Source organism: Coenobita brevimanus, chromosome 88, assembly GCF_032717465.1.
Source record: "Coenobita brevimanus isolate Jiangsu-jjx chromosome 88, ASM3271746v2, whole genome shotgun sequence".
NCBI classification, from domain to species: domain Eukaryota; kingdom Metazoa; phylum Arthropoda; class Malacostraca; order Decapoda; family Coenobitidae; genus Coenobita; species Coenobita brevimanus.
Window position 1 is genome coordinate 14,113,301 of NC_137041.1, and position 72,089 is coordinate 14,185,389.

Below are 72,089 nucleotides of genomic sequence, written 5' to 3' on the forward strand. Positions count from 1 at the left end.
GTGATTGGAAGAGCCTAACAGAGAGAAGAGATTACCAGGGTAAGCAGAAGGATTAGTTGTAAGGAAAAGTCAAAGTATGCTGGAAATCTCTCCATTGCAATCAGGAATATGATATGGGTGCTGTACAAGATGCTCTAAATCATTAAGGATAGAAAAGATGTAGGCTTTTTCACCATGTGAATCAGTGAATGGTGAGGAGAACCAAGGGTGGTGTCGAGCATCGAAATCACCTAAAATGGTGATTTCAGAGAAAGAAGATACTGAGAGGATGAGTTCTATCTTAGAAGTAAGATAGTAAAAGAATTATTCATAGTCAACAGAATTAGGGGATAAGTGAACAGCACAGATATATTTAGTTAGACAATAACAGGATAGCCGAAGCCAGAGTGTAAAGAATTCAGAAGATTCAAATTCAGGAAATGAAAGCAAGATATGTTGTTGTGAACATAAACGCAACAGCCACTTTTGGCTTTGAAGTGGGCATAGTGAAAACAGTAGGAAAGAGAGAAGGCGTTGCTATCAGTCACCTCAGAACACTGAGTCTCTGTGAGGAAGAGAAGATGAAACTTCGAGGAACAGAGGTGGTGTTCAACAGAGAGAAAATTAGAGGAAAGTCCACGAATGTTGCTGAACTGAAGAAGTGAGTCTGGCAGTGGTTCAAGGCATCTCGTTTGGTCGTCACTGGGAGATTTGGGATGGTGGGGACTTTTATGCCCCCCCCCCCTCGGAGACTCGAAGGCTGGGAGTTCAGATTTTTTTTTTTTTTTTTTTAAAGGAAATGTGTGATTCTGCATGTCGTTTAGTGTTGGCAGTTACAGGAAATTGTATAGGAGCGCATGCTGGGCTACTCTCCGTGTTACTGAAACACTTAATAAACGTCAGCAAATGGTGGTCAGAAGCTAGTCCTGAGGGCCGATGAAACGGGAGCTCCAGCCCTCCCTTTCATCGGCTTTCCGTCCAACTTTTGAGTACCACCCTATTCGGCTGATACTACAGTTTACTCCCTCTACAGGAAAGTAACCAAGGAAGTATGCAGAGAAATAGATAGGCAAGCAGGTAGGTAAGCAAGTAAGTAGGTAAGTAGGTTGGTAGGAGGTTGACAGACTGTTAAATAGGCAGAAAATGATTGTAAACAGGGAGGTAGGTACGGAGATAGGCAAGGAGTGTATGTGTTGAGGTTTGCAGAGTGGTAGTTTGAGATGTAGGTAGGCAGGAAGTAAGGTAGGTAAGGAGACAGGCAGAGAAGTATTTAGGGTAATAGCCAGGGTACTAGGTATGAAGGTGGGTTGGCTTGGAGGTAGGAAGGCAGGCAGGTAGACAGACAGGAAGGCAGATAGGTAGGTAGGCAAGGGGGTTAGTGGTAAGGTCAGGTGGGAGATAGGTAGGCAGGGAAGTGCGGGGTCAGTTGAGTAGGTAGGTAAGTTGGCAGGAAGAAAGGGAGGGAAATAGGTAAGTACGTACCCAGGGAAGTATGGTATATAGGAGGGTAAGTAGGTACAGGCAGGTAAGTAGAGAAAAATGACAAGAGGTGCAAGCTGATCCACTGTATGCTGAAGGATTAACTTGCAGTTGAATACTTCCCGGTTGAAGAGCCACATTGTGTAACAGAGTGGCTACAAATACTATAATAATTACATAACAGAATCCGCTGTACACGGCAAATGTTTAGCGAGACATCGTCTTTCGGTACCTTACCTTGTGAACACGCAGTTAATGGTTTGTAATTAGGGGGCGATTTTTTAAATATTTCTTCTCTTATTACTGATATTTTGTATTTGTTGTGCCTCTGAACAGATTCAGAATTATATATATATATAATATATATATATATATATATATATATATATATATATATATATATATATATATATATATATATATATATATATATATATATATAATGTGTGTGTGTGTGTAATCGAATATAGTGTTGAACACGTAGTGCTCCTTTGTTCAGACTCATTTTCTTTTATAATAATCAATACATATTTGGATTTGTTTAATCAGTGTTCCATTAGACACATATGAATTGATTTTAAAAATGTGAGTTTAAAAATTATACTTATGTTTCACGCCACTATATTCAGTTAGTAGAAAGGTATTCCGGATGTCTTTGTTTTGCTGTCTTCTTTTTCGCGACCCCCACTGGCACAATGTAAGAGAGAAAAAATAATGAGGTTGATGGGGATAAAAAGAAAGTCTTTATTCTTTTGCAGTCTTTATTTAAGTGGATATTTTATCAACATTGCTTGATTTATTACCTGGTGATGACATAGTGTCGTACTTATATAGTCTCTTGTGCTTATGTTACTGGCCTGTAGTATGGAACTAGCCAGGGCAGTCTTGGAGTCATCTCAGAAGATGAAGAGGTGGTATGACCACTCCAAGAAAGTTAGGAACAGAGTGTTTCACGCAGGCAATCAAGTTCTTGTCTTGCTTCCCATTCATGGTCAGCCTCTGCAGGCAAGTTTTGTAGGCCTTTATATAGTAGAGAAGAGGGTAGATGAAGTCAGTTATGTCATTTCAACCCCAGTCTGGAGGAAAAAACGAAGATTGTGCCATGTAAATATGTCGAAGGAGTACCACAGGCGAGACGTGGACCCCCCTAGTGCTGCATGCGTGGTGTCGGCTGTCGAGTTGGCGGAGGATGAGGACTGCCCTTTGACTTTGGACCATACGACCAGTTGGAGAGAAAACCTGGATGGTTGGCGTACATTGACTGATAAACTCTCCCGCTTGACTGCAGAGCTGTGTGCCGAGCTTGTTGCCCTTCTCAGGAAGTTCCTTGATGTCTTCCAGGACACCCCAGGACGGATGGAAGTGGCACAGCATGACGTGGACGTTGGAGATGCCAGCCTTGTAAAGCAGTCCCCCCTACAGGGCAAGTCCCCAGAAGCAGACCATCATTCAAGAGAAACTGAACTACATGTTGCAGCAGGAGTTAATCGAGTCCTGTCAAAGTGAGTGGTGCTCCTCGTTCATAATGGTTCCAAAACCCAATGAACATTTGTATTGACTATCGTAAAGTCAACTCCCTTACCCAGATTGATACCTACCCACTTCCTAGAGCAGATGATTTTGTGGATGCGATAGGCAGTGCTAAGTTTATCACAAAATTAGATTTGCTGAAGGGATATTGGCAAGTCCCACTCACAAAAAGGGCCCAAGAATTTTCTTGTTTTGTGGTCGGTGGCAATACTTATAAATGTAAGGTCATGCCGTATGGTATGAAGTATGCTTCTGCCACCTTGCAAAGGCTGATGAATGATATCTCCAAGGATGTTAATGGTTGTGTTACTTACATTGATGATGATGTTATTTTTAGTGACACCTGGGAACAACACCTGAATCAACTAGATGCTTCGCTGCAAAGTCTGTCCTATGCTAATTTAGTGCTTAATATAACTAAATGTGATTTTGTGAGGGCTCGATTGCAGTACCTAGGTTATGTGGTCAGTTTAGGCCAAGTGAGTCCACCTGATGTTATAGTTCAGGCCATAGTCAATTCCCCCATCTCAAAAATAAGAGAGAGTTGCAAGGATTCTTGAGTATGGTAAGGTACTACAGATGTTTTGTCCTGAACTTCTCTGACCTTGTACCTCCCCTCACTGATTTGTTAAGAAAAGGAGTCAAGTAGAGTGGAAGCCAGAATGTGAGGATGCCTATTCTAAAGTCAAAGCCATCCTGTCAAGTCACTCAGTGGTTCAAGCTCCAAATTTTGATAAACCCTTTAAATTAGCTGTTGATGCCAGTGGCCTAGGGGCTGTTGCAGTTTTGCTTCAGGATGATGATCAAGGCTTTGAGATGCCTGTGTGCTATTTTAGCAAAAAGTTCAATAAGACCCTGAGAAATTATTCAACTATTGAGAAAGAACTCCTTGCACTCATACTTGCCTTTCAACACTTCTCTGTGTAAGTTGGTCCAGGGTCAGGCGATGTTGCAGTGTACACCGATCATCACCCTCTGAAATTTTTGTCCTGATTTAAGGATAAAAGTCTTAGATTGACCCGCTGGGCCCTATTTTTGCAGGAATATTCCCTGGATGTGAGACATGTAAAAGGTGTTAGTAATGTTTTACCAGATTACCTGTCCAGAACTTAAAATTGTACAGTGTCCAGAAATTTCCCCTTGGGAAATTTCTTCTCTCAGGAAGGGAGGTGTCACTGGCGTTGTTACCCCAGTACCGAATGGGTGAAATAATGTGATAACGTAAGGAGACAGGTGAGCCGTTAAGACGATAAATCTTTCCTCTCATCAGTTTTGCTGCCTGTAAAGGGTAACCATAGACTCCAACTCTGTTTACTCAGCGATCAACTTTGCCTTCTGAGCGGATAACAGACTGGTTGCTTCTCCCATAAATTGCGCAGGAAACCCTCTTGTCCTTGAAAATAATGGGTGTAACTTAGAGTGTGGGAGGAGCAAATGAGGGTGTTTGCCAATGGAAGCCTAAAAAACGCTTTCTCTGCTTTCTTGACGGCACACCATTTGTTTTGTGTAATTTGTGTAAGGCTTCCATTGGTAGCAGGTGCCTCTATACTTTGTAAGTGGCTGTGGATATTCCATAAGACAGCCTAGTGGTAAATTAACCGAGAGAGGCGGAGTAAGTCTGTTTTATAAGCTCGAGGACAATGTGAGAGAGATACATTTGTTCACATTTTGTCATTTGTACACATTCTGACACATGTTTGTCACATTTTCACGTTTATTGTCACGTTACACTTTTGTCACATTGTGTTGCACTTGTCCCCATATTTTCTCACATTACTCGATACATGACTTTGATTACAAAACACACTGTTTGTGCACCATTTCTCAATTTGGTTCCTTCCTCGATTTACAATAGTGTGTGAATTATATCTAGATTAAAAACTCGAAGTCTCCAAGTTTCCTTGAACTTTGTGAGTACTTAGCCTCCACTGAGTGTATTCTGGTTAGGTAAGAAATAATTTGTTTTAAATTTGTATTCTGAGGCCTATGTGGATCCCCCTTTATAAAACCAAACCTGATTCCTTCTTTGGTGTGTGTATGTTACAGTTTACAGTGAAGTTAAGTTAGTTTTCTTGTGAGCTTTATATTATCCCTTTTAGTGATTATTCAAGGGTTAAGAGTGCACCGTAATATATACCCCCATAACAACACACACACACACACACACACACACACACACACACACACACAGGGATTCAATCTAGGCGGACGTGCGTCACCGGCGCTTCGTACCAAATCATTACGGCCAGTGGCATTACCTAAATTTGTATCTTTGTATGAGTCAAGCTCAGTACCAGGTTAGACTAAATGATTGTTCATTATTAAAAGGAAAAAAAAAATAAGTTTAAACAAGACTTGTTCAAACAGGAAATAGAACCAAGACGAAAGAATACGCTGTGTCATCTCTGAGGTTTGTTTAGACTACAACAACACGGAGATTGTAAGTACATGCTTTGCACGTTAAGTATTGATAAATGGATACATACTTTAGTCAAGCAAATTTGGAAAAGAAAAGGGTTAAAGGTAAAAACCAAAATGATGATTTCTACCAAGAACTGGTTGAAGTAGAGACTCACAATAGACTGGTCGAACCTGTAAACAAACTAGAAATGGCTTTCAAAAATGACATTGATGAAATAAAGAAGCAGATGCACTTGCAAAAGGAAGAAATAGAAAAACTAGGAAGGGAGGCCAATAAGAAAGACACAACCATCAGTGAACTAACAGTGGAACTGAGTACACTTAGGAAGAAAATGAGTGAAACGGCAAGTACAGTAGTCAATCACGAGAGTGTTATGGAAGAGTTCAAAAATGACACAGAGACAATTAGGCAACTTAGCAGTCTTATTGACCAGAGCAGTGATACTGAGGAGAAGATAACACAAGTGAATGAGGCTGTGCAAAGCTATAAAAATGATGTAGAAACTACGTATGCTGAAATGGTGAAAGTAAAGAAAGACTTAGAAACAAGGGTGGAGGAAAAAAGCATCAAAAAGGAGGTGAAAAGAATAACCAAAACAATCCAAAGTTAGTCAGAGATTCAGTAGAGATAAACAAATCAATAGTAATCACTGGTATAGAAGAGGAAGAAATTAAAAACAAGATCACAAGAGACAAAAAGGAGATGACAAATGTAATGAACTTAGTGAAAGAAGTATCAGAGGAAATCTGTAGTAAAGACATAGAGGAACACAAAAGGTTAGGGAAATACGAGAAAAGCAAGACAAGACCTCTAGAGGTGACTTTCCAGAGTGTAAACACTGTGGAGGAGATACTAAAAAATGCAAAGAATCTTATGGAAAAAGAGGAGTTCAAAAATGTATGGATAAAAAGATGCCTAACAGAAGAGGAATTGGAATTACTGAAAGAGAAAAGGGAAGAAGCAAAAACAAAAAATGAGGGAAGATCAGAAGAGGAAAAGAAGAAATTTTTTTTTACAAAGTAATAGGATTGCAGGTACGATAGTGGTACACAAACAGAATGGAAGAAAAAGGAGGAAGGTAGTAGAACCATGTCATGGCAAGTATATAAACAAGATGATAAAGTTGATGTACTCAAATGTGGATGGAATGGTATCTAAATTACTAGAGATCAATGATTATGTCAGAGAAAATGAACCACAAATAATATGCCTAACTGAAACAAAATTAACACCAAGGATATCCAATGACATACTAAACTTAGAAGAATACAATATATGGAGAAGAGACAGAAATTTAAAAAAAGGAGGAGGAATTATAATATTAACTAAGAAAAATCTAAAAGTCAATGAAATAAAACTAGATATACCATCACAAGTAGAACTGATTGCAGTAGAGATCGACACATCTGAAGGTAAAGTAATTGTAGCCAATTTGTACATGCCACCCAGATCAAACACATGGGAAAGTGACGAATATGAGGACCTGGCAGAGAGTACAATTCAGAGTGTCAGATCATTGCCACATAAAATGGAAGAGAAATCGGAAAGAATTATACTTACTGGGGACTTCAATACAAATATAAATTGGAATACTCTAGATATAAATAGCCAAGAAAGCTGTTGGGACCAAAAGCTCCTGGATCTCGTACAAGAGTTTTTCTTAACGCAACATGTGAGGGAAACCACCAGAAAAAGAGGACTTGATGTACCTTCAATGCTAGATCTAATATTTACTAGGCAAGAAAATGATATTGACAGTTTAATATATCACCCTCCACTCCGCAAAAGCGATCATGCAGTACTAAATTATAACTTAAGGACAGCATATGACATAGTAAATAGCAATGACAGTTACAAAAAGAGCCTAAACTATAAAAAGGGAAATTATCAAGACCTAGAGAAGTATTTCTTAGAAGTTGATTGGGAAAATGAGCTTAGAGGACAAGATTTAAATGCTGCATATAAAAATTTTTGTGAATTTTATGAAATAGGAGTCCAGAAGTACATCCCACAGCACAAAGAAGCAGATAATAAAATACAGAAATGGTTCAATACAGAATGTAAAAAATCAAAAGAAAGAAGAGATTTGTTGTGGAATAGATACAGAAGACACAATAGTGAAAGGGCGTATAATAATTACAAACAGGTAAGAAACGACTATACAAGAATAAGGAGGGAAGCCCAAAAACAGTTTGAGGAGGATATAATAAATAAAAGTAGTGATCAACTAAAGCTGTTTTACAGCTACATCAGAAGCAAAACCAAAGTAAAAGATATAATACAATCCATTACGGACGAGGGAATCATTTATACACAAGAGAAAGATATTTGTGAAGCACTAAATAAGAATTTCCAATTAGTTTTTACAGAAGAAAAAAATTTTGAGAGGGACTATGTGGAACATGCATGTCCACACATACTACCAGATTTACAAATAGCAGAAAAAGTAATACAGGAGGAGTTAAGTAGATTAGACAGAGGAAAAGGAAGTGGTCCTGATGAAATTTCATGTTGGGTATTAAGAGAATGTGCAAAGGAGTTAAGTAAACCATTATTTATAATTTTCAAGAAATCCTTGAGTCAAGGTAAACTACCTGATATTTGGAAAAAAGCAAATATTGTCCCCTTATTCAAGAAAGGAAATAGACAAAATCCACTCAACTACCGACCAGTATCACTGACCAGTGTTGTAAGCAAGGTACAGTATTAGAAAAACTTATAAGAAAAGCTTGGGTAAATCATCTAGAAGAACACAGTATGATAACAGAAAGACAGTTTGGTTTCAGAAAAGGAAAATCATGTGTTAGTAATCTGTAGAGCTACTATGACAGAGTAACAAACACAGTACAGGAAAGGGAAGGATGGGTGGACAGTATCTATTTAGATTTCAGGAAAGCTTTTGACACAGTACCACACCAAAGACTTTTATGGAAACTGTACCATCAAGGAGGAATTCGAGGCAGACTGTTTTGTTGGATGCAAGACTTCCTCATAAAACGAGAAATGAGGACAACACTAAGAGGAAACTACTCATCATGGAAAGAAGTGACTAGTGGAGTACCACAGGGTTCAGTGCTGGCACCAATCATGTTTTTAGTGTATATAAATGATATAAAGAGTAACATGGAAATGAGAGCTATCTGAATATGTTTGCAGATGATGCAAAAATACAAAGGAGAATTACTAACACACTCTTGCAAAGAGCTACACGAAGAATTAAATAAACTTCATGAATGGAGTAGTACATGGCAAATGGAATTCAATGTGGACAAGTGTCATGTAATCAAGTTTTGTAAAAGTGGAAAAAGACCTGATTGGGATTATACGTTAGGAAATATAACCCTATACACATCAGAAAGAGAGAAAGACCTAGGTGTGATTATCAATAACAGACTATCTCTGGCTGACCACATCAGCGAGAAGGTACGGAAAAGGTATACACTGCTTGCAAATATGAGAATAGCATTCACATACATAAATGAAGACATGCTAAGAAGGATAATAACATCATTCATTAGACCAACCCTGGAATATGCATCAGTAGTCTGGAGTCCTCATCTCAAAAACCATTTAGACTATCTATCTATCTATCTATCTATCTATATACCTAGGCTGCTTCCTCCAAGGACAAAATTGAAAAAGTTCAAAAGGCCGCTACAAGATGGATACCAAGCTTAAAGGACCTAAGCTACGAAGAAAGACTAAATAAACTGAATCTACCAACTTTACAGGAGAGAAGGAAAAGAGGTGACATGATAATGCTATATAAGTGCATATCAGGAAAGGAGAAAATAGACATAAATGATTACTTAACATATGGAGAAGCATCAGCAAGAGGACACTGCAAAAAACTGCATAAGAAGAGAGGTGATAAAGACGTAAGGAAATTCAGTTTCCCAAACAGAGCAATTGATCAATGGAATGCACAACCGAATGAAATAGTGTGTGCCAAAACAATTCACAAATTGAAGGATATGTACGATAAATATGGTTTAAGACACGGGACAGTACGAGCGTGACTCATTCCTGTAAAGATACAATTAGGTAAGAACAATTAGGTAAGAACACACACACACATGCAGACAGACAGACAGAAACACAGACACACACACACACACACACACACAAGGAGTCAAGGAGAACAGACGTCTGCCGAAAGCGCTCCATACCGAGCCAACACGGCCAGTGTCATTACCTAAATTAGTATCTTTATATGAGTCAAGCCCTGTACCAGGTTAGAGTGAATGATTTTTTATTATTAAAAAAAATAATAAGAAGAAGTTTCAACAAGACTTGTTCAAACAAAAAAGAGAACCGAGTGGCGAAAGAATGCGCTCAGTCAGCTGAGGTTTGTTTAGATTATAACTGCTCCCGGGAATGTACAATAAGTACTCTGTGCTTTTAGTATTGCAAAATGGACACATACTTTAGTAAAGCAAATCTGGAAAAGAAAAGTGATAAAGGTAGAAACCAAGATGATGATTTCTACCAAGAACTGGTTGAAGTGGAGACTCACAATAGACTGGTTGAACGTGTACACAAACTTGAGATGGCTTTCAAAAACGAAATTGATGAAATAAAGAAGCAGATGCACTTGCAAAAGGAAGAAATAGAAAAACTAGGAAGGGAGGGCAACAAGAAAGACACAACCATCAGTGAACTAACAGTGGAATTGAGTACACTTAGGAAGGAAATGAGTGAAATGGCAAGTACAGTAGTCAATCACGAGAGTATTATGGAAGAGTTAAAAAATGACACAGAGACAATTAGGCAAGTAAGCAGTCTGATAGACCAGAGCAGTGATATTGAGGAGAAGATAACACAGGTGAATGAAGCTGTGCAAAGCTACAAAAATGATGTGGAAACTACATATGCTGAAATGGTGAAAGTAAAGAAAGACTTAGAAACAAGGGTAGACGAAAAAAGCAATAAAAAGGAAGTGAAAAGAATAATCCAAAACAACCCAAAGTTAGTCAGAGATTCAGTAGATATCAACAAATCTATAGTAATCACTGGTGTAGAAGAGGAAGAAGTAAAAAACAAGATCACAAGAGACAAAAAGGAGATGGCAAATGTAATGAGCTTACTGAAAGAAGTACCAGAGGAAAGCTGTGGTAAAGATATAGAGGAACACAAAAGGTTAGGGAAATACGAGAAAAGCAAGACAAGACCTCTAACCCCTACACCGCGGGCTTGTTTACCAATTACTTGCGTGTCCCGCGGGGTTATTTGGGCTCCGACAGACTCTCAAAAAATATTTGCTAAAAATCAGTTATTAGTCCTAGAATAATAAAATTATATATGCTTATAGCACATACCTTCAGCTTTCTCCTGGAATGATTGTTGAGCCTTCGTCAGTTTCCGTAGGACTTGTGGAGACCTCTGAAGTAGGGTAACTAAGTCTCCACTTTACACTTCCCGACAACCCGTTATATGATTACCACAGCCAGATACAAACACTATAAACACTATTCTACCATTTTCAAGTAGTTTGGGATCCATACTAAAAAAAAAAACAGTGTGAAAGCAATGGAAATTACGAGCGCGTCTGATCGCCGCACTTGCACTAGTTCGCTCTAGGCACTCTGTCATTTATTATTCATAAAACCCCTCACACTTTATATTTCTGTTACTATATCACACTTATATATATCTGGAGTCTTTCTCCATAAGTTTCATTCAGTCGTATTATTTTATTGTCACTGAAGTCATTCTATTTTTCAGTCAGTAAAATACGTAGAGAGCCACGGATTCACTCTCACTGTTATAACATAAATTATTTGTACTCATATTCTTATATTACTAATTACTTACATTACTATTTACATTTTCTATTCTATTTTCAATATTTACCCTTCTATTTTACTTACAATATGTTATTCACTGTCACTTTCAGTAAGATGAAACTATAGTACACTGTTCAATCATATGAACTGAACATCCATTGCTTTCACCTGCTATTTACACATTATTTACACATTATTTCCAAATAATTCTGCTTCCACACTTGCACTGTTAGAACTGCTTCTGGCTGTGATAATCGAAGAAGCAGGTTACACAGAGGGGAACCTGGCATTCAGCGCACTGCCAAGAGGTGCGTTTATGCTCAGGTGTGCGGCGTGTGGTATGCGCACATACCTGACACCTGCGAATCGCAGCCTTCCTTTTTCCTGTGGCAGGCATTAGCTCAAGTCTGTGCCGATCCATATACGCCCTCTGCTCAAGTCGGTCGGGAAGTGTAACTGGATGGCGCCTTGGAGTTGCTGCTTGCACCTTACCATATTTTTCCAGCAGCTGCTGGACACAAGTCCTGGCGAACAACCTCAGGGAGAAGGACTTGGGTGGCTTTGCCTTCATCTTGTACAGGATGAAGGCGTTCAGCATCGTCATATCTATGAGATGCAGAAAAACTTTCCTGTACCACCTAGTATTCTTCCTGAGGCAGTCGATCTCACCAATCATCATGTCGGACTTGTCCACCAGCCGCATGTTTATATTATAGTCCAACACAGCATCAGGTTTCATCACAGGTTCGCCTGTCCTACGGTCGACCTTCCCACTGTCTCTCATCTCCCCCTTATGTACGGTGGTGAGCATGTGCACGACTCTCTTGTCATGCCACCGTATTGCCAGCATCTTCTCAGACTTGCGTAGGTGCACGTCTCCTCGCTGCGAGTTTCCTGCCTCTGGGAATTTGGGGAAGTTGGCACGATTACTTTTGACAGTGCCGCAGGAGCCAATGCCGTGCTCAGAAAGGTATTTGGCAAGTTTCGGTGCTGTATAGTAGTTGTCTGTATACAGCACATGATTCCCACCAAAGTACTTTTCTAGGAGCACTTTCACTACACAGCCTGAGAAGCCAAGGGGGTGTGTTTTATCGAGATCGACAGTGCTGGCTGAATAGATGACGAAATCAAGGATGTACCCCGTCTTACAGTCGCACAGTACAAAGAACTTAATTCCAAAGCGATGGCGTTTGCTTGGAATGTACTGGACAAACCGAAGACGTCCTCTGAACAGAACCAAGGACTCATCAATGACAACCTTCTGAAATGGGTGGAAGAATGACATGAACTTATCCTTCATTCTGTTCAGAATCTCCCGGATCTTCCAGAGTGGGTCGGTTTGGGAAGGTACATCATTATCGGCAAAGTGCAGGTTTCCCATGATGTTCTGGAAGCGATCTCTGGCCATGTACTTGTTGAAGGTCGGTGAGGGTAGTAAGGGGTCCATGGACCAGTATTCTTCCAACTCATGCTTCTTGGAGTGTGGCATAAGAAGCATGAGGGCAAAGAACACATACAGCTCCTGCACTCCCAGCATGGTCCACTGTTGCATCTTGGCTGCACCTGTACCACTAGCAGCACGTTGTGATTCGAACCTGTTAGTCTCATCACATATGTGCTGCATGACTTCGTCATCTAGGAAGGCCAAAAGGTAGTCGACACACTCAGCATTTTCGTCCACAGTGAAGGCAGGCTGAACTCCTGACGAGCTCTCATCGAAAACCAGGTTTTCGGGGACAAAATCTGACCCTTCCGTCCACGCGAAGGCGTCCAGGATTCCCTGGCGTGGCGGTGGAGGGATGGTGGTGGTGGTGGTGGTGGAGGTTGGCTGAGAGGGAGGCTTATCACGGTCAAGGTCATTCGCACTGACCCTAGGTTGCTGTACAGCACTAGCAGCCCTTACCCTACTAGCTACACTACTTCTCACTCTCTTAGATCTACCTCTACCTCTACGGCCGGCCTTCACTGTTGATGCTGGTGGTGACTCCGACGACGAAGACTCCGGAGATAACTCAGCTGACGATGATGACGAGATGAGTAAAGCGGGGCTTGGGGAACGGGGAGGTGAATGATCTCGTGACTCATGGCGGGCTGGGTCACGTGGGGGCATTGTTCTGGGGCTAACACGCCGCCTTTTCACTCCCTTCCCAAATTCTTTTCCTTCCTGCACTAAAGGCTCCTTTCCCTTGGAGCTACACAAAGATTCACTGGTAGGAGCACTTGTTGTCGCTGTTTCTGGCGCGATAAGTTCACCCGGCTCATCACACGATTCACCGGAATCGTCAAAATCGCTGTCCATTATTATCATCGACAATTCAGCAAGTTCTCGTGCCACTGCAGAGTCACTGAGGCCTTTCCTGCTTGCCTCAACACTTTTCTTGGGGGTAGAGGTCACGGGGCCCTTTGCAATGGGCGCAGAAGCGGCAGGAATGGCGGGGCGCGAGTGCGACATGTTGTCTCTGCAGTGGAGGACAAGGAACTAAATGCCGTGGCTTATCTGAGAAGGGAAGGGTTGACACTGACACTTTAGGCTGACTGCTGCTAACTTACAGGCTAATTTTTTATAGGTAGAAAATCTCGGCAATAAATAAAGAAATAGGTACTTCCAGGTGAATGTAAATGTCAATTAGGATTCTCCCTTCCTTTCTGATATATATTTTTATTACAGACATCGATTACAAGGCATAAATCAAAGGGGAAATTACCGTGGTAATGTAGCGAATGAATGCACGTGAGGTTTTGTCAGGTGATAATTGGGCAATTTCAGGAGTATAACACTATCACTTACCTGTTTTTTTTTTGGTATATATTATTGGGTAAAAATATTGGGCATAGGGCTTATTTCAATGGATGAAATCTGTGGAAAAAGAAGAGGGAAATTTCCTTAGCGCAGCGCGGCGTGAGAGGTGAGAGGAGAGGGTAATGGAGGGCAAGTAGGGAGGGGAGTCAAGAAGGGGGTAAATTATCTGAGAAGGGAAGGGTTGACAATGACACTTTAGGCTTACTGCTGCTAACTTACATTCTAATTTTTTATAGGTAGAAAATCTCGGCAATAAATATAGAAATAGGTAGTTCCAGGTGACTGTAAATGTCAATTAGGATTCTCCCTTCCTTTCTGATATATATTTTTATTACAGACATCGATTACAAGGCATAAATCAAAGGGGAAATTACCGTGGTAATGTAGCGAATGAATGCACGTGAGGTGTTGTCAGGTGATAATTAGGCAATTTCTGGAGTATAACACTATCACTTACCTTTTTTTCTTTGGTAAATATTATTGGGTAAAAATATAGGGCATAGGGCTTATTTCAATGGATGAAATCTGTGGAAAGAGAAGGGGGAAATTTCCGTAGCGCAGCGCGGCGTGGGAGGTGAGAGGAGAGGGTAATGGAGGGCAGGTAGGGAGGGGAGTCAGGAAGGGGTTAAAATAGCTAAAATGTCAACAATGGATGGGAGTACAGATGAGATTTGGAGTGCTGACTAGTGTTGGACATTGGCAGTACTGATATATGATACAAGCCACCACTTGAGAGCCCGGGATAATTCAAAATAACACAGAATCACAAAAGTGACGCCCCGCGGTATGATCCATTGTAGCCGAGCGTCACGAAAGTGACGCCCCGCGGTTAAGGGGCTAAAGGTGACTTTCCAGAGTGTAAACACTGTGGAGGAGATACTAAAAAATGCAAAGGATCTTATGGAAAAAGGGGAGTTCAAAAATGTATGGATAAAAAGATGCCTAACACAAAAGGAACTGGAATTACTGAAAGAGAAGAGGAATGAAGCAAAAACAAAAAATGAGGGAAGAGCAGAAGAGAAGAACACATTTTTTTTTTTTTACAAAGTAATAGGATTGCAGGTACGAAAGTGGTACACAAACAGGAGGGAATAAAAAGGAGGAAGGTAGTAGAACCATATCATGACAAGTATATAAACAAAATGATAAAGTTGATGTACTCAAATGTGGATGGAATGGTATCTAAATTACTAGAGATCAATGATTATGTCAGAGAAAAAGAACCACATATAATATGCCTAACTGAAACAAAATTAACACCAAGGATATCCAATGACATACTAAACTTAGAGGAATACAATATATGGAGAAGAAACAGAAATAAAAAAAAAAAAGGAGGAATTATAGTATTAACTAAGAAAAATCTAAAAGTCAATGAAATATAACTAGATATACCATCACAAGTAGAACTGATTGCAGTAGAGATCAACACATCTGAAGGGAAAGTAATTGTAGCCAATTTGTACATGCCACCCAGATCAAACACATGGGAAAGAGACGAATATGAGGACCTGGCAGAGAGTACAATTCAGAGTTGAAGATCATTAGTACATAAAATGGAAGAGAAATCGGAAAGAATTATACTAACTGGAGATTTTAATACAAATATAAATTGGAATACTCTAGATATAACTACTCAAGAGAGCTGTTGGGACCAAAAGCTCCTAGATCTCGTGCAAGAGTTTTTCCTAACGCAACGTGTGAGGGAAACCACCAGAAAAAGAGGACTCGATGTACCTTCAATGCTAGATCTAATATTTACTAGGCAAGAAAATGATATTGACAGTTTACTATATCACCCTCCACTCCGCAAAAGCGATCATGCAGTACTAAATTACAACTTCAGAATAGCATATGACATAGTTAACAGCAATGAACGTTACAAAAAGAGCATAAACTATAAAAAGGGAAATTATCAAGACCTAAAGAAGTATTTCTTAGAAGCTGAGTGGAAAAATGAGCTTAGAGGACAAGATTTAAATGCTGTATATAAAAAATTTGTGAATTTTGTGAAATAGGAGTCCAGAAGTACATCCCACAGCACAAAGAAGCAGATAAGAAAATACAGAAATGGTTCAATACAGAATGTAAAAAATCAAAAGAAAGAAGAGATTTGTTGTGGAATAGATACAGAAGACATAATAGTGAAAGGGAGTATAATAATTCCAAACAGGCAAGAAACGATTATATAAGAATAAGAAAGGAAGCCCAAAAACAGTTTGAGGAGGATATAATAAACAAAAGTAGTGATCAACTAAAGCTATTTTACAGCTACATCAGAAGCAAAACCAAAGTAAAAGATATAATACAATTCATTACGGACGAGGGAATCACCTATACACAAGAGAAAGATATTTGTGAAGCGCTAAATAAGAATTTCAAATTAGTTTTTACAGAAGAAAAAAATTTTGAGAGGGACTATGTGGAACATGCATGTCCACACATACTACCACATATACAAATATCAGAAAAAGTAATACAGGATTAGTTAAGTAAATTAGACAGAGGAAAAGCAAGTGGTCCTGATGAAATTTCATGTTGGGTATTAAGAGAATGTGCAAAGGAGTTAAGTAAACCATTATTTATAATTTTCAAGAAATCCCTGAGTCAAGGTAAACTACCTGATATTTGGAAGAAAGCAAATATTGTCCCCTTATTCAAGAAAGGAAATAGACAAAATCCACTCAACTATCGACCAGTATCACTGACCAGTGTTGTAAGCAAGGTACAGTATTAGAAAAGCTTATAAGAAAAGCTTGGGTAAATCATCTAGAAGAACACAGTATGATAACAGAAAGACAGTTTGGTTTCAGAAAAGGAAAATCATGTGTTACTAATCTGTTGAGCTACTATGACAGAGTAACAAACACAATACAGGAAAAAGAAAGATGGGTGGACAGTATCTATTTAGATTTCAAGAAAACATTTGAAACAGTACCACACCAAAGACTTTTATGGAAACTGTACCATCAAGGAGGAATTCGAGGCAAACTGTTTTGTTGGATGCAAGATTTTCTCATAAAAAGAGAAATGAGAACAGTACTAAGGGGAAATTACTCATCATGGAAAGAAGTGACTAGTGGAGTACCACAGGGTTCAGTGCTGGCACCAATCATGTTTTTAGTGTATATAAATGATATAAACAGTAACACTGGAAATGAAAGCTATCTGAATATGTTTGCAGATGATGCAAAAATACAAAAGAGAATTACTAACACAGACTCTTGTAAAGAGCTACAAGAAGAATTAAATAAACTTCATGAATGGAGTAATACATGGCAAATGGAATTCAATGTGGACAAGTGTCATGTAATCAAGTTTGGTAAAAGTGCAAAAAGACCTGACTGGGATTATACATTAGGAAATAAAACCCTATACACATCAGAAAGAGAGAAGGACCTAGGTGTGATTATCAAGAACAGACTATCTCCGGCTGACGACATCAGCGAGAAGGTACGGAAAATGTATACACTGCTTGCAAATATGAAAATAGCATTCACATACATAAATGAAGACATGCTAAGAAGGATAACAACAACTTTCATTAGACCAACCCTGGAGTATGCATCAGTAGTCTGGAGTCCTCATCTCAAAAAACACAAAGACAAGATTGAAAAAGTTCAAAGGGCCGCTACAAGATGGATACCAAGCTTAAGGGACCTAAGCTACGACGAAAGACTAAATAAACTGAATCTACCAAAACTACAGGAGAGAAGGAAAAGAGGTGACATGATAATACTATATAAATGCATATCAGGGAAGGAGAAAATAGACATAAATGATTACTTAACAAAGGGGGAAGCATCAGCAAGAGGACACTGCAAAAAATTGCATAAGAAGAGAGGTGATAAAGACGTAAGGAAATTCAGTTTCCCAAACAGAGCAATTGATCAATTGAATGCACTACCGAATGAAATAGTGTGTGCCAAAACAATTCACAAATTTAAGGATATGTACGATAATTGTGGTTTAAGACACGGGACAGTACGAGCTTGACTCATTCCTGTAAAGATACCATTAGGTAAGAACAATTAGGTAAGAGAACACACACACACTCACACACAAAACCTTCACTGCGTTTGCCACAGGTTTTGAGCAACACCTGTCCAGTGATTATGCCAGGCAAACACAGGTGTACACACCTGCTCTGACTCACTAACTTACCAAGGAAATATGTATATTCTGTGGCCAACGTGTTCCAAGAAGGTGTGTAAATCAGGGTTCATGTCGCATTAAATCATTTACTAATTACGCATGCACCTGGTGGTCTGGAGGTAGAGTACACCTGTTGCTGTGATGACCTTGTTTTCTGTCGGTATGTTTCGCTATGTTTTCTGTCTATCAGTTCATCAATCTTTCTATCTACTATAAATTTTTATTTTCTTTGTCTATAAAAGCATATAGGTAAATTTTAACCATAACGTCAAACTCGTGGCAGGAAAGAGCGAAGGCCTCAATTATAATACCTATAATTCATAGGGAAATTAACTGTTTCTGAGATATTAATTATAGTAGTGTCTTTACAAAGATTTGGAATGGTGCCTCCATTTTTACCGGATATGTATTAAAAAGTCAAAGATCTGAGCCAAAATAATTAGAAAGGCCGTAATTTGGCATTAAGCCAAGTTGTCCGCCACGTTACCTACCTTTAACCTACGTATAATTCCTTAATTTGGTGGTCTGGAAATAGGACGGTGTCATGGCAAATCCATTTATTTAAAGGTATATATACTACTCTCTGGGGTTGATTAGAACTGTTGTCTCTGTGTCAATAAGGCCCAATAATTTTTTCTGGCATGAATCTGGAGTCTGTCTATCTATCAATTGCCAGACGCCTTAATCTCATAAGGGGGGGCCACAAACAAATCGCCTCCACGTCGCCATGTCCCTCACCATTTCCCTGCCCTGCTCCCAACTTACACCTCCCTCTCTCATATACCTTTCCACTCCTTCCCTCCATCTCATCCTTAGCCACCCCCTTCCTCTCTCCCCCTTCACCTCACTCACATACACTCTCCTCGTCAACCTCTCACTCTCCATCCTCTCCACGTGTCCAAACCACCTCAGTATGTTTCTCCTAACGCTTCCTATCACATCCACATCCACACCACAACGTTCCTTTACATCCTCATTTGTCAGCAAGTCTCTGCATGTGACTCCACAGCCTCCTCTTAAATAACTCATTTCTACTACTCTCACTCTTGACTTGTGTCCCTCCAACAACGTCCAAGCTTCACTTCCATACATTAGAGTTGGTAACTTTTTCACTTCTGTGCTCACTTCCCTGTTTCTTATCACTGCTTTCAAGGAACCAGCAACCTTTCTTCCTTGTTTTACCCTTTCAAGCACTTCACCCTCCAAACTTCCATCCTTACTTATCACACTACCCAGGTACTTAAATGTACTCACATTTTTCATTTCCTCATCATCCAGCCTCACTGTACATTCACTGACTTCACTTCTCTCAAAGATCATCACTTTACTCTTCACTACATTCGCCTTTAGATTCTGTTTCTTACACATTCTCCCAAACTCATCCACCAAGCCTTGCAGCTCCCCTTCGTCTTCACTTAACAACACAGTATCATCTGCAAACAACAGTACAGGGAGTTTTCAGACACTGCCCTCTCTCACTAGGGCCACTCAGCATCCACTGCCCTGCCTTGAACCTCTTTTATAACTCCATCCATGTACAGATTGAACAACCATGGAGACATGACACATCCCTGTTTCAACCCAACCTTCAGATAGAAAAATTCACTCAGTTCACTATCCAGACGCACTGCAGCATTAGCACCCTCATACATACTCTTCACAGCATTCAACAAGTTCCCATCTACTCCACATATTCTTAATACTTTCCACAATCCTTGTCTATCCACCCTGCCATATGCCCTCTCCAAATCCATGAAGGCCGCATACAACTTCTTTCCCTTCTCTAGAAACTTTTCCACTAAAGATCTAAGAATGAATATCTGATCTACACAACCTCATCCCTTCCTAAAGCCTCCCTATTCTTCTCCAAATAATTCTTCTGTTATTTCCTCAACTCTGTCAACAAGTATCCTACCAAACACTTTTCCTATAACACTAAGAAGACAAATGCCGCTATGATTACCACATACTTCTTTTTCCCCTTTTCTCTGTACAAGGGAATAATTTTACCCGACTTCCAATCCTCCGGAACTCTACCTTCCTCCCAGGCCGATCTTCACATCTCCCACATCCATTCTACTGCTACCTCTCCCCCATACTTCAGCATTTCACCACACACCCCATCAATTCCTGGGGCTTTCCCTATTTTGACTTTCTTCATTGCTTCTGGAGTAAAAGTAAAAATATACCGTTATTTATGACTGACCATGTCTGGTTTTCAGAAACATAGATATTGTCATTAGTAATACTGAGGGTCAATCTAAGCTTTCTTCGTCAATGTTTATCATTAGTATATTCATTTATATTTTTTATATAAGTTGCAGAATCCTAAAGGCAAGACATAATACAGCTTACTAGTGTTTTTCTTATCGAAAATTTTTGTAACTATATTACCAAAGACTATTATTTTATATTTATATTAATTATTTTATATTGATTGTGGTAGGGGGGGGGGTGCCCATCATCCACTCACTCAATGTAGAGGTGCCATAAGATCTCTACACTGAGTGACAAGCCAAATGGTTTCCTGAACCCAGGAAACCATTTACTTCGCTGGGTGGTAACCGTATAACCGGGGTTTCTGGCAAGGTTAAGTGTCCCCCAGATTCCTCTATCCAAAATCACTTAATCATGGCAGTCGTTTCAGAGAGCCTCAGAGGGCCCAATACCTCCCCAGGGCCCCAACCAAATGGGCAGACTCGCGTGGCCATGTGGAATGTGAGAGGTGTGAATGAGGAGAGCAAGAGGGTGGAAGTGGTGAATGTGTTCAAGAGTGCGAGATATGCTGTGATGGCATTGTGTGAAACGAAGATGAAAGGGTGTGAAGTGGAGGAGTGGGAGGGTGTGAAATGTGTAAGATCGGGAATGAATGGGCGAGGAAGATGCAAGGAAGGAGTTGCTTTGTTGATGAATGAGGTGTGGCAGAGGGAAGTGAGAGACTACAAATGTGTCAGCTCAAGAAGTATGTATGTCAAGTTCAAGTTTGAGAAGGTGAAAGTGGCAGTAATTGTAGCATATGCACCATGTGAGGACAGGAGTGAGAGAGAGAAAGACAGGTTTTGGGATGAGCTGGGTGAAGTAGTGGGAGAAATGCCCAGGAGCTATAAAGTGATTGTGATGGGGGATATGAATGGAAGAGTAGGTACTGGTCCTGAGGATGACATAATGCATTGCTATGGAGTACCAGGAGAAAATGATAATGGGAAAAGACTAAAGGATATGTGTCAGGAGAGGAGGTTGTGCATTTGTAACTCGTATTTCAAACACAGAGATGCACATAAATATACATGGGATAGAGGGAACGGAGATCGTGTTGCAAGAAGCCTGATTGATTACGTGCTCGTAGAGAGGTCGATGATGGGAATGGTTGCTGATACGAGGGCTGTGAGAGGGCGATGTGGAGGTCTGTCAGATCATATGATTGTGGTATGCAAGATCAAGCTGAAAGGAGTGAGGTGGCTCGGGAGAGAGAACAGCAGTCAGGGAGAAAGACCGAAAGTTGAGAAGCTGAGGATCAAAGAAATGGCAGATGAATACAGGACCAAAGTAGAGGACGAGTTAGAATTACTGAACTGGAATGAAATGGATCTGGACAGACTGTGGAATGCATATAGGGATTGCTTAGTTAGAAATGCTAAAGCAGTGTGTGGTGTGGCAAGGGTAAAACAAAGAAGGGATGAGGAGATAAAGAAAGCGGTGGAGGAAAAGAGGAAGAAGTGGCTAAAGTGGTTACAGAATAGGGGTTCAGTTGAAATAAGAACTGAATATGTTGAGAGCAAGAAGCACGTAAAGAGACTAGTGAAGAGGAAAAAGAAGGAGGTAAATGAGGATCTCGGAAGAAAAATGAATGCGAACTACTCTGAAAATAGGAAGTTATTCTGGAAAGAGGTGCGGAAATGTAGAAGTGAAAGCGGTAAGAAATAGGATGGTGTGAAGGATGCAGGTGGTAGATTATTAACCCATGGAGATGAAGTAAGGACCAGATGGAATGATTATTTTGAAAGCCTGATGAATGGGGATAGAGAGAGCAGAGCAGCTGCAAACATGATTGGTTTTGGGGGTGTGCAGAGAAGGAATGCAGTGCCAGGAGACGTGACACTCGCACAGGTGAAGAGTGCTGTGAAGTGGCTGAAAAATGGCAAAGCAGCTGGGATTGATGAGGTGTATGCAGAGATACTTAAATGTAGTGGAAAGAGTGGAATGAAGTACTTGTTGGAGATATGTAAGAAGGCATGGATGAATGAAACTGTGCCTGCAGAGTGGAAAAAGGCTGTGGTTGTACCCCTGTACAAAAATGAAGGTAAACAAAGTGAGTGTAAGAATTATCGTGGCATAAGCTTACTGAGTGTGGTAGGGAAGGTATATGGATGAATTATAGAGAAAGTAAGAGAGATATCAGAAGTCCTAGTGAGTGATGAACAGGGTGGCTTTAGGAGTGGCAGAGGATGTGTGGACCAGATATTTGCAGTGAGACAGATTGTAGAGAAGGCTTGTGAGAAGGACCATAAGGTGTTTATGGCATTCATGTATCTGGAAAAAGCATATGACAAAGTGGACAGAGAAGGATTGTGGAAAGTTTTGCTCATTTACGGTGTAAAGGGTAAGCTGTTAGGTGCCATCAAGAGTTTTAATGATGGTAGTGAAGCATGTGTCAGGGTTAATGGGTATCTAAGTGAATGGTTCACAATCAGTGTGGGCGTGCAACAAGGTTGTGTGATGTCCCCATGGTTGTTCATTGTATATATGGATGGGGTGATGAGAGAAGTGAAAACACGAGTAATGGAGAGAGTGATGGCATTGGTAATTAATGGTATGGATGGAATATCTCAAATTTGTTGTATGCTGATGATGCAGTACTGCTTGCAAGTACCGGGCAAGAACTTGGTAGGCTAGTGCAGAGTTTTGCTGATGTCTGTAAGCGTCGTGCCTTGAGAGAAAATGTAGAAAAGAGTAAAGTGATGGTTACTGAGAGAGAAGGTGACTTCCAGTGCAATGTAACAGTGAATGGAGAGAGACTGGAATTGGTGAGAGAGTTCAAATACCTGGGTACAGTGATAGAAAAGAGAGAAAAATGTGCAAAAGAAGTTGAAAGTAGAGTGACACAAGGAAGAAATGTAGCTGGTGCAATGAAGGCCTTGATAAGAAACATACGCTTGAGTGTTGCAGCTGCACGAGGCTTACATGAAGGAGTGTTAGTGCCAACTTTAACATATGGATGCGAGACTACGATGTGGCATGAAAATGAAAAGTCAAGAGTAAGAGCAGTGGAGATGGGACTGGTGAGGAATGTATGTGGAGTACAGAAGGTGGATAGGATACGAAATAATGTGATTCGTGAAAGATGCGGAGTGAGGAAGTCGGTGGACACAGAATAGAAGAGAGTGTACTGAGATGGTATGGTCATGTGGAGAGAATGGATAACAACAGAGTGGTGAAGAAGGTATATCTGAGCGAATTCGAAGAAGGGAGGAGGCGAGGTAGGCCAAGGAGAAGGTGGAGAGATATGGTGGATGAGTGTGTGAGGAAGAGGTATGGAAGTCGGTGAGGCTAGGGAACTGACAGGAGATCGAGCTGGCTGGATGAATTGTGTTGGGAGATATGCATGATCAGTGATTTTTGGCACCCCTTTTTAACGTGGCAGCGTCTGGATTGACTCTGTCGGATACGATATGTGAAGCTACAGAACGTGGTGAATGTTTTTGGCATATCCGATACAGCCAGGATTCCAGGGGCTTAATGATGAGTGAATGGAAGCGTGGCCCATCGGATTGGGCAATTTTGGGCTGTCTGGACATTGCTACTCCTTTCCCTGCCCTTGGGTGGGAAAGGTCTGGATGATGATGATGATGATTATATATATATATATATATATATATATATATATATATATATATATATATATATATATATATATATATATATATATATATATATATATATATATATAGGCTGCTTGTTTGTGGTAGATAAGTTAATGGGAAAAGCATTAGAAAAATTGGGAAATGACACCGTACTGAGGTAAGACTTTAAAATGCATTTTGCACAAAAGCGAAACTCTTGGTCAGAACGAAACAATACATTAATCGGTAATCAAACACCTGACAGAATGAAACATGGACGGATCTATTATGACCATAATCCAATGTATATAAGAACTGCACTCAAATGTTAAACAAATTTACTGGGAGCCATAGACAGTACAGATTATGACGCATTATAAAAAGTTCACTATAATAATTACAATGAATGTAAATATTCCCGTCGCTTACCCTGGTTTTTCTATTTTGCATTCAGGTAATGTATAGGGAAATATCCCCTTGGCTTACTCTGGTCCTGGTTACTTGAATTCCGACACTGTGATTTTTTTCTTTTTAAATAATGTTGTCACAAAGGAATTCAGAGATGAGAAGACTTGCTGCAAAGGCAGTAAAGCCTTACGTTTAGGACCATGTTAGCCGTTACGTGGTTGTACAGTGATAAGGAAACATCATGCTGAGAGAGAGAGAGAGAGAGAGGAATTTGGAGTACATACCGGTACCCACTGTAGTAGAGCTGGTTTGCTATGACCAATTTGTTGTTGGTGCATACGTCCACTAGTGTCCTGCCGTGCTCATTAACTACGTCGTCTCTCACGTTTCTGTACTCACACATATGACAATTACTATCGTTGATGCGACGTGTACCAACTTATGCGCTTAAGTCACCCCGAACAATGACTTTACCTGGATCCGTAGCGTGTTGGGGTAGGGCATCGTAATGCACTGGGTGGTAATAAGGAAATCGTCTGCAGGGTATGCAAAGACTACCTAGCTTCAATCTTGACCACCAGGATAAAACCACTCAAATCTGACCCTCCTCTGCTGTTTCCACTTGGCTAATGTTTACCAATTTACTCCTCACCAGCATCACCATCCCAGCTCTGTGATGGCCTTCCCTTGAAACCTTCTTTTAAACACTAAATCCTGTGACACTCAAGTTGAAGTACGTCTTCGCCTCAAGTGTCCACATAAAATCATAGTTTAGAAAAAAATTGAGTATATTCAGTTCTGGAAGGTTATTCTTAAGACCGGCAATGTTCCAGGAACATAGTTTCAATTCATAGATGGTGTTGGGCACTAGAAAAAATGGAGTGCGAACCTGTCAATAACTACTCCATCTCTCAATAATCCCGTTTTTTTTATTTTTTTTATCATATCATACATTTACTCCCACATTCTCTGCTTTCTCCCTCTCTTTTCTTTCTTTCTTATGAAGACGTGCAGTTTCCTTCCTGACAACGGGATGAACGTCCTTTTTTATATTTGCATTTGATATTGGTCGATTGGCGTCCTTTAGGTTTTTGGCCACCCACAGGATGCTATCTCTCTGTTCTGGTCACTCGCGATGACGTGAATAGGCCTCATATTCCTGTTGTTTGCTTTCCGAAGCTGTTTCACCACCGAGCTGTGTCGGCTGTTTTCTTCGGTATAGCCCGCCACTTCCATCACCTTCCCAATCTTCTCATCATCTGTAATGCCAAGCTCTACTGCAGCCTCTGGTACTCCAGTTACGAGAAGGTTTTGTCTCCGGTCTTTGTTGTCCAGGGCCTCTAAGAAAAGCAGCTGCTGGTGGATAATCTTCTATGCGTCATCCAACTTTTCAGACAGGCATATCACCTGTTGTATCAGTGCTGTCGGCTCAGGTACTGACTGTTTCACTCTTCGAAACTCTACCACCAGTACCGAGTTAGATGGTTCCTCCATTCGGGTTTCGTTGAAAGCACAGACAGAGCCTGTTTCAGTCGGGCATTTTCTAATTTTTCTACGTTGCTTGGTGTGAGTGAACGCACAGAGGCAGCATCACAATAACCAGGCACATCTGCTATTCTATTAAAATATTGTATTCTGATTGGTTTTGGTGTGGTTGCTATATACGCGTTGCTATAGGCCTTCTGCGCATGCACAGAAATCAGCTTTAGGTTTGAGGGAGAGGGTCAACCCGGTACCCCAATGTTTAACGGGTTAGTTTGGCTAAGTCCAAATATTAGCTTGATAACTTTTTTGCCTTACTAGATTCTAGCAATTTTTACGCACCTTACAATGCCAGCAATGTCTCTGTCAGTATTCTCTGAAGCATTTAAACAGTGAAAATACGTGCAGCACTTCAGCCCTCTTTTTTGCTCAGAGCACGCCCTGTACACACACACACACACACACACACACACACAATCTATCTATCTATCTATCTATATACCTAGGCTGCTTCCCCCCACGGAAAGGGAGGTAGCCGAGACAGGACGACACACTCCCCATTTACTCATCCATTCAAACATATTCATTCGCATCTTAGCCCCAAAGGGGAGAACGGACAGATCCTCACCGCACCACACTGCACAAGGGTCAACTGTGCAATGCAATCAGTGACATCCGCAGCAGGGCCCGACAGCAGAGCTGGTTTACCCCTGCCACATTATAACAGACCCATCCCCTTACCCGCACCTGACCTGACCAGCTGATCAGACCAAATGCGGGAGAATATCCCCTCAGGGCTGCGTCATCACTTATTCATTCACAATTTCTCTACATTTATTTCTGTCACGCACAGCCACTCTTCCTTGTTCAACAGACATCCCTCTCGCATCCAGCGCTCTCGTCACACTGTCCATCCATCCTATTCGTGGTCTTCCTCTCAGCCTTACACCTCTCACATCAGATCTAGTTATCTTTTTCACCAATGGTTCATTATCCATTCTCTCCATACGCCCAATCCATCGCAACACCTTCTGCTCAACTCTACCAGCCATCTCCCGAACAACTCCAGTTCTCCTTCGCACTTCATCATTCCGCACACACACACACACACACACACACACACACAGTAATGGATGATCTATACTAATCCATTATAATGAATACATGTTTTCTCGTGACAATGGTTCAGTTACTTTAATATTATAACTGCTAGACAAACCCACCACATTTACAGTTACAAAAGAAGGAAATACAAGGTTTGTCAATTTATACATTAAGCTAAATTATGAATATGGCTCATGAATGGTTATGATGTAACAACGATGTACAGAATTACCACAATATACAGTCAGAGGCAAAAGTCGTGTCACTGTTTTGTCTGATGATTTAATATAACTCGTGAAACATTATGAGCCTTACCATAGTAACGCCGTCGAGGTTGGCATGCCTGATTACTTAACCCGCCCCGTCCCGGCCACTTTTCGACCACTGGTACCCCCCAATCCCGGGCAATTTTCGACCTTTTTTTTTTTTGCTAAAACTTTCGCTTTTGGTGAGAAACATCGAAAATTCATAGAGAAATCGCTCACCTGAGGTTTAAAATACTCATTACAGGTAGGAGAGCCTCCTTACTTTACTGGGTTTTCTATCAGCCTGGCACCAAAGAAAACGAGTTCTATGGGAGGATAACTATTTCACACCACTCATAAACGGTATTTATTTATTTACTGTTACGAATTTATATGTAGTACAAAAGTATATTGGTTTTCAAGCAGTAATATAGACATTATAAGCATTGTTTCACTCACTAATACCTGACCTTTTTTTGCCACATTACCTGATCATCATTTCTAACTGTTTCTTCCTCTAATGCTATGTAAAGTTTGTCCTCCACATTGTCATTGATTGGGGAATCACTCTGGCCCTGAATTTCGTACCGTGGCATGACATGGCTATACTGGCCAGGTCACTGATAACAGGTGAATTGCTGAGAAAAGGGCATGCAGGGGGGGGGAGGAGGTCATGCTGGGTAAGGCATTGTCTCTGCCTGGCATCTTGTTGAGGCAGGTGTCCCGTGTATATGTACCAAAAATGACTCGCGAAAATTTAAAATTGTGGAAATTATGAACCTTGCAATTGCAGGACGTTGAAGTACGTCCTCGGGATTAGCTGTGACAAAACGTGAGGACGTGGAAGTACGTCCTCGGGACGGCGCGGGTTAAAGCTTCATATCTGCCGCCGATGGGATAATGGCTAAAATGAACCCAGGGGATTTCAAAGGTTCAACAAGATTTCTGCGTCAAGGTTTCATATACAAGGAGGAATGCGAACTATAATCAAACCGGCGATGGTGGTTTGGGCATTTGATCTTACACCTCAGCCACGGAATGCCACGTAGATCTACAAAAGCCGAATTTCTAGTATGGAGAGAGCTAGCAACAGGCATCAAACCACCAGGGAGATGAGAGGTGGTATAATCTCTCTTGATTAAGGAGGAGAGGATAAAGAATGTATTCCATAAATATTCGGTGTAAGCAAGAGAACAGTGGAAAGGTGGATCAAGCGATATGAGGAGGAAAAGGCAACGGAGAACCGTCCCTGTTCAGGTCGCCATCGTGTTACAATAGCGATGCAAGACCAAGAAATAATAGAATCCATGGAAGCTGAACCAAAACGCATTGCCCATGCAGTAACTGATGCACTGCAGCTAGAATGCAGCTCACGAACAGTTGTGCGTCGACTGCTCTTGTCAGTTTTATTTGTTCGACCCCTGGCTGTGAAACGTGCCTTGACGGCAAGAAACAAAGAGATTCAATTGACATTTTTTTTTTTTTTCAATGCAAGGAAGGAGGAACCAAAGGCCAGAGGCCTGCAAATTGCGTCCTCCAAGAAAAACAATAACAAGATAACAGAGATCCAAATTCAAGATCCATTCATTTCGAAATGTCTGGACACACTGGGTTTGAAAGACTGGAGATCGTAGGCAGTAGGAAAAACAGACGGAGGGACACAGTTCCAGAGCTGACCTGTTGCATACCTGAAGGACTGGGAGTAATGGTTAACTCTTGCATTTGAGAGTTGGACAGAAAAGGGATGAGAGTATGTTGCTAGACGGTTGCTACATGCCAATGGTAGTGGTGGAGGGATGCAAACAGGCAGTTCAGAGGAGTAGTGACGACTGAAGTAGTGACAGAATGTTTCCCCACACATAAGAGTTGTACTTTACACAGGGGCGAATAAAACCCGTGTATAAAGTCAACAACTGTGCATGGGTAATGAAGGTATGGAGTCAGCTTAGCACACCTATTCTCTTGGAAGCAAATTTTACAAGGGAGATAAAATTTTCTTTCCAAGATCAATCCCGAGAGAATGAAACGCCACATATGATGATGCAGGATTGAGCTGGATAATGTTAAAAAAATTTAGGGTGCTCCTGTGGAAGATTTTGTCTGGTTGATAGTTGAAAGACCTGAGTTTTTGATGCATTAAAAACTAGGTTATTTTTACCCCAGCCAGAGATATGAGCCAAATCAGACATTAGGTGTGTCATAGCCTCATGCCTTGTTTGCTGAAGCAACTGCTGAGATGGACACTGCAGAAAACAAATGAAAAGGTGAAGGGTGGAGTCATCAGCGTATGAGTGGATAGGGTTAGATGTACAGCTTAGAAGGTCATTGATGAATAAAAGAGTCGGTGATAGGATAGAGCCCTGAGGAACACCACAACTGATAGCTCTAGGAGGAAAACAGTGGCCTTCTACAACAGCAGCTATAGAACGACAAGAAAGAAAACTAGAGATGAAGGCATAGATAGAAGGACAGAAACTGTAAAAGGGTAACTTGGAAATTACAGATTTATGCCAGACTCGATCGAAGGCCTTTGAGATGTCATGTGCATTAGTAAAACTTTCTCCAAAGTCCAGAAAGGAAGATGACCAGGACTCTGAAAGGTACATGAGATCACAAGTGGAGTGTCCTTGGCAGAACCCGTACTGACGATCAGAAAGAAGGTTGTAATAGGAAAGATGCTTCAAAATGTTTTTTTGTTAAGAATAGACACGAAAACTTTTGATATACAGGATGTTAAAACAATTGGGCGATCGAGTGCTGGGAATGGTCACCCTTCTTTGGGAAAGGCTGGATGAGAGCAAACATCCAGGAAGAAGGAAAGGTGCAAGTTGATAGACAGAGACAAAAGAGTTTACCTAGGCAGGGTGTGAGCACAGAAGCACAGTTCTTCAAGACAACTGGAGGGACCCCATCAGGCCCATATGCCTTGTTAGTATTGTGGCCAGTGATGGCAGAAAATACTTCAATTGAAGAAATTTTAATGTCAGCCATGAGGAAGTCAGAGATAGGAAAGTGAGAGAGGAATGCTACCGGAATCGTCTAAGGTGTAATTGAAGGAGAAAGTCTGAGTGAAGAGTTCTGCTTTATCAGAAGAAATAGCTACAGGGCCATCAGAGTGGAAAAGGGGAGGGAAGGATGATGAGGTATAGTTGTAAGAAAGGTTTTTGGCAAGATGCCAGAAGGAGCGGCAAGAATTCAAGTTGGAGAGTTCAGAGTGTTTAGTATGGATAATATTATTTTTAGCATAGCGAAGAGCAAATTTTGCATGATTCCTGGCAGAAACATAAAAAAAGAAGAGATTCAGAGGAGGGCTGACTCCGGTACCTTTTATAGCCCTTCTCTTTGTTGTAGACAACATTAGAATAAGTGTGATAAAACCAAGGTTATTTTGCATTTGTCAAACGATATGAGAATGGAATGTATGCTTCCATGCCCAACAGAATAACCTCCATAATGTGCATGGCACACTTCGATGGCTCTCGACGATGTAAGCAATAATCATTCCAGGAAAAATAAAAGAAATAGTGCCTGAGGGCCTCCCAATAGCAGCTCCAAAGCGCCACAACCGACGTTTCTTTGGAGAGTCCACAGGCTATATTGGAGCAAAAGGACAGGGTAAGGTGATAAGGTTGTGGTCAGAGGAGCCAAACAGAGAGGAAAGATTTACAGCGTAAGTAGAAGGATTATTTGTAAGGAAGAGGTCAAGTATGTTAGAACTCTCTCCATGGCTGTCAGGGATACGGGTATGGTTCTGTACAAGTTGCGCTGGATCATTAAGGATAGAAATGATGTAGGCTTACTCACCAGGTGGATCAGTGAAAGGAGATGAGAGGCAAAGGTGGTGATGAGCATTGAAATCTCCTATTCGTAGAATGGAGATTTTAGAGAAAGGAGAAATGGATAGGATGTGTTCCATCATAGAAGTAAGATAGTTGAAGAATTTTCCATAGTCGGTAGAATTAGGGGATGAGAAAACAGCACAGATATATTTATCACGAATTGGCACGATTATGTAATTGAATAAACTCGTGACATCAACTTTGGAGGGAAACCGCGAATTCTAGTGGAATCCCAGTATTCATCGCTCAGTTTAACCGCTACGTATTCACCTGGTCGGGAGTGTTTTCAGAACAATATTCACTGTGTCATAAAAGATCGTCTTTGGGTGAGACATTAGCACTTCCACTGAGCAGTTTATTATGGGCGTGTTTCGCTCATTCTAGCCGTTAGCAATGCGGCCATGACACTCGCCTCTTTCTCATGATTTGAAGTCAGTCAAGGTTTGAGAGCCGTGAAAGCAGGTTGGGCCCAGTGCGTAGCAGTGCCATCATTGTCCGGTTCCTGAATTTCCACCTAGCGTGATTGGCGAGAGACTTAGCATGCACAGTGTCCTTCCAGTAACGATGCCCAGTCATCCGCTTTGTCCACATTTCTGACCAGTATTTTCTTTTCGTATTTTCCTAGGTTTTAAAGTTAGCTTTTGAGTGAGTGAGTGAGTGCAATTTCCTTATTTTGAATTCATTTTGAAATGTAATGTAAACTTATTTCTTTGTAATCAATAAATTTAACAGTTCTTTTTCTCGAGCTTAATGTAATGTAAACTCGTGTTTTATTTTCTGTATTAAGCTTATTTCACTTATAGTTCCTAGTTTGCATAAATGCTTTGCTATTCATAACTGGTACTTAGGCCAGTCCTTTTGTATTAAGCTTAAAATCCGTTGTGCAACCAGGAGTTAATGCATCAGCAAGAACCTGTTATCACTAATAGCATTAGTTATTGATTGTCAGGGGTGAAGTCACTTTCTCCAGAGGCTAACAGTACTAACAAACAGCAATTGTGAGGAATTAGTCTCTGCTGTGTACTGTTGAGAAAGTTCATAAATTCTCGTCCTTAGAGAATCGGCGAAGTAAGCTGGTATAAGTAATTATTGCTTGATTTTCACAAGACAATTCATTGTCCTGTTCTCAGTATTATTGAATGATTATCCTTTAATATTGCATATACATTAAAAAGAGCTTATAGAGGTTGGGGGAGTGGACTTTCTGACCACTACTTGGCGGTGGCCAGAATTAGGATTCAAGTAAGATGGAGGAATAGAAGAAGGGAAAGACGAGAGGAAGGAGTAGTTGCAAGGAGAGTGGAAAGGTTACAAGAGGATGAGAAAAAGGCAGAGTATAAGAGAGAAGTGGAGGAACGATTGGGCAAATATGAATTGGAGCAGATGGGAGACGTGGAAGGTGTGTGTAGGATATTTACAGAAGAAATATGTACAGCATGTGATGTGGTGTGTGGAAGGAAGAGAAGACGGAGAGGGGTGCAAGGAACAGCGTGGTGGACTGAAGAGGTGAGACAGGCTGTGGCACAAAAGAAGAAAGCATACAATGAATGGATGAGAAATAAGGGCGTGGAAGAAGTTGACAGGCGGAAGAGAGAGTTATATGCAGAAAGAAAGAGAGAGATGAAAAGATTAGTAAGAGAGAGTAAGAAGAGAGTGGATGAGGAATTTGGAAGGAATTTGAGTGTAAAGTGGAGGGACTGTAAGAAAATGTTTTGGAAAGAGGTGAAAAGAGTAAGACAGGGTGAAAGTGAAGTTAGCAGGAGAGTGAAAGATAAAAATGGTAGATGACTAGTGGAGAAGGGAGAAAAAGTGAGCAGATGGAGAGAACACTTTAAGGAATTACTGAACATAGAGGATGGAAGTAATGCGAGTATAAGTGGCTGGGGAATGGCTGGGAGAAGGAGGGAGGTGAGAAGACAGGAAGAAATCAGAAGGATAGAAGTTGTGGAAGCAATGAAGAAAGTTAAATCGGGGAAAGCCCCAGGAATTGATGGAGTGTGTGGTGAAATACTGAAGCATGGGGGAGAGATAGTAGTAGAATGGATGTGGAAGATGTGCAGATTGGCCTGGGAGGAAAGTAGAGTCCCGGAGGATTGGAAGTCAAGTATAATTATCCCCTTGTACAAAGGAAAAGGGGAAAAAGAAGTGTGTGGTAATCATAGGGGCATTTGTCTTCTTAGTATAATAGGAAAAGTGTATGGTAGGATATTTATTGACAGAGTTAGGGAAATAAGAGAGGAATTAGTTGGAGAAGAACAGGGAGGCTTCAGGAAGGGAAGAGGTTGTGTAGATCAGATATTCATTCTTAGATCTTTAGTGGAAAGGTTTGTAGAGAAGGGAAAGAAGTTGTATGCGGCTTTCATGGATTTGGAGAAAGCATATGACAGGGTGGATAGACAAGGATTGTGGAAAGTGTTAAGAATATATGGAGTAGATGGAAAGTTGTTGAATTCTGTGAAGAGTATGTACGTTGATGCGAAGGCTGCTGTGCGTGTGGATGGTGAACTAAGTGAATTGGGTTGAAACAGGGATGTGTCATGTCTCCATGGTTGTTCAATCTGTACATGGATGGGGTAATAAAAGAGGTACAAGGTAGGGTAGTGGATGTTGGAGTGGCCCTGGTGAGAGAGAATAGTGTTTGGAAACTCCCTGTACTGTTGTTTGCAGATGATACTGTGTTGTTGAGTGAAGACGAAGGGGAGCAGCAAGGCTTGGTGGATGAGTTTGGGAGAGTGTGTAAGAAACGGAATCTAAAGGTGAATGTAGGGAAGAGTAAAGTGATGGTCTTTGAGAGGGGTGAAGTCAGTGAATGTATGGCGAGGTTGGATGGTGAGTAATTGGAAAATGTGAGTATGTTTAAGTACTTGGGTAGTGTGATGAGTAAGGATGGAGGTTTGGAGGGTGAAGTGCTTGAAAGGGCACAGTAGGGAAGAAAGGTTGCTGGTTCTTTGAAAGCAGTGTTAAGAAAGGAAGTGAGCATGGAAGTGAAAAAGTTACTACATGACAGTATTGTGATACCAACTCTAACGTATGGAAGTGAGGCTTGGATTTTGTTGGAAGGACACAAGTCAAGAGTGAGAGCAGTGGAATTCAGTTATTTAAGATGAGCCTGTGGAGTCACATGGAGAGACAGACTGACGAATGCGGATATAAAGAAGCGTTGTGGTGTGGATGTGGATGTGATAGGAAGCGTTATGAGGAACACACTGAGGTGGTTTGGTCATGTGGTGAGGATGGAGGGTGAAAGACTGACGAAGAGAGTGTATGTGAGTGAGGTGGAAGGGGGAAGAGGGAGGGTGAGGCCGAGGATGAGATGGAGGGATGGGGTGGAGAGGTATATGAGAGGGGAGTGTGTGAGTTGGGAGCAGGGCAGTGAAATGGCGGGTGACAGGGCGACTTGGAGGCGATTTGTTTGTTGCCACCCCAAACGGGATTAAGGCGTCTGGCAATAGATAGATTAAAAACCCCGTGAGAATTGGCGAGATCGCCAGGATATTAACTACTAACTCTAAAGTTATTCACGAGATAATACTCACTCACTCATACTTAGGTATTTATCATTAAAGTCTATAGGCACTATCTCATTGGTGATTATTGATTCAGTTCTATTAATTCACATAATAGTTTTCACAGTCAGTTGTTTGTTTAATTTTCTTTCTTTACCAGTTTAATTAGATAAAACTGGTCACCACTAACCTGTGCCTATATTCCTTATTCTCGATTATTGGCATCTTTCTCTGAAAAAATTGCAGTCAGTACTGAGTCGCTAGTTTACTTAGATTGAGTTAGCATCATGTCCACCAGCATCTATGTACAAGAAACTAAAGATATGGGGCTTGCAGACCCAACTGAAGTAAAGAATTATGTCCTCTCTCGGCTTAGTCACGAGCAGCAACGCGGGAGTGATGCTTGTGAAGAGCGTAGAATCCAACGCAAACACGAGCGAGAACAGCGAGAACACAAACAAAAACAACGCAAACTCGAGTTAGAACAACGAGAGAGAGAACGTGAATACGAGCGAGAACATGAACGTGCCGAGCGAGAAGCATGTGAAAAACATGAAATTGAAATGTTGAAGTTCAAGCGAGATTCCTTGGCTTCAGACACATCTGGTGCAGCTGGCCCAAGCTCCACGAGCACTATCCCTGCACATATTATGGCGACCCCACACATCAAGCTTCCCTCATTCAAGGAAGGCAAGCGATCGAGCCATACATAGCTCGTTTTGAAGACATGGCTCAACTTTACCTGTCGGATTATGCAGCTACGCGGCTTCAGTTTCTTAGCCTGTTTGAGGGCCCTGCCCTCGATATTCTCCACAGAATTCGTGGAGACAATCTCACGTATGAGATGATGAAGGCCGCACTCGTCAAAGTGTACGGTCTCACAGTTGTCGACGCCAAGAGTCAGTTCATGAGGGCGCGTTTACAGGATAAAGAGATTGCCGTTCAGTTTCTTGACCGGCTTACTGCTTACTTAGATGAGTGGATGGAGAAATATGAAACTCCTTCCACGCATGAGGGGATAACTGACCTTGTGGTGCGCACGCAGCTAGAAAAGTTGTGGCCTACTGAACTTATGGCTCAGCTTAAGATCTGCCAGGTAAGAGATGCCAGCCAAATGGTGAAGAAGGCTGATGCATTCTTTACTGCATATGGGTGTCAAACTCGCAAGGAGGATAGCTGGAACAGGAAACCTGATAAATCTGGGAAACCATCTCAGACTGAACCCCAGCAACAAGGCCATTCTCAGAATAATGGCCAAGGTCCAAACCGCAGAAGGACCAGGGGCAAAACACTCAGAAGCCTGAGTGGAAGGGGTACAACAGGTACCCTGATCAGCAGCAGTATCAGCCACACAATCGACCGACGGGACAAAACTTTTCAGCACAGCATCAGCGTATCGGAGGCAGGAGGCGAACGCAGCATTCATTCCTCAGCAGCAGCACGATGGTGTTGTCCCTCGTAGTACGGGTACTCCCCCACAGTTCTCTAGTCCTACAGCAACAGTGAACCCCCATCCACAGATGACCAATGCTCCATCTCCCAGGCAGTGAGTACGGCCCCTCAGGTATCAAACTCACAGGGCACCATGTTTGCCGCATCACTTATTCAGCAGCGTACTCAGTGGCTAGCTGCTTCCTCCACAGGCCCTCCCATAGGTGACAGTGCCTTCCTTGTTCAGCCAGGGTTTGTGGGAGCCATTCCGGTGAAGGTCCTGAGAGACAATGGTTCCTCAGGTTGCTCTGTCAAGCAGAGTCTAGTTCGGCCTGAGCAGTACACAGGTCGACAGATCCAAGCTAACCTTATTGATGGATCATTGAGATTGTTCCCTGAGGCACGTATCCAGGTGGCATCTCCATTTTACACTGGTACGACAGTCGCAGTTGTCATGCCAGAACCTTTATTTGACCTAATTATAGGCAATATTCCCGGTGCCAAGTATAGTTGCACTGAAGATGATGCTACTCAGACTTCAGCTATAGTAATACAAGCCATGGTTGAGGCTCCGAACTGTTTCATCCCGGTGACCATTGAATCGCCACAAGATCTGACGTGTAGCCAAGCTGTTGTTCAAGAACAGCATTCTGACCCAACACTTGCTGCCGTGCAAGAGAAACAAAAGGGTAGAGTGATAAATTATTCACAGGGAGGTCAAGCCAAGTTCCTTCGTAAACAAGGACGGCTCTACCGTGAGTCACGAACACCCGAGGGCAAGGTTTGACTGCAGTTTGTCGTTCCCGCCAAGTATCGCCAAGCAGTGTTAGAATGGGGTCTTTGTTCAGCCTCAGGAGGTCATATGGGCAAAAGGAAGACCCAGGGCCGTATCCGAGCTGACTTTTTCTGGCCAGGGATGGGACGAGAGATAGATAGTTTTGTGCGTTCCTGCAATGTGTGTCCACGTACCACTAATCAGGGATATCTCCTTCCTGTGCTGTTTGAAACCACACCCATAATCTCTGAGTCAGTTGAGAGACAGGGCAGTGGTGAAGTGGGTGCAGACCTGACGTCTCGCCCATTGGCCCCATAGGACACAGTATGTCCAGGGCTTGTACATACATATGTACCGTAAGTTAAGGGGGAAGTCGAGAACCCCTCAGAGACAGTCCGAGGCTGTGTATGAATTACCTTGTGGAACGTCTCGAGCTGTGGGCCTCTCAGAGGATTCCCGGAGAATGCACATTATCCACATGAGTGTTCACACCCACGGTGGGTGTTAAAATGTGACCTGCCCGAGATTGCGTAGGGATTCTCAGCTTTCTGTCATTAATCGTAAGCATAGAGTTAGTTTAACCAGTAAACCAGGTTCCATTAGCGAATCACAGCATTTGATGTCCTGCACAGACGCCCAGTCTTTTTGTTCATGACCATGTTCCCTGGTTAATTTAGCGAATTGCAGCGTTTGATGTCCTGCACAAACGCCCAGTCTTTTTGCTAATTAGGTATAGGGTTTAACCAGTAAACTGGGTCCCTAGCAAATTGCAGCGTTTGATGTCCTGCAGAAACGCCCAGTCTCTTCCCTCTTGACCACATTCCCTGGTTAATTTAGCAAATTGCAGTGTTTGATGTCCTGCAGAAATGCCCAGTCTTTTCGCTCATTAAGTTTAAGGTTTAACCAGTAAACTGGGTCAGCATTTCATGTCCTGCAGAAACGCCTTGACTACGTTTCCTGGTTAATAATGTAAATAGTGTACTTTTTGTAACATAAGTACTGATTGCTAGGCAAAGAGAGAGAAATGACACTTTTGATGCTCCACCTTGATTGCTTTCGCAGGTGCAGCTGGTGGGTGCAGCATTGCCGTGCAGAACAGCTGATCATCCCTGTCGCATGCTGCCGCCCCTTCTCTTCTGCCTCGTCATCATTATTTACTATAAATTGCATTATGTAATTTTAAACGTAGGTACAGTTACACCACAACTGTCACACCTACACCGTGTATTACATACATCACGTTGTGTTGTTTGTTGTGTTGTAATATTTTCCCCACAGCTGTGGTGGGGAACGGGCAAACCAAGAGCCCGTCAGGGAAGTGGCAGAGATAGCTCTCCAAAGAGAGCAGAAGGGGGACACGACGACTGGCAGAGGAGGCAGCAAAGGCGGGGAAGGGCCGTGAGAAGGAGGGCAGGCAAGCACAACGATGATCGTGGAGGGCAGGGCGGGACGTGCAGAGGTGGACAGAGGTGCGGCGCCGAGTGGAAGGCGCCGATGAAGAACTGCAGGCGGAAAATGACCCACCGCTGCCCTCAACCCCTTGCCCTGGATGGAAAAGGGTGGTAATGACTCACCCAGCCCTGTAGCAGATGGAGACCAAGGAGAGAGGCCTGGACACAGTCGTAGGGAGGGCAGGCCCTGTTCCAGGTGGGCGGAGGGAGGAAAACTGCTCACTTGACCTCCAGGTGGGCAGATCCTAGGCCGACACCCTCCTGATGGATGGTACAGGCCAACTCTCCTCGGTGATGCTAAAGGGGGGCTGGTCCCGCCGGGAACAGAGGTGGCGGTGTTGCCTCAGCGAGAGGTGGGCTGCGAGTGTACATCACGCTATATAACAATTAGTTGTTAATGTAAATGTAGCGAACTTTTCTCTCAGTTTGACCTGAGTACAGGATTTTTCACCGTCGTCACAGAGTTTTTCCCTCAAGCTTGCTTCTATCAACATAAATACAAGTTTTTTTTTTTTTTCGCTCACTGGCGACTGTGACTTTCTCCTGTACCAGGATAGCACACACACACACCACAGTGTGAATCTTGTGTGACTGAGTAAGGATTTATATGTATGTATATTGAATTTTTTTTTTCTGAAGAAAAAATTTTTTGATTTTAATGGGGTGTAATGTCACAACTCGGTGCGATTATGTAATTGAATAAACTCGTGACATCAACTTTGGAGGGAAACCGTGAATTCTAGTGGAATCCCAGTATTCATCGCTCAGTTTAACCGCTTTGTATTCACCTGGTTGGGAGTGTTTTCAGAACAATTTTCACTGTGTCATAAATGATTGTCTTTGGGCAAGACATTGGCACTTCCGCTGAGCAATTTATTATGGGCGTGTTTTGCTCATTCTAGCCGTTAGCAATGCGACCACGACAATCGCCTCTTTCTCACGATTTGAAGTCAGTCAAGGTTTGAGCGCCGTGAAAGCAGGTTGGGTCCAGTGCGTAGCAGTGCCGCTGTTGTCCAGTTCCTGAATTTCCACCTAGTGTGATTGGCGAGAGACTTAGCGTGTGCAGTGTCCTTCCAGTAATGACGCCCAGTCATCCGCCTTGTCCACTTTTCTGACCAGTATTTTCTCTCTATCTATTGCCAGACGCCTCAATCCCGCTTGGGGTGGCCACAAACAAATCGCCTCCAAGTCGCCCTATCCCCTGCCATTTCACTGTCCTACTCCCAACTCACCCCCCTCTCTCATATACCTCTCCACCTCATCCCTCCTTCTCATCCTCGGCCTCCCCGTTCCTCTTCCCCCCCCACCTCACTCACATACACTCTCTTCGTCAGTCTTTCACCCTCCATTCTCTCCACATGGCCAAACCACCTCAGTGTGTTCCTCATAACGTTTCCTAACACATCCACATCCACACCACAATGCTCCTTTATATCCTCATTCGTCAGCCTGTCTCTCCATGTGACTCCACAGGCTCCTCTTAAATAACTCATTTCCACTGCTCTCACTCTTGACTTGTGTCCTTCCAACAACGTCCAAGTTTCACTTCCATACGTTAGAGTTGGTATCACAATACTGTCATGTAGTAACTTTTTTACTTCCATGCTCACTTCCCTGTTTCTTATCACTGCTTTCAAAGAACCAGCAACCTTTCTTCCCTGCTGTACCCTTTCAAGCATTTCACCCTCCAAACCTCCATCCTTACTCATCACGCTACCCAAGTACTTAAACATACTCACATTTTCCAATTACTCACCATCCAACCTCGCTGTACATTCGCTGACTTCACCCCTCTCAAAGACCATCACTTTACTCTTCCTTACATTCACCTTTAGATTCCGTTTCTTACACACTCTTCCAAACTCATCCACCAAGCCTTGCAGCTCCTCTTTGTCTTCACTCAACAACACAGTATCATCTGCAAACAACAGTACATGGAGTTTCCAAACACTATCCTCTCTCACCAGGGCCACTCCAGCATCCACTACCCTACCTTGTACCTCTTTTATTACCCCATCCATGTACAGATTGAACAACCATGGAGACATGACACATCCCTGTTTCAACCCAACTTTCAAAGAGGAAAATTCACTTAGTTCACCATCCACACGCACTGCAGCCTTCGCACCATCATACATACTCTTCACAGCATTCAACAACTTCCCATCTACTCCATATATTCTTAACACTTTCCACAATCCTTGTCTATCCACCCTGTTATAGGCTTTCTCCAAATCCATGAAAGCCGCATACAACTTCTTTCCCTTCTCTAGAAACTTTTCCACTAAAGATCTAAGAATGAATATCTGATCTACACAACCTTTTCCCTTCCTAAAACCTCCCTGTTCTTCTCCAACTAATTTCTCTGTTCTTTCTCTAACTCTGTCAATAAGTATCCTACCATACACTTTTCCTATTATACTAAGAAGACAAATGCCCCTATGATTACCACACACTTCTTTTTCCCCTTTTCCTTTGTACAAGGGAATAATTATAACTGACTTCCAATCCTCAGGGACTCTACCTTCCTCCCAGGCCAATCTGCACATCTTCCACATCCATTCTACTACTATCTCTCCCTCATACTTCAGCATTTCACCACACACTCCATCAATTCCTGGGGCTTTCCCCTATTTAACTTTCTTCATTGCTTCCACAACTTCTATCCTACTGATTTCTTCCTGTCTTCTCACCTCCCTCCTTCTCCCAGCCATTCCCCAGCCACTTATACTCGCATTACTTTCTTCCTCTATGTTCAACAATTCCTTAAAGTGCTCTCTCCATCTGCTAACTTTTTCTCCCTTCTCCACTAGTAATCTACCATTTTTATTTTTCATTCCCCTGCTAACTTCACTTCCACCCTGTCTTACTCTTTTCACCTCTTTCCAGAACATTTTCTTACAGTCCCTCCACTTTACACTCAAATTCCTTCCAAATTCCTCATCCACTCTCTTCTTACTCTCTCTTACTAATCTTTTCACCGCTCTCTTTCTTTCTACATATAACTCTCTCTTCTGCCTCTCAACTTCTTCCACGCCCCTATTTCTCATCCATTCATTGTATGCTTTCTTCTTTTGTGCCACAGCCTGTCTCACCTCTTCAGTCCACCACACTGTTCCTTGCACCCCCCTCCGTCTTCTCTTCCTTCCACACACCACATCACATGCTGCACATATTTCTTCTGTAAATATCCTACACACACCTTCCACGTCTCCCATCTGCTCCAATTCATATTTGCCCAATCGTTCCTCCTCTTTTCTCTTATACTCTGCCTTTTTCTCATCCTCTTGTAACCTTTCCACTCTCCTAGCAACTACCAGTATTTTCTTTTCGTATTTTCCTAGGTTTAAGAGTTAACTTTTGAGTGAGCGAGTGAGTGTGATCTTATTTTGAATTCATTTTGAAATGTAACGGAAATTTATTTCTTTGTAATCAATAAATTTAACAGTTCTTTTTCTCGAGCTTATTGTAATATAAACTCGTGTTTTATTTTGCATATTAAGCTTATTTCACTTATAGCTCCTAGTTTGCATAAACGCTTTGCTATTCATAACTGCCAGTTCTTTGTATTAAGCTTAAAATCCGTTGTGGAACCAGGAGTTACTGCATCAGTAAGAACCTGTTATCATTAATAGCATTAGTTATTGATTGTCAGGGGTGAAGTCACTTTCTCCAGAGGCTAACAGTACTAACAAACAGTAATTGTGAGGAATTAGTCTCTGCTGTGTACTGTTGAGAAATTTCATAAATTCTCGTCCTTAGAGAATCGGCGAAGTAAGCTAGCATAAAGTAATCTTTGCTTGATTTTCACAAGACAATTCATTGTCCTGTTCTCAGTATTATTGAATAATTATCCTTTAATAGTGCATATACATTAAAAACCCCGCGACAATATTTAGTAAGAGAATGAAAGGAAAGCCGAAGCTAGAGAGTAGAGAATTCAGAAGAATCAAGTTCAGAGACATGAGAGCAAGGTAAGTCATTGAGTACATATATGCTTTGAAATGAGTATAGACAATATAGGAGGATACAGAGAAGGGTCTGTTATCAGTTGCCTCAGACAGCTAACTCTCAGTTAGGAAGAGAAGGTCTGGTATTGAGGAGGAGAGGTGGTGCTCAACAGACAGAAAGTTGGAGGAAAGACCGCGAATGTTGCAGAAATGAATATGTGAATCAGAGATTAGTTCTAGGCATCTCGCTGGGTCGTTACTGGGAGAGGGATGGATGGTAGGGATATTAATGCCCCCCCCCCTGAGGACTCCAAGGCTTGGTTGAACAAAACCATTTTTTGTTAATTTTGAATAGGAAGTGTAGTGTGTGATGTGCATGTAGTTTGGTGTTGACAGAGAAACTCATACTGGAGAGTATGCTGGCATACTCTCTGTGTTACTGAAGCACTGAAAAAGTTCAGTAAATGGAGTATTTGCAAGAGATTATGCTGATATGCGAATAGAATTTTAGCAGAGGGCCATATTTTATGATAAAGTGTTTTCATCGGAGGGCGTGCTACCACAATCAGTATGGCGCAGTGTTAACACAAGGTAAGCTAATCCTGTGCATGGTTACACCAACTGTAATAATCACGATTATAACTGGGTTTTCCTGACATAATCACTTCATCCGTTTCCCTGTAGAAGAAAAAGGTTGAATTATGTTATATCAGCCATGTAATTTGCATTATGTTCTTTTTTATCCCCCTCTCCCCAATTACAAGCAAATCATCTAGCACCTCATGTGGTTTATTCGTATAACATGCACCCCAATATCCATTAGTCTACTTTCATATTACAGATACAAAGAGGAGAATGTTGTTACAGCAAGGAGGAGTGGTTGCATCACATGTGGAGTTTGTGGCTGGATGGCGTGGAGCGGTGTAGGGAAGCTGCTCGAGATAGATGTTCATCCCACATCTACAGACTATGATGGCATCTTGGAGGATGTGTTCTCACCACTTGTGAGGGCAGTATTCACAGAGCAGGATGCATTTCATGTTTATCTCACCTAGGATAACAGCCTCAGTCACAGTGGCACGGTTGTAAGGGACTGGTTGTCAACACCTCCTGAAGTGACACTCCTTGACTGGCCTCCACGATTGTCGAACCTCAACCTGAAAGAATGTGTGGGCCTATATGAGTAAAAAATGGCTTCGATGCAATGGCCTGTATTGGAGGGAATTATTTAGCTACATAAATGAGTTATGGGAATGCATTTGATTGCAACCGAACATTCACTAGGATCTTGGCGAGTCAGTGCCACGAAGGCTCTGAGACGTCATCAGAGAAGACGGGGGGTATTCTACATATCAATGTTATGTTAAGATTTTTTGTGTGTGTCTGGTATGTTTTTTTTTTTTTTAATGCAAGGAAGAAGGAACCAAAGGCCATGAGCCCGCGGTAACAGTTCTGTCCAAGAGAAACACAAAATACAATAGAGAGCCAAATTCAAGATCCGATCATTTTGAGATGCCTGGGCACACTGCATTTGAAAGACTGGAGATCATAGGCAGCAGAAAATACAGACAGAGGGAGACAGTTCCAGAGCTGACCTGTTGCATAAATGAAAGACTGGGAATATCAATTAACTCTTGCATTAGAGAGTTGGACAGAAAAGGGATGAGAGTTTGCTGCCAGACGGGTGCTACAGGCCCATCGTAGAGGTGGAGGAATGCAAGCAGACAGTTCAGAGGAGCAGTGACCATTAAAGTAGCGATAGGAAAGAGATAAAGATGCAACAGTGCGGCGAAGAGACAGAGGTTGAAGGGAGTCAGTAAGAGGAGAGTTAATGAGACGAAAAGCCTTTGACTCCACGCTATTGAGAAGAGCTGTATGTGGGGAGCCTCCCCACACATGAGAGTTGTACTCCACACAGGGGCAGATAAAACCCCTGTATAGAGTCAAGAATTGTGCAGGGGTAAAGAAAGACCGGAGTCGGCTCAGCACACCCAATCTCTTGGAAGCAGATTTTACAAGAGATGTAATATGATCTTTCCAAGATAAGTCCCGAGTAAATGAAACCCCAAGCATGTTCAAGGATGATACAGGATTAAGCTGAATATTATTAAACATTAGTGGGTATACCTGTGGAAGATTTTGTCGGGTTGATAGGTGTAAGAACTGAGTCTTAGATGCATTAAAAACAACCATATTATTTTTACCCCAGTCAGAGATACAACCCAAGTCAGACATTAGGTGTGCCATACCCTCATCCCTTGTTTGTTGAAGTAACTGCTTAGATGGGCGTTGCAGGAACCGAATGGAAAAGTGAAGGGTGGAGTCATCAGGGTATGAGTGGATAGGGTTAGATGTACAGCTTAGAAGATCATTGATGAATAAAAGGAAGAGAGTTGGTGATAGGACAGAGCCCTGAGGAACACAATTGTTGATAGATCTAGGAGAAGAACGGTGGCCATCTACAACAGCGGCTATAGAACGACCAGAAGGGATGCTAGTGATGAAGGCACAGATAGAAGGATAGAAACCATAGGAGGGCAGTTTGGAAATTAAAGATTTATGCCAGACTCGATCGAAAGCCTTTGAGATGTCAAGTGCAATGGCAAAGCTTTCGCCAAAGTCCCGAAAGGAGGTTGACCAGGAGTCTGAAAGGTTGGTGAGAAGATTGCCAGCGGAGCGTCCCTGATAGAACCAGTATTGACGATCGGAAAGAAGGTTGTGATAGGAAAGATGCCTTAAAATTTTTCTACTGAGAATTGACTCGAAAACTTTTGAAATACAGGATGTTAAAGCAATTGGACGATAGTTGGAGGGTTGGGAGTGGTCACCCTTCTTTGGGACTGGCTGAATGAGAGCAAACTTCCAGCAAGAAGGAAAGGTACAAGTTGACAGACAAAGGCGAAAGAGTTTGCCTAGGGAGAGTGTAAGCACAGAAACACAGTTCTTGAGAACAACAGGAGGGACCCCATCAGGGCCATATGCCTTGTTAGTACTGAGGCCAGTGATGGCAGAAAATACATCAACTGAAGAAAATTTAATGTCAGACATGAGGAAGTCAGAGGGGGGAAGTGATGGAGGAACAGCACCGGAATCGTCTAAGGTGTAATTGGAGGAGAAAGTCTGTGCGAAGAGATCTGCTTTATCAGTAGAAGAAATAGCTACAGAACCATCAGAGTAGAAAAGAGGAGGGAAGGATGATGAGGTAAAGTTGTTAGAAAGATTTTTAGCAAGGTGCCAGAAGGAGCGGGAAGAATTCGAGTTGGAGAGTTGAGAGCATTTAGTATGGATGAAATTATTTTTAGTAGAGCGAAGAACAGACTTAGCACGATTCCGGGCAGAAACGTAAAGATGATGTGATTCAGGGGTGGGTTGGCTCCGGTACCTTATGTAGACCCTCTCCTTGTTGCGGACAGCATTAGAACAAGCATGATTAAACCAAGGCTTTCTTGCATTAGTCAAAGTATATGAGAAAGGAATGTATGCTTCCATGTCCGAGAGAATAACCTCCGTAATGCGCATGGCACACTCAGATGGCTCCCGACCATGGAAGCAATAATCATTCCAGGGAAAATCAAAGAAGTACTGCCTGAGGGCCTCCCAATCCACGGCTCCAAAATGCCACAGTTGACGTTTCCCTGGAGGGTCCACAGGCCGTACTGGAGTGATAGGACAGGTTAAGGTAATAAGGTTGTGATCGGAGGAGCCCAACGGAGAGAAAAGATTAACAGAGTAAACAGAAGGATTAGTGGTGAGGAAGAGGTCAAGTATGTTGGAGCTCTCTCCAAGGCGGTCAGGGATACAGGTAGGGTGCTGTGCAAGCTGCTCTAGGTCATTAAGGATAGAAAAGATGAAGGCTTGTTCACCAGGTGGATCCGTGAAAGGAGAGGAGAGCCAAAGGTGGTGGTGAACATTGAAATCTCCTAGAATGGAGATTTCAGAGAAAGGAGAAATGGATAGAATGTGTTCCATCGTAGAAGTAAGATAGTCGAAGAATTTTTGATAGTCAGTAGAATTAGGGGATAAGTAAACAGCACAGATATATTTAGTCAGAGAATGACAGGAAAGCCGAAGCCAGAGTGTAGAGAATTCAGAAGAATTGAGTTCAGGAACACGAGAGCAAGATAAGTCGTTGTGTATATATACACAACAGCCACCTTTGGCTTTGAAATGAGTATAGAGAAAGTAGGAGGATACAGAAAAGGGTTTGCTGTCAGTTGCCTCAGACAGCTGAGTCTCAGAAAAAGAAGGTGAGGTTTAGAGCAGGAGAGGTGGTGCTCAACAGAACGAAAGTCAGAGGAAAGGCCGCGAATGTTGCAGAAATGAAGAAGAAGAAGAGAGTCAGACAGTGGTTCCAGGCACTTCGAGTCATCACCGGGAGAGGGGCGGATGGTGGGGGCATTTATGGTCCCCCCCCTGGGGACTCCCTGTGGTGTGATGATGTTGGTAATAGATGTTAGTTTGGTGGTGGTGTCGTTAGGGTGGTAAGGGTGTCTGGGTGCTGTGCAATAGCAATAGTATATACTGCGTGTGAAGGTTGGGATATGTTTCTGTTGTTGCAATAAAGGACTACCTTAGTTGTGTATTTATTTCTCCAGTTCGTAACCTGTGATTTAAATATTACATTCCCAGTGCTAGATATGATATGGGAAAGCACCAGTATTTAATACATGTAATGAACATTCATGTGTGGTTCACAAATTGTTTCAAACACATATGTAATGTCTGAGAATATCAGTGAGTGCTTCGAAAAGAGACTGAATCGATCAGAGAATGCCACAAACGCAAGGATATGAACTATTCTGACATATTTCATTTTGTGAGCATCGAAGCCACTGTGATGGTGCTACAACCCATTTGTATGATATACGGCAGACAACACCGAAAGCTTAGCCCATTACCAAAATGTCTTCACCAAAATTCACGACACGACTCTTGTCTTTGTACATACCTGGTTAAATATTATTCGCTCAGGATAAGGGAGTGCATAGGCACGTACAGAGGGCATCATCACTTCCTTCAAGATCTCAAGATACTGGTCAACGGTGAAACATCCATGTATCTCCGTCAACCCACCCACTCCATGAAGGTGATCCACCTCTACACGTTACATGTGATGTGCCAGCTTCTAGCCCCCTCATATATGTTTCGGGACTCGTATCTCATCACGTTGCCAGCAGTGGAGACGACAGTGTGTGTTTGATGCGGAGGGTTTTTCGTCGCTGAAGATCACACGACCCTAGTAATCAAAATTGTTGTTGACAATGTTGTTGGGCAAATGCCAGTCTTGCTTCTTGATGGTGATCTAGCTTTCCTTTTATTGCTGGGGATCTGTGATGGATTCCTGCCTAGTGCAGCCTGTTTCATAATGTTTTTTGCATAGACCTGCAATTGCTCCTTTATAGCAACTGCATAATTCAGGGGAGACTCTATGTTAATATCCACGATTCATCTATCCTCCTCCATAGTGGTCTTCCCTGGCCCACCACAACGTGGTTTGTCCTTCAGATTTTCAGAATCGTCCCACCAGAGTGTCGCAGTTGTCTTGGTTATGCCCACCTCTTTTCCCATGCTGGCAATGGACATGCTGGTTCGTCTCAAACCCACTATCATCCCTTGTCAGCAAAGTTTGTTTTCCTGAGTATTCATGCTTGGCCATGAGATATGGCGTTGTGTGTCCAATGTCTATATATATATATATATATATATATAATAATTGGCCATTACCTGAAGGGGCAATAGGCCAGCGAGAATCGACAATCATGAGAGTCAAAATAATATGAAGTATTTGCATCTATTTCATAGCAATATTAACCCTTTCGTTCACGATATGTTTCAATAAGTTTCGCATTCCACAACACATCAGCTTTCTCCTCTCCCCCCGCCGTCTGCCGCGTACTCCAAAAAAGTGTATTCTCGGCTTACTTTCACCACCCAAACATATTTATTTTGCCACAAAACCTACATATTCTTATTCATCGATGTTTGTTCTACACACACACACACACACACACACACACACACACACACACACACACACACACACACTGTACGTACATTAGGGTGGTGTGAATAAACATTTGGGAACGTTCATCTCACTTCCCAACATCATAGCTTGAAAGTTTACTAACATATCTCTACATGTTACATCCATCATTTGAAAGAGAATTTATTAGCTTTCAAATGAGATAGTTGGCATTTTGATACGAGGCATGGTTTTCGAGTAATATGCGAAAAAGTAAAACCTTTTTCCGACAGACAACAGAGTTTTCATTCGGGGAGCTCTAGCAAAAAACTTTTCATGGCAGTGTTATGTTTTTATTTCATCATCTTATGCAGATTTCCATGGCCTTTCTCATGACATAATTAGCATTCTCCTACGCCTCATAGTTTTCGAGAAAAATATAAAAAACTATGGTGTACCCATGCCATGTCATGACTTGGGTGGTTTCCCCACATCCCCATAAGCTGCTACATGTATTTCAAGGTTGCACAGATTGAAGTGGCAGTTGAATCTGCTGTACCGAGGATTGTGCATTGCGGGAAGAATGCCACATTGCACAGCACAGAATGAGTATCTAAGCATCCTGGGAACGGAAGTGACGACAGAATGTCATTAATGGTAATGCTAGAGAATGTAGGGCTAAGCACGCTTCCTTGTGGTACCCTGTTCTCTAGACAAATATGTCCAATGTTATGTTACAGGGCAGCCTGACAGAAAATGTTCTGTCAGTAAGGAATTTCTGAGGGAAAATGGGCATATTACCTCATAAACCATAAGCAAAGAGTTTACGTAGTATTCTGTTTTGCCAGGTCATATCATAAGCCTTATGAATATCTAAAAAAATTCCTGTCATGAATTCGTGATTGGCAAAGGCCTCAGCCATGCAATGCTCCAGGTGCACTAAATGATCCAGAGTGGACCTATATTTACGGAAACCATTTTGTTGATCATTTAACACACCCTTCGACCCTAGCACAAAAAGTAACATTTTAGTAACCATACGTTCAAAGACCTTACACAGACAGTCAGTCAGTGCAATAGGTCGAAACGAACTGGGATTCGTAAGGCAACTGTCCTGGCTAGGTATCAGAATGACGTGCACGTTCTGCCAAGAGTTTGTGAACTTGCGAGACACCCATATCTCATTGTACACTACACTGCTAACAGCTTACTCAGGTTGGCCTAAGTAAGATGCTGAATCATACCATATGTATTGGTGGATGGACCAGGACTGGAGCCTTTACAGGATTTTATGGCAAGAAGTTCATCTAATCTAAATTCGGAGTTGTAGCTGGTATTTCAGTCTTCTATGGCAAAGTCAAAGCGCTGCAGCTCAGCCATACATTTATGGTGAAGAGAGAGGGGGGATCGTAGTTGGCCGAGCTGCTTACCTTGGCAACATGATCGGCAATAGTATAGGTAATGCCCACGGGATCGTCAGTGACATTCACGGCCACTTCAAGTGTAGTGATTGGCGACTGGGTGTACATGTTGTTAAGTACATTGATAGTAGACCAGACCGGACTCATGGAGATGGTGTGATTCACCATGGACACAAAACTATACCAGTTATTCTGCTTTGCTGCTTGAATTATCCTCCTTGCCTCAACCTTAGCTGGTTTGTAGGAAATAAAGTTTGACTCTGTTGGCTGTTTCTCAATAATCCTGTATCTCCTATTTCACTTAGTGAGTGCTCGTCAGCAGTCTGGTGTCCACCACGAAACTCTACGCTTGTTTGGAATTGTAGATATCTTGGGAATAGCAACCTCAGCTGCATGTATAATGGAAGTCTGTAGGTGTCCAACTTTCTCCTCAGCGTTATCACCCGATATATCTAGATTGGCGATCTGTGAGCAGTACCCCTAATCTGATTTCTTACAGTTAAATATTGGTGGTGGGTGAGGCCGAAAATCACTGCGTGAAAATGTAAGACAGATAGGAAATTGATTGCTGCTCATCGAGTTGTCATATGGGTCCCAAGAGATGTTAGTGTATTTATCTGGAGATGACAAGTACAGATCTATACATGAAATGTTACCAGTGTGTGTCCCCCTATACCCCCCCCCCCGTGGGCAGCCACCTTGTCGTGGTGGGGGGGCTTGCATGCCCCTGTGATCCCACAAGCCTGCCCGAGGATGTAACGACATCCGGCAGGGTCTCCCACGTGGGTAGGGTTGTGGGTGAGGGGTCTGACTAAGCGCTGCCCGAAACGTAGGTTACCTGTAAGGGTCATCGGTGCCGCCCTCCAGAGGGATCGCCTCGGTGCTGTCCCGAGTTGGTTGGTTGGGTATCTGGGCTGGGGGGTGTTGGGGAAGGGGGTCTTTGCACTGGTGGGAGCAGACCTTCGCATCACAGGGTGTCCTTCTGGGGACACCCTCTGGGGATGAGGTACCCCGCTCCCATCAGACCACGCTCGGTCCCCTCACTCCCTGGTAGGCGGTTTCCGTTGGCTCCTGGTGCCATTTTGTGTAAAACATGTATATATGGATATATCACAAACTCCTTTAACCACTCGTGTGGTCGGTGACCAGATGCACGAGTTGGCATCACCTGGTCACTCTCTGGCCGATGACCCTGTACCTCCAGGGTCATCTGCCAAAATTGCGAATGAAGATGCCCTTCCTATCGAGGTGCTACCTGGTGTGTTTGCTAATAACTCTTACACAAAATACGTAGTCCTTAAAATGGATAATGGTACTTCTTTCCAGAACCTGAATTGTTTTCAAATTCACAGTGGTCTAGTTTCAGCATGTGGATTTACCCCCAAGGTCTCTTTGCAGGGTGATGGTTCTCTATTGCTAGAAGCTAGGATTGAAGAGGAGAGTTCACGCATCCAGTCCCTAACTATGGTCGCTGGTTATCCTGTATCTGCCTCTCGTCACTTGGTCCTAAACCAGTCCTGAGGGGTTGTGTATTCTCGTGACTTGATCTCATATTCTGATTCCTCCCTCTTAGAGGGGCTGGCTCCTCAGGGTGTTGTAGGAGTACAGAGAATTATGAAGAAGGTTGATGGGGTTTTAACTCCCACACCCACTCTTATCTTGACATTTGAACATCTTACCTTGCCGGAGGCATCACTGCGCGTGGTGGAAGCTAAAGGTTAAACCTTATGTTCCCCGACCTACAAGATGCTATTATTGTCAAAGATTTGGTCATGTCCGCCGTTCTTGCAGGTGGGAAGTGTCTGGTCTTCCTGAAGTCTGTGAAAATTGTGGTGGAATTTCTCATGGTATAGATGATTGTTCTCAACCCTCTAAATGTTTGAACTGTGGAGGAGCACATGCAGCCTCCTCAAGGGATTGCGAAGTATACAAATATGAATACGAGATTATTTCTGTCTGAACGAAGGATAAAATTTCCTTTTCTTAGGCAAAGGCTAGGGTAAGGGAGCGGTTCATTCGCCCTGGGGTTACCTTTGCTGCTGCGTTGTCTCGCCATAAAGCTACCTGGCAGGTGCCCCTGCGATCACACAATGCCCCATCAAATTCTCGGGGTTCTACTTCCTGGACCTCTCGCCCGGGGGGTTCCACTGAGGGAGTGCAGCCTGGAAGCAGCTGTGCTTCCTCCAGGGAGGTTCCTCCTGTCTGTGACGGTGTCCCCTCTGCGGTGGTTCTTCCAGCGTCTGGGAGTGCCTCCCCCATCCCAGTTCCTCCGGTTCCTCCTGTGACAAACACCTGTGTCGATGCTAAACTTTGCTTTGACACATCCAAAACTCCCGATGTCCTTCCTGTGGATCCTTGTCCTGACATATCCAAAAAACGAGCATCTCTCATACTTCTGTATAAGCTGCTACTTCCGTACCGACTGCTGCTCCTGTACCATCTGCCTGCTCTGCTACTGTTGCTCACTCTTCTTTACAGTGTGGCACTATAGTTTCTAATGCTTTAAGTTCTGGTGCCGAGATGGAGGTTGCATCTGCCAACCTCAAACGAGTGAGGAGTGAGGAGTTTTTGGGTGACTCCCCTCCTTCTAACGTTCAAACTTCTGTACCACATGAGGATTCTGGGGGAGCTCTTTACTCAACAACCCAGCCAGTGGTGGCGTCTAAGTCTGTGGGTGTTCATGATGGCCCTTCTAGGATTCCCATCCCTGCCTCTTCCTCAGGTGCGGTGGGGCCTGGGTCTTTAGATACTCATAGAGCTCAGTCACTTGCTCCCTCTGATCCGTCACCCAGCGACCAACCTTTGGATGATTTGGTTGGGGGGGGGGGTTTGGTTGGCCCCGAGGTGCCAGCTGAACCCTCACATGGGTGTGTGGACGGGGCACGTGGGTCTTCCAAGAAGGTCTCTGTGCTTCGGACTCATTCTGGCGATTGGCGGGACATGTCTCAGGGTAAGGGTACTTCCACCCATGGAAACTCTAAATCTTCATTGCCTTCTCGGTTGGTGAGGCAGAGCTCCACGCCTAGGAAGAAGGGCTTTCACTCCCTTCCCAACGAGGTTGCTATATAGCTTTCTAAGTTCATTATATTTAATACTAATCACTATGGGTCAATCGGTACCAATCTGTCTTCAGTGGAACTGTAGAGGTGCCATGGCACATTGGGAGGAATTGCAGTTATTACTCTCTGCTCTGAACCCACTATGTGTGTGTCTTCAGGAGACAATGGTGGGGGACAGACAGTTCCCTTCCATTAGGGGGTATAAGGCCTTCCATGCATCTCCTCCTGGTGGTCACAGCGGTGGATGTGCAATTTTGTGTCGTTCTGATGTCCCCTTTATTTCCTTTGAGATTCAATCGCCCTTTCAAGTTCTAGCAGTACAGATGCACGTTGGGAGGTGCTATACCATCTGTTGTCTGTACCTTCCACCTTCCGTTCCTGTTATACGTGCTGATCTAGAAACCCTTATCAGCCAACTTCCACCCCCTTTCCTATTCCTTGGTGACCTTAATGGCCGCCATCCTTTCTGGGATGACTCACTTTCAAATCCCCGGGGTGATCTTCTTGCCTCTCTGGTTGGGAATTTAGATTTGGTTCCTAAATGATGGAAGGACGACCCATTTTCATGTTCAGAATGGCACGTATTCTGTCATTGACCTTACCATCTCCTCCTCTGACTGTGCCCTTGATTTTTCTTGGGAGGTTTTGGATGATCTACATGGTAGTGACCATTATCCTGTAGTGGTCCAGCCTACTCACTTTGTTCCTGTAGCCCATCTGCCACGCTGATGTCTGGACAGGGCTGATTGGTCTCTCTTTGAGGAACTATGTGTATTTCCCAACAGGGTTACTGATTTTTCAACTATCGATGATGCCGAATATTATTTTACTAAGACCATTTTCTGAGCAGGGGTTCATTCTATCCCACGGACTTCTGGTGTTTTTTCCCAGAGACCTGTGCCATGGTGGAATGATGACTGCTCCATAGCAAAGGGAACTTACAAAGCAGCTGCTCGTCAGTATTTTGCCAATCGTAATGTTGTTTTTCTAAAAATACAGTTTCACAAAGCACGTGCTCACTATAGATGGGTCATGAAGAATGCTAGCCATAACTCGTGGAGGTCGTATGTTTCTACAGTTACATCTTCAACTTCAATGTCTAAGGTGCGGAAAAAGGTGCGTAAGATTTCTGGTAGGTTCTCGCCCCCCTCCTCTCCGGTGTTGCGCCTTCATGGAGAACTTGTGTCTGCACCAGATGCAGTAGCCTCTGCTTTTGCAGATCAGTTTTACTCTGTCTCCACAAAGGATCCTTCTCAACCATTTGCTACCTTTCGTAGGAATCAGGAGAAGCTGGGTCTTGACTTTCGCTCTCGTGGCAGAGAGCCTCTGTGAGCTGCGTGCTGCCCTTTCAGAGTGTCGTGACACTGCTCCTGGGCCTGACGATATTCCATACGCTATGCTGCGTCATCTTCCGACTGATTCACTTCAGTTTTTATTGGACCTTTTTAACAGGGTTTGGAGTGAGGGATTTATTCCAAGGAGTTGGAAGTTGGGTATTGTCCTCCCCTTTCCCAAGCCTGGTAAAGACCATTCCCAAGTCTCCAACTATCGCCCTATCACTTTAACATCATGTGTGTGCAAGCTGTTCGAAAAGATGGTCAATGTCAGGCTTATGTGGTTTCTGGAGAAGGGTTGCTTTCTCTCTCCGTCGCAGAGTGGTTTCCTTAAATTACAGTGCACTTCAGACAACCTTATCAGGCTCGAGGCGTCAATCTGTGAAGCTTTTGCCTCCAAGCAACATCTTGTAGCTGTGTTTTTTGACCTTGAGAAGGCTTATGACACTGCCTGGCGCCATGGCATCCTCCAACGACTTCATGCCCTTGGTTTACGTGGTCGCCTGCCTGTGTTGCTTGGAGACTTCTTGACTGATCATGTATTTCGGGTCCGTGTGGGTTCTACCCTCTCTGCGCCACTGTGCCAGGAGGAGTGTCTTAAGTGTTTCCCTCTTTGCAGTGGCCATTAATGGTATCATTGACACTGTGCCTGCTGGGGTATCCTCATCCCTTTATGTGGATGACTTAGCTATGTGGTTTTCTGGCTCCCGCATGTCTGCTATTGAGCGGCATATGCAACTTGCCTTGGACAAGATTTCTGCCTGGGCCACTTCCAAGGGTTTTCGGTTTTCCCCTTCAAAGACTGTGGCTATGCACTTGTGTAGGATGAGAGGGGTACACCCGGACCCTGATCTCCAGCTTTGTGGCAGGAGACTCCGTTGTGTGACAGAGACGAAATTCTTGGGCCTGACTTTTGATTGTCGTTTGACATGGGTCTCACACTTGGTAAATCTTAAAACATCATGTATGAAGGCTCTCAGTCTATTGAGGGTCCTGTCCCATACCTCTTGGGGTGCTGATCGAAGGACACTCTTGCATTTGTTTCAGGTATTTGTAACCTCTAAGCTGTCATATGGCTATGAGGTATATTCCTCTGCCACAGAATCAAGACTAAAAACTCTAGATGCTGTCTATCATGCTGGTCTTCACCTTGCAACAGGGGCTTTTCGGTCCTCTCCAATTCCCAGCTTATTGGTGGAAGCTGGTGTGCCTCTCTTAGATCTACTGCGTCAGTCTGTTGCAGTGCGGTGCTGGCTCCGGATTCGTCACCTTCCAGACTCACTTGTCTGTGAGGGTGTGACGAAACAGTCTTGTCTTTTGTGTTATAGTAGACACCCTCGCATGCCTCGTCCATTTGGCTATAATGGAGGGGTTTGGTTTGTCAGCAGTACTTGTCAGTCCTGTTCGGATCCCGAGGGTTGCACCTTGGATATTGCCCAAGGTAACTTTCTGCAGGCCTATTGCAGGTTCAAAGGATTTTGTCGCTCCTCAGTGTTTTTAAGGTTATTTTTAGAACATTCTTCTAGTCATGGTGGTTCTGTGCCTGTGTATACTGATGGCTCTAAATCCACATCAGGTGTTGGTTTTGGAGTGGTATTTCCCAATTTTAGCCGTGGAGGTAGTCTTCCTTTGGTTGCCTCAGTTTTTACTGCAGAGTTGTCAGTCATCATTTTAGCCTTGAAGTTGGTGTTTGTTCACCCTGACAATTATTTTACTATTTTTAGCGACTCTCAAGGGGCGCTTTTGGCCCTGGACTCTTTTAACTCTTCCCATCCCTTAGTTTTAGCTATTTTGGAGTGGCTGTTTCTCATTGGTCGTCGGGGGAAGACAGTGGATTTTTGCTGGGTTCCCGCACATGTTGGTGTGGTGGGCAAAGAGACTGCAGATGCATTGGCCAAGGCTGCGGCTACTCAAAAGCCCCCAACAGAATATTCGCTTCCTGCATCTGATCTAACACCTTACTTGCGGGACAGAATGCATGTGTGTTGACAGAGACGCTGGGATGGTGTTGCTCATAATAAGCTGAAAGAGGTCTTCCAGAGAGTGGTTGTGCCAAGGGTTCTCCCTTCCATGCCTTGGCGATTGGAGGTAGCTCTTGCTAGGCTTTGCATTGGGCATTCTCGGCTTACACATGGGTTCCTGATGAGTGGCGAGACTCAACCGTACTGTGATGATTGCTTTGTTTCCCTTACTGTCCGTCACTTGCTGGTCGAGTGTCCAAGCTTGGGGGACCTGCTTTGGAGTTTCCTCCATAGACATGCAGGGGTAGATGGTGCCTACTGTCTCTCCTCGATGCTTGGTGGAGTCCATAGCGATTTTACTGATGTTTTTGGTTTTCTTCACAAGGTGGGCGTCCTTCAAGTTTCATAAGAAATTGTTTTCTCTTTTAACTATTCTTTTATTATTTTCAGTGTTTTATTTCTAGAAAAAAGTTATTGACTTTATATCGATCATGCACTATTTATTTGCCATGAGTTTTAGCTTGTTGTCCGGTGGCATATGACCTTAGCAGTTGCGCCACCAGTTTCTACTACAATCAATCAATCAGTCAATGTCCCCCTATACAGCTACAGTGACAGACAATATACATTCTACACTGATATATAGTACATGTTTTATTATTCAAATTTTAATGTAGTGAGCAATCAAGAGAAATGTAAAGTATGGTTCTAAATCAATGCTGTCTAGTAATATCATAAAGCCACCTTGCTTTAAGTCAGAAGAACCTGCATTAACATTACCTAATAACCCTACACAGTGGTAGCAGAAAACCACCACAAGGAAAGAAATAACACAAGTAGAAAGACAAATAGAAGCATAACATCAAAACCAGGAAATATATAACCTGTAGAAGTTGGAACAGAAGAACAAAATACAGATGAAAATTACTCAGAAGTAAATAATGAAGAAGAATGGTCTGAGTTGTAAGATGTAGACAGTGAGAAGTTTAGCACTTCCACACATACTTATGATAAGCTAGTAAAGTCAGACAACTGTTAGATGTAGACAGTGAGAATTTTAGCACTTCCACACATGCATATGATAAGCTAGTAAATTCAGACAACCTAAACAAGGGAGAAACAGGTCAGGAAACACATATGAATTACCTTCCTATTGCAATTGCAAGGAAATTCCAGTAAAAATGAAAGGACAAACAGAAAATAGCTAGACAAATAAAGCAAGTTCCAGTGTATTACATTCACCATAACATAACTACACAAATTTGGTAAAAGTGTATGTTAATCATGAGGACAAAATTCTCACAAAATTTTCAGATAATGATAAGAACAGAGTAGATACAGTGTTAGACGAATGTGAACAATATTTTGTTAGGAGAATCATTACACTTGAGAAGGAAAAATAACTGTTTTCTTCATCTAGAATAAATCTGGAGCATTGCCCAGCTGGCAGTTTCCTTAACCTGCCCCATCCCATCGACGTATGGGTACGTTACAACATTTTGCATTTGCCAGTCCCGACGACGTACTGGTACGTCGTGCAATTGCAAGGTCCCTTATTTGCACAATTTATAATTTTTGCGCGTGATTTTTCATACGTATACACGGGACACCTTCCTATATTCCTCTACAAAATGCCAAGCAGAGACAATGCCTTACACCGCATAACCTCCCCCCCCCCTCTCACACGCCATTGTCTCAGCAATTCACCTGTTACCAGTGACCTGGCCAATAAAGATATTCAGGGCCAGAGTGATTCCCCAATCGATGACAATGTGGAGAACAAAGTTTACATAGCATTAGAGGAAGAAACAGTCAGAAATGATGATCAGGTAATGTGGCAAAAGAAGGTCAGGTATGGTGATGAGTTAGTGAGTGAAACAATGCTTATAATGCCTATATTACTGTTTGAAAACCAATATACTTTCGTACTACATGTAAATTCGTACCAAGTAAATAAATAAATACCGTTTATGAGTGGTGTTATCCTCCCATAGAACTCGTTTTCTTTGGTGCCAGCCTGTTAGAAAACTCAGTCAGGTAAGGAGGTACTAGTACTTGGATAGAGTATTTTAAACCTCAGGTGAGCGATTTCTCTATGAAATTTCGATGTTTCTCACCAAAAGCAGAGGTTTTAGCCAGATTTTTTTTTTTTTTTCAAATACCTCAGGATTGGGGGGTGTCGGAGGTGCGAAATAGCTCGGGACGTGACGGGTTAAGTAAGACAAGCTTTTGCGAGCTAGAGCATATGATGAGTTTTGGAAAGAACTCTTGGGAAGATTCTCTGGAGGGAGATTTTTTTTTTTTTTTTTTTAGTTGGTATAGCCCCATAATTACGTAAAATTTTAGAGCTACTAAAACAAACAAATTCCAAATCAGATTTGGGTGATATAACAGCTGACATGTCCACCATTAAAAGAACTCTGTGGCTGAATCGGTAGAGAGGCGACCTGCAGTCCTAATGGACCCAGGATCGAATCCCGGCTGGGGCAGGGAATAGTTTAAGGATTTGAATTTCCTAAAAGCAGACTATCCTGATCTACCAGATGGCCCGCGCCGACATGTCGCAAGAATACCCCTGATAATACCAGTACACCAGTCCTGTATGAGACAGCCCTAGCATGTATTCAATATGGATGGTGGGTGTTAGCGCCGAAGTGGTGACATGTGGAGGTGCAGGAGGACTACTGGGCCTTGGAATAGGTCACTGCCCCCAAGAAATAGGCCCTGAAGCCTTTGCCCAGAGTCGGACATATAAAAAAAAAAAAATCAGAATGGGTTAGAGATGATGGCAATATGTCACTACTACATATTATTGACATAATTGGATATATAGCTGCACTATGTAAATTGCATGAAAGAGTTCTAAAAATTGCAAAGTCGATATCTTATAGTTCATGTACCATTCACAACAATTTTTTTCATTGTCTATCAAATATACCCTTTTCCTTCTAAAAAAAAGATGACCCATTAGTCACCATCAATGCCAAAACAGAAGTCATCATGGTCTCTAATAAACAGAACACTCACATTTGCAAGGGAAACAACAGCTGAACACAAAAGTTGCACATCATTGCATGCATTTTGCCTTTGTCCAGCATATATCTCACGTTTCAGCCAGCTGAGACAGTCCCTTGTGAAATGGCTATTATAAAGAACCACAACATCCATCATCATTCCAACTTAACATTTGCTGCAGACAAACTCCTCCATCATCAACACACTGGACATTTACATTTCTTTCAATTTCACTCAAAATACATCAGTTTTCGTAACTTGCCCTTACATACCTCCAACCCATACATTAGCATCTGGTTCATACATATCACAAGAGTACTGTTCAGAACTAACCCCTTCATTGTCCACCTTGACTACTAGAAACCATTATGCTTTTCTAAACCACACACGTAAGTTCTTCCAACCATTACCCAAGATGAATATAAATATGAGTACACATATTAAGTTAACTTCACCTAACTTTGAAATCATGCAGCTGATCAATCGAACAATGCAACCTTGGAAGGAATATAGTAGGATTCAGTCCATATTACGTTCATTGCCCAGCTCCAATCATCCTTATAATTTTTTCCATCATAATAACTATATTAATACTGACTACGCACAGAATGAAAGCCAGGATTAAAAATTTGGAAAAAATAGTAAAAAGCTTTGCATTACAATTGAGACCAACTGTGTAACTATATATATATATATATATATATATATATATATATATATATATATATATATACAATTGAGACCAACTGTGTAAATATATTATATATATATATATATATATATATATATATATATATATTGTTACATACACTATGATTTCATCATCCTTTGTATAATTCTAATGTACAGTATCCTGCATATTTGATCACTATTCGCCTCGTGGCTTCCATAGTGACCAGGCTTGCGTGTTCTACCTCACTCCCCCCTTCTCCTCCTTATACTGTAGTAGAGTAAGTTGTTCTTTCTGTTGTTCAGAGCAGGATTGTCAACTCTTTGTCCCCTACGCCTTCAGTTGTGCGTCCTTCTTACAAGTTGAATCAAGCTCTGCCTGCCCCTATATAATGAGCTCAGTCTCTGCATTAGTTGCCACTTAGATCTACTCCTCATTTTGTTCACATCTCTGTCCTCTCCTGTATAGTGTATTATTATTGTGAGTGCTCAGGAAGTCTCCAGCCATCTATCTGCTGTATAATTTGAGTATAAGTATTATCACCATATTTCTTGTACTGTATAGCCTGAGGCGTTAATTTGCAGGCCTGGTAAGGTTTTTGTGATTCATGTAAAGTTTTTAATGTCAGCCAGTGTGAGTAGTGTTTTGTATCTGTGATAATATTATATCTTACTTTAACTGAGAATTATCCGGTTTTCTCATTTTATCAGGGCTGACTTAGATAAATTTGTTCTTGCTAAATTCGTGTTAATAGAGGCTATTGCAGTTAACCATATATGTAACCTGTTTTTGCCATTACATTATCCTTATGAGTCCTGAATGTTTAGTTGTTAGTTTTAGCATTAAACTTTAACTTGTAATTTTACCTAAGTCTTTTGTTTTGAACCTGGAACTTTGCGGGACAGTGGTGATTTTAGTATTCTCATTTGAAGTGTTCATTATCTCTCTCCGTTCCGTAACATAAATTTAGCTACCTCTTATCAGGATATTCAGGATATTATCATAAGGATATTGCTTGATATTTTGTGACTGTGATTTATTCATGATGTCTACAATTACTACTCTTGATGAAGCCAAAGATTTTTTGTCAAATGTGCAAACAGTGTGTGATGTAGAAAACAGAACAAAGAATGAACTTAAGCTTGTTGCTCAACAATTGGGAATTGCTGTTCGCTCTCATCATTCTAAAGATCAAATTGTTGACATGATTAATAAAAGCTTTTTTAGTGTAACTCCTCCAGATGAGCAAACGCAGATTGAAATAGCTAAGTTACAGCTAGCCCTGCGGGAGGCTCGTGCTAAGGAGGCTGAATTTCAGGCTCATGGTAAGGAGGCTGAGTTTCAGACTCATGCTAAGGAGGCTGAGTTTCAGGCAAATGCTAAGGAGGTTGAGTCTCAGGCTCGTATTCAGGAGGCACAGGCACAGGCTCAGGCACAAATTGAACTTGCTAGGATTCAGGCAGACCATGCGTATCGCATGAAACAAGGTGGAACTGGATCATCTAGCTCTGATGATTTTGATGTGACTAAAAATGTTAAACTTGTCCCTCCTTTTAATGAATCTGATTTAACAAAGTATTTTCAGTTGTTTGAGAGGGTAGCTACAGGTTTTAATTGGCCCAAAAAGTATTGTCCAGTACTCCTACAGAGTGTTCTCACCGGTAAAGCTCAAGTAACTTATGCATCTTTGCCTCAGGATCAATCTGATAATTATGATGTAGTTAAGAGCTTGATTCTTAAGGCCTATGAGCTTGTTCCTGAAGCGTATAGAGTAAAATTTAGGACAACTTATAAGCAAGATAAGCAATCCCATGTTGAGTATGCAAAAATCAAAGATCTTTAGAGCAGTGGTTAATTTCTAAGAATGTAAATTCTAATTTTGAAAAATTTAAGCAGATGATTTTGCTGGAGGACTTCAAAAGGTGTATTAATAAAGATGTAAGCCTATATCTTGATGAGAAAAGAATAATTTGTCTGATGCTGCAGTTTTAGCTGATGAATATGTTCTCACTCACAAGAGATATTCTAAAGAAAAAGGGAAAGGTGAGAGTAAGTACGTTGCCTCTACTCAGAGTACAGGTAACAGGAAAGAGAATAAAGGTGATGTTTCTCAGGAAGTAAATGCCAGCTCCACCTCTAGATTTCAGAAAAGTAAATGTACTTATTGTAGTAAGCTTCGTCATACTACGGAGAAATGTTTCAGGAGACAGCGTGATGTGAACAAAAAGGATTCTTTAAATATTCAGTCAATTGGTCTAGTGTCCACCCTTGAGAGTTCCCAGAATTCTTTAATCGAGTTAACTGAACCTGCTTTGAGGGGTAAATTAAATTCTCATGATGAAGCTTCTCTTTTGAGCAGTAAAGTGGGTGACACTCTCAAGAGTTCATGTGCTAATTTCCTGTCTGATGGTTTTGTCAGTCCTCTGGACAGTAATGACTGGAAATCAGTTAAAATATATCGTGATACAGGTGCTTGCCAATCCCTTATGCTGACCAGTTTTCTAGGCTCTAATGTTAATTCCTCTGATGAAACTGTAATCTTACAAGGTGTAGGGAATAATTACTTCTGTCCCTCTGTGCAGAGTGAATATAGAGTCTGGTTTTGTTAATGGTTCTGTTATGGTTGGGTTGGTTGAGACACTCCCAATGTCAGGTGTAACTTTCTTACTTGGAAATGATATTGGTGGAAGTCAAGTGTGTCCAGCTCCTCAGTTGTCTAGTGAACCAGTGACTGCGACCCAGGATTGTGATATCCCTGAGGTGTTCTCTGCATGTGCTGTCACTAGGGCTAAGTCTAAAGTTACTGGTGACTTAGAGGATAATGATGATGATGAAGTTATCCTAGCTGACACTTTTCTTGCTAATTTGGACCACTCATCAGATGAGGCAGTACCCTGTAGTGTTGATAATTTGTCTCGTCAAGAGTTGGTTGAGTTGCAGGTTGCTGACCCTGAGTTGAAAGGTCTAGCTAACTCTGCTTGCAGTGAGGAAGAGTCAGCTGGTGCTTCCATTTGTTATTATATAAAGACAGGAGTACTTATGAGAAAGTGGAGACCCCCAACAGCATCAGCCGACTGTGAATGGGAGGTTGTACATCAAGTTGTCATCCCTTGTGTTTGTAGGCAGGATATCATTAGAGTGGCTCATGATTCCAGTTTGGCAGGACACCTTGGAGTGAGGAAGACTGTGGCACGCATTTTGAAACACTTCTACTGGCCAGGTATCTTCAGAGATGTTTCCTGGTATTGTAAGTCTTGTCACACCTGTCAAGTTGTGGGGAAGTGTAATCAGACCGAAAAGGTTGCACCTCTAGTTCCCATTCCTCCTTTTGAGGTGCCATTCACCCGTGTGTTGGTGGATATTGTGGGCCCTCTTCCTAAGACTTCTTCAGGATTTTCTTATGTGTTGACCCTGATTGATACGGCTACTCGTTATCCTGAAGCCGTTCCACTTAGAAATATCTCAGCAAAGAACATGGTTAAGGAAATGCTAGGGTTCTTCACCAAGTTTGGTCTGCCCAAGGAGGTACAGTCAGACTGGGAAAGTAATTTCATGTCCAATGTTTTCAATCAGTCTCTGAAAGAGTTGGGCATCACCCAGATCACGTCTTCAGCTTACCATCCCCAGACCCAAGGAGCGTTGGAGAGATATCATCAAACAATCAAATCGATGCTCAGGAAATACTGTTTGGAACATCAGAAAGACTGGGATAAAGGTCTTCCATTCATTGTATTTGCCGCAAGAGAATGTCCAAATGAATCACTTGGCTTCTCACCCTTTGAACTACTGTTTGGCCATGAAGTAAGAGGACCCCTTAAGCTACACAAGGAATGCTGGCTGCTGGAGGAAGATGACGTCAACCTGCTGGAGTATGTGATGAAGTTCAAAGAACGGCTGTCCACTGCTTCACAGCTGGCGAGAGAGAATTTAGGAGCTGCTCAGGAGATGAAAACTTGGTATGATAAGAAGTCCAGGTTATGCCACTTCCAGCCAGGAGATCAGGTTCTGATTCTGCTGCCGGTGCATGGGCAACCTCTTCAAGCCAAGTTTAGTGGTCCTTATTTCGTGGAGAAGAAACTCAGTGATGTCAACTATGTCATCGCCACACCAGATCGTAGAAAGAACAAGCAACTTTGTCACATCAACATGCTAAAGTTATATCACAGGCGGGACGAAAATAACCCAGTCTGCACTGTAGCTGTTCCACCCGAGTCTGCAAGTGAAGCTCTCCCATGCAGTATGAGCCTGAGTGATAGTTTGGGGAAGAATCCTGATATCATGAATGATCTCCAGACTAAGCTTTCTCATCTAGCTCCCGAGAAAAGGCAGTTTTCAGCATTACTGCAGGAGTACCCGCAAGTGTTCCGTGCCACTCCAGGAAGAACCACTGTGTTGATGCATGATGTTGATGTTGGAGATGCAAAGCCAATTAAACTGCCTCCTTACCGTGTGAACCCAGTGAAAGTTCCTCTCATCGAGAAGGAGCTTGGCTACCTGTTGGACCACAAGATGATTGAGCCCTGTCAGAGCGAGTGGAGTTCTCCTGTCACTCTAGTCCCTAAGCCAGGTGGGTCACAGCGGCTTTGCATCGACTACAGACGTGTTAATCAGATAACCAAAACAGACACTTACCCTTTCCCTCGCGTGGAAGATTGCATAGACAAGATTGGAAAGGCTAGGTACATACGTAAGTTTGATTTGTTAAAGGGATACTGGCAAGTACCTATGACTGAATGTGCTAGGGAGATCTCATGTTTTGTAACACTGGGAAAGACTTTTGCATGTTCTGTAATGCCATATGGTATGAAGAATGCACCAGCCACTTTTCAGAAGCTCATGAATGTTGTAACAGAGGGTTTGGCAGGATGTGCTGTTTATAATGATGATGTATTAATCTTCAGCGACAACTGGAAAGATCACCTATGCCATGTCAGTAAATTTCTTGAGCGTTTGGTTCAGGCTAATCTTGTAGCTAATTTATCAAAGTGTGAGTTTGGTCAAGCTAAAGTTCAGTACCTTGGGTACGTAATTGGTGATGGACACGTTGCACCACCAGGAGCTAAGGTTCAGGTTATAAGTGATCTTCCCAGACCTAAAAGTAGGAAAGAGCTACAAAGATTTTTGGGAATGGTAGGTTATTACAGGAGATTTGTTCTTAACTTTTCAATTCTTGTATCACCACTTACAGACCTACTGAAAAAGGGAGTTAAATTTGTCTGGACCGATAACTGTGAATCCTCTTTCAGTAAACTTAAAGTTATCCTATTAAGTCAACCAGTGCTCGCTACTCCAAATTTTGCTAAGCCTTTTAAGATGGCTGTTGACGCAAGTGATACAGGAGCTGGGTCTGTTTTGCTGCAAGAGGATGATCAGCGTATTGAACACCCTGTATCTTATTACAGTAAGAAGTTCATTTCTCTCAAAAGAATTACTCAACTATTGAGAAAGAGCTTTTGGCCTTGATTTTGGGTTTACAGCATTTTTCATTTTATTTGTGTTCTGGTTTTGACCCCATAGTCATTTATAGCGATCATAACCGACTGAAATTCTTTAGTAAGTTTAAAGATAAAAATCAGAGATTGACAAGATGGAGTCTACTTCTTCAGGAGTATTCATTAGACATACAACATGTCAAGGGGAAAGAAAATGTTACTTCAGATTGCTTATCTAGACTTTAGATAGATTGTTTTAGAGTAATAAGAAATTTCCTTTGTAAATATGTTTTTCTTTGTGGGGAGGTGTAACATAGCTTATGATTTCATCATCCTTTGTATAATTCTAGTGTACAGAATGCTGCATGTTTGATCACGATTCGCCTCGTGGCTTCCATAGTGACCAGGCTTGCGTGTTCTACCTCGCTCCCCCCTTCTCCCCCTTATAGTAGAGTAAGTTGTTCTTTCTGTTGTTCAGAGCAGGATTGTCAACTCTTTGTCCCCTACGCCTTCACTTGTGCGTCCTTCTTACAAGTTGAATCAAGCTCTGCCTGCCCCTATATAATGAGCTCAGTCTCTGCATTAGTTGCCACTTAGATCTACTCCTCATTTTGTTCACATCTCTGTCCTCCCCTGTATAGTGTATTATTATTGTGAGTGCTCAGGAAGTCTCCAGCCATCTATCTGCTGTATAATTTGAGTATAAGTATTTTTACCATTTTTCTTGTACTGTACAGCCTGAAGCGTTAATTCACAGGCCTGGTAAGGTTTTTGTGATTCATGTAAAGTTTTTAATGTCAGCCAGTGTGAGTAGTTTTTTGTATCTGTGATAATATTATATCTTACTTTAACTGAGCATTATCCGGTTTTCTCATTTTATCAGGGCTGACTTAGATAAATTTGTTCTTGCTAAATTCGTGTTAATAGAGGCTATTGCAGTTAACCATATATTTAACCTGTTTTTGCCATTACATTATCCTTATGAGTCCTGAATGTTTAGTTGTTAGTTTGAGTATTACACTTTAACTTGTAATTTTACCTAAGTCTTTTGTTTTGAACCTGGAACTTTGCGGGACAGTGGTGATTTTAGTATTCTCACTTGAAGTGTTGATTATCTCTCTCCATTCCGTAACAATATATATATATATATATATATATATATATATATATATATATATATATATAGATACATTCTTGATCCGACTGGCTGCTGTAGTCTTGCCATTGTTTTCCTATTGTGCTGCTATTGTATAAATATAAATATATATCTCTTTTATACGGCACAATTGTTACTACATTCAGTTTTACAATATTATGATGAATACCATGTATTTACATTCATTGTTTTGTCACATATTCCTGTGCACTGTGTAGATTGTAATACAAGGATAGGTCATAGGTGCGATAATTTGTCGTGACCGAGCAAAATATGGACATTAATATAGTCATAGCACAATGTGTAATACTTACAGGCATTAGTATATTCATAGCACAATACAGTAAATAACACCAGCCCAATATGCAATAAGCAGGGTGATGTCTGGTGCATCAGGAAGAGAATCACAAACATCCCCTGGTCCTAGACTACCAAGAATGCCAAAACACATACATGTACAGTTGAGTTCATGATTCCCTGGACACATCTAGAGGTATCTGGCATCCTCTTACTACACGACGTAGTATTAATCTATGAATGAAGGAAACGATTTGTGTCGTGCTGGCTGATTGGTTACAGAGGCTCAGTTCCATTGGCTACCAGTGTGAGAATAAAAAATACATTCTAAGTATCTCTAGAATGTAATGCGTGATATTGTCAGTGTAATGATAGTAATATCACATAGTTCAGTCATACTGGGTAGATGTATCAGCATTATTTACATACATTTACAGTTGGTTAAACTGTAGTAATATGAGGAACAGGAGCCAATGGCAACCTATGTTACATGTAGTTGGATTCGCTTCAGAATATCGAAACAGAATTCATATTGATCAAATTAAGTTACAGTATTGTTTCTGCGTAGCTAATTGATGTTTAACATGTGCCTCAATCCTCCGTTGATGTGTTCTATTACTGTTTGACCTAAGGAGCATTGCGTCATTTCATACAGAGTCACTGTGTAACGGAACCCTGTGTGTGTGTGTGTGTGTGTGTGTGTGTGTGTGTGTGTGTGTGTGTGATGAAACTTCACGGAGAGAAGCGTCGATTCTTTTCACATCACAATTATTATAATTTGATTCTAAATTGTAAAAGTTATTACTTATTTTCCATGGGCAGAGATCTAGTATGTGTTATAACAATGAGAAACACGTAGAGCATACAGTATAACCAATGGGATTTACCTCAGATAACGTGAACGTCGCTAATTGCTTAAACAGTAATGTTGTTTCTCCCTGTAACCGCGCAACAGTCCGGTACTTTATTTCAGAATAATAGTAATTATTTGCATAAGTGCATGATTCACATTCAGGTTATGATTTGAATTTGTGCATTAATATACTGATCGGTGACCTCAAAAGTAGTCTTTAATCTAATTATGTAACACGCAGTAAAAACCGAATTATAGAGATGCCTATCCCTCCCAGGTTAGGGTCAGAGAGCCCACCTTTTAAGGTTCACAGGGTTACAATAATTATGAATAATTACTAAATGAATATCGGTAGGCCTATATGATATCCGCTGATGCTAATCAAACACTCATCCACGATGCCAGAAGGGCGCAGGAACCTGTTTTGTTCGAACTGCTATTCCGTTAAAAAATATGTGCAAGCAAATAAAATATAAATGAAAGGAAAGCATTCGAGAGCCGAATGCTAATCGCCCGCCAGAATATGCTGTTGGCCAAGTCCAAGATTTTGACCATATCTGTATACCCTGAAGGTTTCTTGTTGATAACTCAAGCCGTTCAAGAGATATAATGGTGTTAAAGGCTGGCCATAAAAACTGGTTGAATTTTGACAGCCATTTTGGTAACCCTTACCTTGATCCTGAGTGCCCATTTTCGAACTCGGCTAAATTTTGCCATACCTTGATACCCTGAGGTTTCATGTTGATTTCCCAAGCCGTTCGTGAGATATAATGGGAACACACACACACACACACACACACACACACACACACACACACACACACACACAGGGTTCCGTTACACAGTGACTCTGTATGAAATGACGCAATGCTCCTTAGGTCAAACAGTAATAGAACACATCAACGGAGGATTGAGGCACATGTTAAACATCAATTAGCTACGCAGAAACAATACTGTAACTTAATTTGATCAATATGAATTCTGTTTCGATATTCTGAAGCGAATCCAACTACATGTAACATAGGTTGCCATTGGCTCCTGTTCCTCATATTACTACAGTTTAACCAACTGTAAATGTATGTAAATAATGCTGATACATCTACCCAGTATGACTGAACTATGTGATATTACTATCATTACACTGACAATATCACGCATTACATTCTAGAGATACTTAGAATGTATTTTTTATTCTCACACTGGTAGCCAATGGAACTGAGCCTCTGTAACCAATCAGCCAGCACGACACAAATCGTTTCCTTCATTCATAGATTAATACTACGTCGTGTAGTAAGAGGATGCCAGATACCTCTAGATGTGTCCAGGGAATCATGAACTCAACTGTACAAGATGCAACTCATGGATGCCAGTTAACCACGTGCTGAAAGCATGCTACACACACACACACACACACACACACACACGTCAGCCAGTCAGAAACGAGGCAGCAATATACACCCAGAAATCAGGTGTACAAGTCAAAAAGAGTAGGAGATTCGAAAGAAGAGATTGGAGTCACAAGGAGTAGGAGACAAGCTGGAGAGAAAGAGATTAGCTATTATTCTGGCTGTCAGGTGGGTCAAGTCCCTCTGTCCATCATCACAAGTGCATGGGTAGGCAATGAACAATATCACTCACAACATAACCCCTTAAACCCCAAGTGTCTCTATCTCACCTTCACTTGCAATAAAATATAGATAGAGGGGGGGAATGAGACAGAGAAAGACCTACCTAAAGAGATAAAACCCACAAATACACAATCTCCACGCTATCGAACGCTTCACGACTCCTTGCATTGGTAGCAGCCCATACTGGTGACATAGGTGCCTCGGAAATCTACAACTACGGTTCCAACGTCCTAAGCTACGACTATTATCTACATCTGGCAGCAGCAGTAATCTACAGTAATCTATGATCTCAACACTGGTGACAACAGTTCTTTACATTATCCACACTATTGACACTGGTGACATCTATCTACCTAGATACCTACCCGCCTATCTAGCTATCGACATAGTCAAGATATCTAGTTTCTCTGCCCCCCATTTGTGAGAAGGAGGTGAAAGACGAAGTGAAATAAGATCAGGTTAATATATATTGGTGTGTGTGTGTGTGTGTGTGTGTGTGTGTGTGTGTGTGTGTGTGTGTGTGTGTGTGTGTGTGTGTGTGTGTGTGTGATCATTCCGTCTGTGTATTCTGTATGTACTACTCTTATTAGCTATATAAAATTAATGTATACATTTGAGTGTTATGGTGAGTTCTGCTTACACGAATATATACCACAATCATATGAAATGGACTAATGGTACAATGGAATGATAGAATGATGTAAACTTGACAGCTTTTGTATAGGCATATGGGAAAACATAAAAGAAGAGAGCGGGTAGTTGATAGCAGTCCTCCCGCTCCTGTCACGCCACAAGAGCGAGACCCAGGCCTGTATATTTAGGTAGGCTTGGGTGAGGACAAAGGGGAAGGCCACAGAACTCATGGCTGGAGCAGGTTGATTACTCCAGTCGAGAAATACTTTGAGGAGGAAGAGCCGTTGCACAAATGCCCCTATGTGGGTGGAGTTGGAGCGTAAGCGAGGCTTTGCCCAATGTGGCGTTTGCCCCTACATGATGATGATGAAGACCTCTGGGAGGTTTGGACTTAAACGTGTGCACACAAGGGAAAACTGCCACTCTAACTGATATATTCCTCCGCTAAACCAACATGTGTACAGGTATGGCCGTTCAGGAATTTAGAGAAGTAATTCGAATCCAAATTATTACACTACTCGACAAATTTCAAGATTTTATCTAGTTCAGAAATGAGGATGGGTGATTTGGGGTAAATTAATGGTGCTGATTACAAATATGTTTATATTTTTTTCTCTATCATGCACAGATTTTCTGAAATTTAGCCTTGAAATATTTGTTCCACTAGTTTAGATCTCAATATATTTGTATCACCTGGTTTCCCGGGAAATATTTTTTGGATGTAATAGGACTATGCAGAAACAAAATCAAGTGTATTACTCCGCCACTGTATGTAATTATCGCTGTGAACTGAGTTACTCATAGTACAGTTTTTGACGATTTCTTTTTGAGCTCTACATAGGTTTCCCGTGTCAGCATCCAACAATAGGCTGCCATTATACCAACGGCAGTTCTACCTTCGTGTCTTTGTTCCATTACCGCTATATCCTGGTGAAAACGTTCACCCTGCTCGTCATAACACTACCCAAGTTTTCAGAGAAATTACCAATATGCCGGGAATCGAACCCGGGACTCTTAGGTGAGAGCCAGGCAGCATACCACTACACCACGACCAGGTAAAAGTTAACTCTTCATGCCCACAGTGGGGGCGGAGGGACGTTGGTTACAAGATTGTGACAACGTGAGTTAACTTTTACCTGGTCGTGGTGTAGTGGTATGCTGCCTGGCTCTCACCTAAGAGTCCCGGGTTCGATTCCCGGCATATTCGTAATTTCTCTGATGATTTTTCCTGTGTAAAAAATACAGGTTCTCTCTTCACTACCCAAGTTTGTTGGAAAAAACAGAAATGTGAATGAAGAATATGGATTTTAAGGAATATGCAGCATCCAAGCTCAAGGTACGCAACTATGAGCTCTTCAACGAGTTCCAAGTAATTTCCACTGCGATAGCTACCAAGAAAACCAGCACAAAATTTTTTAAGAGACCTCCAAACCCTAAGTTCGTCTGCCTCAAGGGTCGCATCAAACCGACTGTCTTTCATCAGGCAAAGGATTTGTGGGCCAACAAAAATACCTTCCTTCAATTTGGCATCGCAAATCTTAGGGAAGACTTTCTTCAGGTGAGCAAAGGCTGCACCTGTCTTATCCAAGGCTTTGATGAAGTTTTCATACGGCCTCACTTGATGTGAAGAGGAGGAGGTATGATATCTTCCGCTTGGACGAGTGGTTCATTCCATACATTGTGTACACCGGCTTCGTAGGAACTTTGGGGGGGGCCACTCATGCTGGATACAATGCTGTTGCACATCATGGCTGTACCATAAACACAGGAAACAAAGGTATTTCGTGAAACTTCTTTTTAGTCCAAGCAGCATGGTTACCGCTTTAAAATTAATGCAGATTTTTCTTCGGATTTCGTCGTACCCAGCCAAAACAAGTAGCTTTTGCATCGATTTGTATGTTTCCTCCATTTCAGGAGCTAGAACAAGTGGTATACTGGCTAACATGTTGCCATTGTGGAGGAGAATGGCTTTCAGACATGATTTGCTGGGGTCAATAAAAAATTTCCATTGGTCAGGATCATGAATCCTTCTAAAGGCTTTGAACAGACCTGCAATACTGTTACAGTAGCATACTCCTCTGTTTGACTTAAAAAAAAAAATGCATTAAATTTTGTTGCTGCTTCCTGAAACTTGTTACCTTTGTGTTTGGATGCAACCAGGTCCATTCATGCAATTTCAAAGCGAGTAGTTCTAATTGTTGTTTTGATAAATTTAGGTCACGTATAAGATCGTTAAGGTTGCCTTGGGTGACCAGATGGGGTTACTTTGCCAGATGACTGACATTCGATGTCAGAATCAGGGGCAGCTGCTCCAGATGCCTCTCCATCTTATTCCTCATCTGAAGTTTGGAATACATATTTATTTGTTGGTGGCCTTGGAATGGGTAGGTCCTCCGTGTGATCGACCAGTCTTATTGCCGACAGTAATTTTAGATAAACAATGCTGTTTTTTTTTTATTTTTAAAGAAAATCCCACAACTTTTGTC